Source organism: Neovison vison, chromosome 4 (assembly GCF_020171115.1).
Source record: "Neovison vison isolate M4711 chromosome 4, ASM_NN_V1, whole genome shotgun sequence".
In the NCBI taxonomy this organism is placed as follows: domain Eukaryota; kingdom Metazoa; phylum Chordata; class Mammalia; order Carnivora; family Mustelidae; genus Neogale; species Neogale vison.
Window position 1 is genome coordinate 60,485,344 of NC_058094.1, and position 54,969 is coordinate 60,540,312.

Sequence of the window (54,969 nt, forward strand, 5' to 3'; positions counted from 1 at the left end):
AACACGCACATTAAAAATTTCAAGCTTTTAACATTTCAGTTACTGTTTTGAAATTTAAGGAGGGCTGAATGCAAGCATAAAATCATACCTCCTGGACCATCCACCTTGCGGTTGATGCCTACCTTTTAATAGAACAGTCATTCAACAAGTATTTATTGACTGCCGGACATTTACCAGGAGTTGGATTGCAACAATGAGAAAGGGACAGTCCCTGCCTCACAGGAGGTCCCAGTCCTGGAGAGAAGACAGGAAAGCCGGCCCCATACAAGCACTGAGATGAAGAAATAATAATAATCACTGCTAACATTTATGAGATGTTTGCTGAGGGCATGGCACGGGGCTAATTACATACCTGGGCTCAAACAGCATGGGAAGGGGCAGAAGTGTTTAAGAAAACAGAACAGTCTGTTATACAGAAAAACAATCATGGGCTGTGTACTATCCCGTGAAAGAAAGAAAGAGGAAAGAAAGAGAGAGAGAAGGAGGGAGGGAGGGAGGGAGAAAGGAAGGGAAGAGGAAGGGAGGAAAAGGTAGGAAGGAAAGGAGGAATGGATGGAAGGAGGAAGAAAGGAAGGAAGGCAAGTAGGAAGGAAGGGAGGAAGGGAAGGTAGGAAGGAGGAAGAAAGGAGGGAGGAAGAATTCATATCTACATATATATGACAGATGAAATGTATTATGTTATAGAACAGAGATGAAGTCAGACTAATTGAAAGCCACCTTCTTTTCATTGCCTCCCCGACCCAAACCTAAAACAACAGATATTTCTGAGCCTCATTCAGCTTCACCATCACCCAGGCAATCAAAGAAGTGAAGGTCTGGAACAGACCAAAATGTCATCGGTTAAACCAAACAGCTGAGAGTTGAATGAGCTTTTCTCTCCACTGCAGAATGTCCCAGATCAAACGGGCTCTGGCATCACAAGGGAAGTTGAAACAGTCCCATCAAAAGATGTGGCCTTCGGATCTCCAGAGCTGCCTTCTAAATCTCACTAAGCCCGCTGAGGGGCTGGCTGTGTGATCCTGGATACGCTTCTAATTGAATCTCAGCGTCTGCCTCTAGGAACTGAATGGAGAACACCCACCTCCGGGTCTGCCGCAGAGATGAAATGAGAGATAAATAAAGAACCATACCCAACACCTGACCCCCCCCAAATCGGTAGTTGTTACTATTGTCATTATTCGGTCACTTGCTAGTCTCCAGATGACAGCCCACACAACCTTGACACCTGGGACCCAGACTCAGATTCCCGAATTCGCTCTGTGTGTGTGTGTCTGTCTGTCTGTCTCCTGGGCATGAGGTGTTAGAGAAGGAAAATGGTGGGTCAGTCTGTATCAGAGCTTCTCAGCCTTGGCACTACTGACATTTTGGACTGGATAATTCTTTGTTGTGGGGGCTGTCCTAAGCATTGTATCCCTGTCCCGCACCCACTAGCTGCCAGTACCGGTCACCTCCCTGCCACAGTCCTGACAACCAGCCATGTTTGCAGACATTGCCGAACGTCCCCGGGACGCAGTGTTGCCCCCCGTTGAGAGCCACACTGCTCTACACATTAGTCTTCTACCTTTCTTGTTGCCAACCACATAAATCATGGAGATGGAAATGATACTTCGCCTGCCTAGGTCAGTGTTGCTTTAAAGGTTTCCAACATCTGCTGAAGGAAAACAAAACCTGCTTTGACGGACAGACCTTGCCGATGTGACCTGCGGGCTTTCACTCACACTCTTCAGAGCTCAGTGCTTTTGGTTTCTCGAGACCAAATACTTCTTCTGGAATTATCTCAACTCTCCAGGCTTCCTGACCCAGCCACAGGTCACCTCCCCCTTCTGTATTTGTGCGCGGGGACAGTATGACGTTCTCATCCCGCTCACCTCGCTGGGCTCCTTTTCGCATCTTTCCCAAGCAGACACATTCATGACCTTTGCCTTGTTCCTCGGGATGTCTCTGTTCCCCACTCCCCACTCCAGCTGAAAGAGCCTCCCACATACTTCCTGCCTGGTCACCCCTTCTCTTCCTTACAGATCCTCTTCCAAACCATACTCCGCAGGGACATCTCTCCTAACTCTCTGTCTAGCAATCTCTCTTCCTCCAGCCACTTTCCCATGACCACATCCACTCAACTCTCCATGAAACAGATTCTGAAAAGAGCATCATTTGATAATGTGCCTAGTGGCGTAAGAGGCCATTTCATTAAACACAAGGAAACCGTCGCTGCTCTCTGCCCCCTTGCTGAGCGGCATTTGCTTAATGGTGGTGATGATTTTCATAGTCGTCTCTGATATTTATCCTGGTCAAACATCAGCTTGTTCTACGTGTACTGGTATTTCAAATAGGAATGCCGATGCATTAGATGATTGGCGATTTATAAAGTCCATTTCCTATCAGACATGGACCACACTGCCAAAGCTGTGCCCTCAAGCAGTCTGCTCTCAACCTGCTCTTTGCCAATTTTGCTCTCTACTTTGGTCCAAACTGATTTTGTTTTCCAAGACCCCTCCCTTCTTTTCTGGCCTTTAGCTCTCCGGTTTATAATAGTTTCTTATAGACCTCAATTCTTGCTATGAAGTTGTAAGTCATTTTTAATGAGGGAAAAAGACTTAAAAGAAAGGAATAGGAAGTAACTAAAGGGATGGAAGTGGGTGGGGGGAAATGAAGGCTTTGGGGGAATAAGCTGTATTTCGTGTTCATGATTCACTTATATTAAGACATGTTAACATTTTTAGGTTTATTAATGCATTTCATTGAGCCAACAACATCTTCAAAGACTACTTAGCATACTTTCAGGAAGAAGTTTAGACACATCCTGTGCTAAATGAATCCAGTTACCAAAAAAAAGGAAAAAAAAAACATTAATAATTAGCCTGGCCTTTTCTTCTGTGTTAAAATATAGGACATGCCACTGAGCTTTTTTTTTTTTTTCTTAAATTCCTTGGTGAGCAAATGTTGGTCTCCTGGTTTTCATTAAGGTAGCACGTGATGACGCACCTACCAGTCTTGCCAGTTGTTCACCATTTCCCTGATGGCAAGGGAGTGAACAGTCCGCGGGTTCTTTTTGTGGAGTCCTCCGCGTCTTAGCACCTCGAAAACCACGTTCTTACTCCGCATGTCCTCCACCATCCACCCCATTCATGAGTGGACATTCCTAGGGTTCCTCACAGAAAGTTGTCCATTTGACCCTATGGATGCTTATTTTTGTCAACATCTTTTCTATTTGCACAGACAAAATTTTAAGACTCACCTGGTTGCCCCTCTTTTGAGAAAGTTCAGTTCTGTCCATGGTCGTTCATCTTCCTGTCCTAATAGCTTTATAGAACTCTGGAGTATAAACCAACCGAAAGCCACCATTTAGGGATGATCAACAGGACAAAAAGTTGAGTTGAGGACCGCCTTGATCTAATCTTATTTTACCTCTACTAATGTCTGTCTGAACTGGGTTTCAATCCCGGTTCCACCACTTTCTAGCTATGTGATTTGGACCAAGTTACTTAATGCCTTTGAGTCTTGGTTTTTTCTTCTATGGCTCCTATTTCCATAGGTTATGATGATTTGATGAACTAGTAATATACATGAAAGCACTTAAAACAATTCCTAGCACATAGTAGAGACTCAGAATATTAGTGTGGTTATTATCTGGGACTGTGATCTCAGAAGAGCATCTCTTGAAATAGTGTCAAGGTAAAGATATAATAAGTCAGGAGGCTTGCTGACTGTCATTACCCCCACAAGTTAGAAAATACTAACTATGAATGGTTTTTTGAAGCCATAAACATCACTTTTTAAAGTGAATTACTCACAAACAATGCAATTAAAATATGGGTGAAATACTTAAACAAACATTTCTCCAAAGAAGATATACAAATGGCCAATAGGCACATGAAAAGATGTTCAAAATCATTAGTTATTAGGAAAATGCAAATTACCACCACAATGAGATAACACTTCACGTTCACTAGATTGGCTATGACTAAAAAGAAAAAGAAAAGAAAAGAACAAGTATTAGGGAAGATGTAGAGAAATTACATATCGCCATGAGAAAGTCATGGCGATATGTAAATGTTACAGTCTCTGGAAAACACATTAACAGTTCCTCAAAAAACTAAACAGAGGGGTGCCTGGGTGGCCCAGTTGGTTAAGCGACCACCTCTTGGTTTCAGGTTAGGTTGTGATCTCAGGGTCATGAGATCAAGCCCCATGTAGGCCTCCATGCTCAGCATGGAGTCTCCTTAAGACTCTTCCTCTCCCTCTGCCCCTCCCTACCTCTCTCACTCTCTCTGTCTCAAGCTTGCTCTAAAATAAATAAATCTTTTAAAAAAGAGAGAGAGAGAGAGAGAGAAGAAGAAGTTAAATAGGGACCCCTGCATGGCTCAGTTGTTAAGCATCCAACTTCAGCTCAGGTCATGATCCCAGGGTCCTGGATGGAGCCCCTGGTTGGACTCCCTGTTCATTGGGGAGCCTACTTCTCCCTCCCCCTTTGTCCCTCTCCCCAGTCATTATCTCTCTCTCAAATAAATAATATCTTTTTAAAAAGTTAAACACATACTTAACCATATGACCTAATAATTCCATTCCTAAGAATATACCCAAAAGAATTGAAAATAAGTATTCAAAAAAATACATGTAAACCCATGTTTAAAGTAGTGGTATTCACAAAAGCCAGAAGATAGAAACAACTGGAATGTCTATCAACAGATGAATGGAGAAACAATAAATGGTATATCCACACAATGGAATATTATTTGGCCATGAAAAGGAATGAACAACCAATACATACTACAACCTGGACGAACCTTGAAAACCTTATGCTAAGTGAAAGAAGCCAGACTCAAGAAGTCTCATACTATATGATTCCATTTATATGAAATAACCAAAACAGATAAATCCACAGAGATAGAACATAGATTGGTAGTTGCCAGGGGCTGGGTGGGGGGTGGGGGGCAAGGAGAATTAGAAGTAACTGCTTATTAAGCACAAGATCTTCTTTTCGGGTTGTGAAAGTGTTTTGGAACTCCTTGGGAGTACTGGGTGCACAATATTGTCTCTGTTGTCTAGCTTCTTTTGTCTAGCTTCTATGACCCCACTGCAGCCTCAAACAGTCTGGTGGTAACTCAGTGTTCTTTTTCTCGGTTATCTGTACAGCCCAATGAAACCAGATTGTACTGAGTCTGGCTTTGATGGCTGAATTGCTTCTATAAAAATGGTTAATTTTGGGGGCGCCTGGGTGGCACAGTTGGTTAAGAGTCCACCTTTGGCTCAGGGCATGATCCCAGGATCCTAGGATCAAGCCCTCCTGCTCAGTGCGGAGACTGCTTCTCCTTTTGCCCCTCCCCCTATTCATATACTCTCCCTCTCTGTCTCTCAAATAAATAGATAAAATCTTTAAAAAAAATTAGTTGGCGTGCCTGGGTGGCTCAGTCATTAAACATCTGCCTTCGGTTTGGGTCCCGATCCCAGGGTCCTGGGATCAAGTCTCATGTTGGGCTCCCTACTCAGCAGGGAGCCTGCTTTTCCCCTTGCACTCCCCCTGCTTGTGTTCCCTCTTTCCCTGTCTCTCTCTCTCTCTGTCAAATAAATAAATAATATATTTAAAAATTAAATAAAAAACAATTAATTTTATGTTATGTCAATTTCACCTCAATTTTTTAAAAAACCCGCAGTGAATTACTCACTTGTTAGTGAGGGTGATTTTTCGGGAACTTTAATACATTATTGAAAGAGAAGGTAGATTTTTTTTTCTACTGTATTTCTGTAAACCTAAGAAAATTTTGCAGAAATACTTTCTTTGAAGAGCAAATATTCCAAGCAAAACTGGCAGTGAACTCTGGACTTGATATTGCTTTTCAGAGTCCAAGTGCTTTCTCCCTGCCAGGGTAGAGCAAAACCATGACTGCAGCCGCTCTAGCTTAGGTTGCTGCTGTAGCACTGGTGGCCTGAGCTGGTGATGGGCCTGACCAGGGGCTGGGAGCCTACTGGGTGGAAAAGGGAAACTGAACAGGATAGTTAGGTTACTTTTTTTTTTTAATGAAAGAGGAATGGTTGGCTCTCTTGTTAGAATCTTGCAACCTACTATTAAGGTACACATTATAACAGCACCTGGAGTGCCTCAACCCAGAAGGGTAACGAGTGGGGGGAATTTGGGACACCGTGGCTGAGCAGTAATCAAGCAGATGGCATTGCAAGGTGGGACTTTCCACTCATTTTCCGTGCATCTCATCAAGCCCAGGGGTACAGCCCGCGCTGCTGGAACAGAACCAGTTTCAGAACAATGGTTTAGCTAATCCAATGCCCCTTTTGACTGCCGACGCAGAACTTTCGAAAGCTCAGTTAGCTCTGTGGTTTTAACCACATACAGCCTTCCACTGTCCACGGGCCACATAGTATTTTCTGTGATGTCCCATCTCCAAAGCATCTGTCGCTTGAGTTCAGCGGCCCCTGTCTACATGGCTGCTCCATGTGCCTTCCAATTTCCTAGCTCCTCTTTTTGGTTGCTGTCCAGCTTTCATGACTGCACCAAAGCCTGAATTCTCTAGCGGTGACTACATGTTCTCTCCTCCTCCATTTGTCCAGCTCCACGAAACCAAATTGCATGGAGTCTGGCTTTGGTGCCGGTTGACTGGCTCCTCTCCAGGTGTGAATTAATGAAGAACTTGTCTTACTATTTGATATTAATTACTCTGTGTGGGCTTCAGAGGGAAAAAAAAATAGTCCAGAAAAGGAATGTGACATTAGAAACAGATCCAAACCCTGAGTATCCTGCCCACCAGACCCATGTGTACTGAGCTTTTCAACCCTGGGAGGAATGAGGCAATCCTCATGGGTGCTTTTAAGGAACTTCAAAGACGGGTGCACCTAAAGCACAATGAGAAGAGCCGAAAGAGGACGATCAAGGGTGGGAAGGACAAGGAAAGGTAAGTTTAATAAACGGGCAATGACTCCTGAAGCATTACCTCTTAACCATCCTTAATATTAACGTGAGACGTAGATGGTTACTTTTCATGTGACTTTGCTGCAAGGAGGCTCAGTGGGTAAGACCATTGACTTGGGAATCAGAACAGCATGGGTTTTAATTCAGGCTCTTCCAGTTAGTTATACACGGGTGGGCAGTCTAACCTGCCAGATCCCTAGTTTCCTTTGCTGTAAAATGAGGATACAATTTTTTAAAAATAAGGATATAATTGACCATAGATTGTCTCTATTATGAGGAATGTTTCAGTTAATGTATGCAAGGTTTTTTATCACAGACTAAGTAAGCAATAACTGATACCTGTCCCCATAATTATTATAGGAGTGGCTGTTTCTAGAGTGCTTTACCTCTTCTCCTTCTCTTTTTGGATAACTTGGTGGAAAAGGAGCCCTCAGAGGTAGTGGAGATGACCTCCTTATTCGGGTTTGAGCTATTAATACAAAGCTGACCAAGTATGCTTAAAACAAATGTCTGTTTCTTGTTTGTTTGGGTTTTGTTTGTTTTGCACTAGACTCAAGCTGAGTTCTGAGGTGCTTGGCTGGAAAAGAGAAAAAGGATGGAACTGACCCTTGGAAGGTCACTGTGGAGCCAAGAGACCACACAAGAGATTTGAGGGGGCAGGCAGATGCCAAGGAAATTTACAGGGGGCAGAAACAAGAGCTCAGAGGACAGATAAATGAGAGACAGGCTAGAGCCTGAAGATGACGTGGGTAGTCCCCAAGCTGGAACACAATGGAAAACCTCAGTGTCCCATCTGTGTGTTTCTGCCCTGTGTGTCTCCTCTACTACTTTGGTCATCAAACATGTAGAGTTTGCCCCACCACAAGCAAGTCTCTGGGACACCAGCTAGGTCTCCTTTGATTTAATTGAATTTCAACACTTCACTCAGAGATAGCACACACACACACACATCAGATGTCTAACATAAGCCCAAGTTGTCACCTGTGCTTCTCACCAACAAACCGCAGATTGGAGGTTCCTATAACCTCCTCCTTGGGATCCATTAATTTGCTTAGAGCAGCTCTCAGAACTCAGGAAAGCAGTTTACTTACATTTACTGGTTCGTTACAAAAGGATCTGATGAAGGATACGGTGAGCACCAAGATGGAAGAGATGTGTAGGGTGAAAGTATGTGGGAAGAGGCACAGAGCTTCCACCTCCTCTCCAGGCACGCCTGTCTTCTAGAACCTCCACATGTTCACCAAAAAGAAGCTTTCCAAGCTCTATACTTCGCTGATTTTATGGAGGCTTCATCCTGTACGTGTGATCAATCATTAACTCTCTTTTCAGCCCTTCTCCCTTCTCAAGAGAAGCAGGGTGGGCTAAAAATTCCACATTTCTCATCATGGCTCAGGCTTTCCTGTGACTAGCTCTCAACCAGGATCCATCCAAGAGCCCACCCAGAGTCACGACATCGGGTGATCCTCCCACCCCTCAGGAAATTACAGGAGTTTCAGGAGTCCTGTACCAGGAACCAGAGGTAGAGGCCAATATATGCTTTGCATGATCTCACAAACCCTTTACTCGGGAGTACACAAAAACTTTCCCAAGAGCGTGCAGTTCCCAAATAGCTTTAGGAAAATGATGTTCTAAACATCAACATCCATATACGTAGTCTGCCCCACTCTTATCCACAGGGAATCCATTTCAAGACCTCCCCTGTGGATGTCTGAAACAGCCCTTAGGACCCAACCTCAGAGAGACTATGTTTTTTCCTATACATACATACTTGTCATAAAGTTTAACTTATAGATAATGCGTAGTAAGAGATTAGTGACAATAACCAATAATAGCACAATTGTAACTATCTAAATAGAAATTTTGTGAATGTGGTCTCTCTCTCTCTCTCTCTCTCAAAATATCTCGTTGTACTGTACTCCCCCTCCTTCTTGTGAAGATGAGAGATGATAAAATGCCTGTGCGATGAGAGGAAGGGAGGGGAATGACGTGGGCATTGCGACGTAGCATTAGGCTACTCTTGACCTTCTGACCACACATCAGAGGGAGGGTCATCTGTTTCTGGGCGCCGATAACTGAAACCACAGGAAGTGGAACCACAGTAAAGAGTGGACTTGTGTATATACTTCTTCATATGTCTTTGTCCAGTGGTGCACAGATAGGCTGGAAGATGGTAATTTTCCACCTCTCCTTTCTAGGCTGTCCCTCCATTTTACAGAAGAAAGCTCTCCTCCATCTCTAGTCTTCCTACACTGCATTGTCCCGGGGCTCACAAAACCCTGAGCTGCCGAGCCAAGTTCATGCTAGTGTTGGTGTAGAGAAAGTCAACTCAGGTGTTTTTCCAAGTATTTACTTTGAACAAAATTGAAGAATGACCTTTTTGAGCTGTAAGCTGCTCATTAAAAAACACTTTTGATGACAGAATACTCTAACCGAGTTCAAAGAGTCGAGGGACTTTCCCGTAACAAAATATCTTCCATTTCATGTACTTATTTATGTGAACAATTTTCTCAGTTCTCCTATAAAAAAAGGAATAAACTTTATACTGCCCTATCTCGTTATAGGAATAAGTATATTTATTCATGGTTATATGAATGAATTAAAAAAAAATCTCAGCTAACTCATTAAGAGATATATTTCAGGAGCACTCCTGCCCCCCTGGCCGCCTTCCCCCAAGATACCCTAGGGCCTCCCGCTACTGAGATCCCTTCTCGCAGGTTTTGTGGATGTGGGAGAAGCACTTACTCTACTGTCCCTTTCCTGGAAATGTGCACACTCTCTGGACTAATCTACAGGCAACCCTCTATGGCTCTCCTCAGCCCTCTCACACAGCCCAGCTGAATTAATTAAAGGTAAAGGCCTCTTTTTTGGTGAAAACGTGGTGTAAGTAGATTCTTGAACCTCAGAACTTAGTTAATAACAAATACAAAACAGTACCAGGTGTTCCTTTTTTTTTTTTAAAGATTTATTTATTTGTCAGAGAGAGAGAGAGAGAGAGAGCACAAGCACAGGCAGACAGAGAGGCAGGCAGAGGCAGAGGGAGAAGCAGGCTCCCCGCAGAGCAAGGAGCCGGATGTGGGACTCGATCCCAGCACGCTGGGATCATGACCTGAGCCGAAGGCAGCTGCTTAACCAACTGAGCCACCCAGGTGTCCCCCAGGTGTTCCTTTTAGAAATACTCTGTCAATACTCTGTCCTACAACTTTTGGGTCATCTTTGGTTTTTATTTTTATTTTTTTAAAGATTTTTATTTTTATTTATTTGGCAGAGATTACAAGTAGGCAGAGAGGCAGACAGAGAGACAGGAAGCAGACTCCCCACTGAGCAGAGAGCCCGATGCAGGGCTCAATCCCAGGACCCCAGGATCATGACCTGAGCCAAAGGCAGAGGCTTTAACCCACTGAGCCACCCAGGCGCCCCTGAATCATCTTTGGTTTTTAAAGTCAGATCTAGTGGAGTCTAAAATGAAGTCTCTTATTGAAATTAGTGATTGACTTGTATTATTCCATTGAAAGTTCCTTTCTCTCACTACATACCTCATTAAGACAAATACCTTTCCTTACCCAGCCCACACTCAGATGAGGCCACAACTGCTTAATGCAGTGGTTTTCAAAATATTTGTTTATATTTCCACATCCGCAAAAAAATGTAGTAAACTTCGTAACGCTCATGTCTAAAAAAGAAAATGCATCTAAGATTCTCTTATCATTGATATAATTTGAGGCAAATGATGCAATTCCCATTGTAGTATAAATATTGATACTTAAAAATAATACAATTATGTTACTCTTTCAAATACATCCACGGAACTACAAGAACCACCATTATTTTACGACTGCTGTCATCCTTTCGTAATACATGGAAAAATTCTGCTCTAATGGTGGGAAAGTTTGCAAAGTTCTTTTGCCTCCTCAAACTTGTATTTCCATCCCACTTCTCCCATAGAATTTTATCCTATTATCTTGTTACGCTTGAAAGTTCTATTAACCATTCCATCATAATTTTCTACAATAAAAATATGCCTATAAGTTTAAATGCTTCGAGTTCCTATGACTCTAAGACTGTATAGGTTAAAAATGTATTCCCGAGTGAGTTATCGAAGATTAGGATTCACTGGCTTGAAACATCATACGCGTCTAAAAAAAAAAAAGTTTAATAACTATTACACACATTGCATGCAGTTTTACTGGAAATATATTTCAGAGCGCTTCCAACTTCTTCCTCAACAGCACCCTAACCACGGTGTCTGTGGGCAGCAAAGTAAATTCCAGGAGATGAGCTTTTTTCTCCGTGGGAACTGAGCTGAGCGGTGGCCGGTTCGGAACAGAGGCCGAGACTTGAGTCAGAACAACTGTGCCTCAGTCCTGTCCCAGAGGCTACCTGCTTCCGTGGATCACCTAACCTCTTGAGTCTCCATTTCCTGTCCTTGTACCCTGGAGATAATATACCACATGCCCTGTTTCCAGTGCAGAGCTCTAGAACGTTCCTCCCAAGAGAATGTAAAAAAGTTTAGCATGCAGCAAAAACAAAATACAAGTGCTCCTCACAGTTATTCATAAAGTTATCCAGAAATGCTCTTTCTGGAAGGTTGACCTCGGACGCCTAGAACCGAAAGAGCCGTTGGATCATTACCATGCTAGTTTAATCTGACCTGTCAGGTATCATTTTAGGTTTATTATTAGGTTTATTATTTTGGTATCTGAGATATTAGAATAAATGTATTTTTCTGAAAAAAAAAAATAAGGGTCCTTGGGGGAGCCTTGAATTCTCTTAAAAATAAAATGAAAAGGATTCTTAGAAGCCTAAATGATTCGGTGTTCTTCTCGTGAGAAGTTAGCTCTCAGCCCTCAGCCCCAGAAGGAAGGCAAATCACCACTGGACAACCAGGAATGAATTTGTGAGCCACAGAATCACACCCTGTGTGCATAACGGCCAGACAGCTTCTGGTTTTGAGGACTTTTCATCTTAGATTCTTGGGAAGGAAAAAAAGAGAGAGAGATCTACAGAGTAAATAGACACAAGGAAATAAGCAAGTCAGGGAAGAAGGGGGAAAGAAACACAAAAATGCAGCGTGTTTGAAGTCTCCCCATCTTGATTCCATCAGTTCAGGCCCCAGGAGAACACCCCAGGTGAGGGGGCGTGTTTATCCCCCCCCCAGGGAGGGAGGGGGGCTGCGAGGAGGGGAGGTGGAGGGGAGGTGGGTGGAGCTTGCCCTCCGAAGACAGAGCCTAGTCTCGGCTCCACTTTGAAGCTGACCTGAACGGTCCTTTCATCAAGTTCTCAGTATCACTGTGGCTATAATTTAAACTTGAAACAGGAACAAAGTGCTTTTGCTCTTGAGTAAGTCCTCTGTTAGAAGAGCAGATTCTCCCCGGGGCAGATGGCGTCTCTCTGCTTTTGGTCTTGGTGGTGCGCCTAGCCTCGGCTTTCCACACATAAAGCCTGGAGAACCGTCCATCCCTCCATAGAGCGCATAGAGCGAGTCAACAAAACATACCCCAGGACTGGCCTTGGCGTCTAAATAGGAAGAGGACCATCCCTAAAGCGCTCCCTCCCGCCCTTCCTTTCTTGCTTGCTTCTTTTCTTTTTTCCTTAGAAAAGTACTTTTTTATTCGTTTGTTCCCTCGTTGATCATTGAAATCATTTGGGGCTTTGTATAGCACAGAGATTCTTGGTGTCCTGTCCCAGACGACACAATCAGAATCTCCGGAGAGACAGTAATAAACCAGCACATCTCTATTTGGGCAACCTCTGTCATGGCTGCTGGCTAGTTGCCCAGCTGTCAGGGGTCCATTCAGGGCCACTGAGCTGTGGCCAGGGCCGCTGGGCTTCAGGAGGCACAGGGGGACCCTTCAGAGTTGAGAGTGTGACAAACTTCATACCTGTCTGTGACAATCCTTCCAGGCCATCCTCTTCTTGCCACCAGGGGATTTTAAAAATACATCCTAATCAGGTCATGCTCACTCCAGCTTAAAATCCTTTGCTCGCGCTTACATCTTTTTAGACAAGGATCTACATCCTTAACATGGTTTACGTGAAAAGAGAGGTGGAGCACAGATTTTTTTTCAAGATTTATTTACTTATTTTAGAGAAGGGGAGGTGGGGGGCAGAGGGAAAGGAGACAGGGAACCTCAATCAGACTACCCAATGAGCATGGAGCCCAATGTGGGGCTTGATCCCAGGACGCCAAGATCATACCCTGAGCCGAAATCGAGAGTCAGACCCTTAACTGACTGAGCCACCCAGGCACCCCTGGGTGTTTTGTTTTAATTTTTTTTAATGGGAAAAACTAATAGCAGAACTGAGTACCTGGAGACCTGGGTTTGGGTTTGGATCTTGCATAACCTTATCAGTCCTGTGACTTCTCTGGACTCAGCTACCTTACTGTGAAAAGTATATGGTTGGGTAAGATGATCTCTAATTCTCTCAGCTTTAAGAGATTTCTTGGATCTGCAGCACTGTTTGGGGGACAGGAGTAGGAGTAGCAGATATTCCAGAGTAGGAGATAGGATTTGGGATTTGGTTGGAGCAACCAGGCTCATGAATATGTCCACCTCATATTAATTGATGAGAAGTAAAAGTGAAAAATCAGTGGTAATAAAAGATCCTCTGTGCAAGATCTCAACCAAAATTCGCTGTCCTAGACAACAAATGGAGCAGATATGCTCCTTCTGGCTTTCGATGACACAATCAAATGGTTATAATGAAAACTGGGATTCTAAGACTGTCCTTTCAAAGAAATAATTCTAAAGCCTGCTTATGAGCATGTCCAGGTTTTAGCTCAGTGAGCACATGGCAAATGCTGAAATAACTCAGCCCCAAACAATCTGTGTGAATGGCTACAAGTGGGAATGTTGTGAGACTAACTACCAAGAGAAAATGAAAAGTTTCTATGGATGACTGGTCACATTGCCGTCCTTAATAGTCATCTGCAGGGTAGATGAAATAGTGTGTCAACAATTCACTGGTTGGATGATTATAATGACCTGATCAATTGATGAAGAGGCTTGAATTGCAATTTTTAAAGCAAGCTCAGAAATACTTCATGCACTTCCACCGGGCAGCGTGTCTGTCCCTGAGGTCAAAGATGGCATCCGTCACTTTGACATCCTTGGGCCTTTAACCAGTTCAAACTAATCCACAGCAGTAGACGGAGGCCGGTTGTTGGAGGGAAGATTGTTCAAAGACTCTTTCATCTGCTGTCGCACTTGTGTCCGCCCTCTACTTTCCAGTTTGCCCTCAATGTGCTAAAATGCCCTTCTCTTCTGCATGCCAGACTTACTCTGTCATCATTCAATCATTTTACCTTCACCAAGAATGCTGTCCTTTATTGGATGGATAGGGGTTGATGACTTGTGATTCCTAGTGCTTAATTAACCATTCCATCTTCTGTGTTGCCATATCGTGTTATAAATACCACTATTATAAGATTTAGAGTATTAGTTCTGTCTGTCTGCCCCTCTAGTCTAGATTGGATATTTCTTTATAGCAGACATCATCACCCCCATGCTCTTATCTCCCGCATCTACCACAATGCCCACCATAGAACTGTTACTTGCAAATACTTAGAGAACAAGAATTGTAGTGATGACTTGGCAGGGGGAGGGGGTGTTAGTTACCGTCTCATAAGGACTTTTACTTCTATTTATTTTATAATAGGTAAAATACTACATATCGACAACAAAAATATAGCAGAATGTAATACAGTTTGACTATTAGTGATTGAAATAGAAGAATGCTGTATTGGAAATCCTTGAGCGATGGTGTTTAAGGAAGAGAAAACAAAGTGGTTTAAATAAAGGAAGTGAGGAAGGGTCTTCTGAAGATCCTAGGAGGCGCTCACACCTCTACCCAGGTCTAGATACATTTCAAAGCACAAGGACTTCTTTTTCCTAGACTTGACCATTCTTACATGTTTCCATTATATATAGGATAATTTACAGGCTGCCAAGGTAGGTAGGAGGAGGCACAGCAGAGAGAGTGAAATAAAAGATGGCTTTGAGGTATTTGAGCAAGTTAAAAGGAGGGAGTAGGGGAGTTGTTATGGGTTGAATTGTGCCCCCCCCACCCTCTGTTGAAGTCCTGAGACCCTCAAATGTGTCCTTATTTGGAAATAATGTCATAGATGTAATTACTTAAGTTAAGAAGAGGTCTTCAGGGTGGGTCAGTTGGTTAAGCATCTGCCTTCAGCTCAGGTCATGATCCAGGGTCCTGGGATGGAGCACCTCATTGGGGGTGGGGCGTCCCTGCTCAGCAGGGAAACTGCTTCTCCCTCTGCCCCTCCCTCTTGCCTCCCCCAACTCTCAAGCTCTCTCTCTCAAATAAATAAATAAAATCTTAAAAAAAAAAAAAAGAAGAGGCCTTTATAAAGTATGACTAGTGTCTCTTTTTCAAAAAAAGGGAAACTTGGACACAGAGACATGCATTCAGGAAGAACATCATGTGGACATGAAGATGGCCGTCTACATGCCAAGAAGAGAGCCCTGAGACGAGCCCTTCCCTCACAGCCTTCAGAAAGAACCAACTCACTGACAACTTGATTTCAGACTTTTGGCCTCCACAAATTTCTGTTGCTTAAGCCAGTTTGAGCAGTACTCACAAACTAATCTAGGATTGAAAGAGAATGTGTGCATAGATGTAGAAGAACAATTTCCTAAAACAGAATGAACTGAATTGTGAACTGTGAGATACACAAATAGGGGGAGGGACGGCTGGTCGAAGACAGTTCTGAGGAAGGAGAGGACATTGAGTGAGTTCCAGGTGCCAGCCAGCAGATGGCGGTGTTGATCGGACGAGCTCTCAGGTAGCGAAGAGAGCCCGCGGGTCTTTCCAGTTTGTCAGAGCTTGCAAGTGTTGTCGCCAGAGGTGGTAATGGCTGGACATGCAGACCACTGCTAAGCTGCGTCCAGCATCCTCTGTGATTCTTGGAAGAGTGCAAGCGGGGGCTTGTGGGAAATGTTTCTGGCCGGTTATAACCAGATGGGTGAGCAGTGTGGTATGTGGACATGGAATTTAAACTTTCGCTGCATTGGACTAAAGTGCAAACTTCTAGAGGGTTTGTCACTGTGGCTGTGCCATTCTCTTTGCATAGCATCTTAAACAAAATTAGAAAATATCTGTTCTTTGTGATAATAATTTTATCCTTTTAAGCCTACTAAGAAGAGGCACCATTTTTTCTTAAAAATTACATTTTGGGGGCGCCTGGGTGGCTGGGTGGGTTAAGCCTCTCAGGTCATGATCTCAGGGTCCTGGGATTGAGTCCTGCATCAGGCTCTCTGGTCAGCAGGGAGCCTGCTTCCTTCTCTCTCTCTCTCTCTCTCTCTCTCTGCCTACTTATGATCTCTCTCGGTCAAATAAATAAATCTTTAAAACAAAGACTATATTTACATCTACTTAAGTCTTTGAGGCATTCTCCTATTTACTTCTTAGAATATATTTTTTAAAGATTTTAGTTATTTATTTGACAGGCAGAGATCACAAGCAGGCAGAGAGGCAGGCAGAGAGAGAGGAAGGGAAGCAGGCTCCCTGCTAAGCAGAGAGCCTAATGTGGGGCTCAATCCCAGAACCCTGAGATCATAACCTGAGCCAAAGGCAGAAGCTTTAGCCCACTGAGCCATGCAGGCTCAGAATGTTTCTTAGAATATTTTAAATATTCTTAGAATATTTTAAACTACCATTTTAATATAGAAACTTCAATATAACAGTGACCAAAAAATAATAAGAAGTGTTTACAAAGTACTTTTGCGCAGAGCCCTGTAGGCTCATCAACATAGACCTTTTAGCCAGCTTTACAGATAAGGAAAATTGAGACTCCTAGAGTGTAAGCACAAGTAAAAAGTAGCAGAAGAAAAACAAAGCCTAGTTCTTCCAACCCCCAGTTCAACATGTTCTGTCACTGATTAAATGTTTAAGGATTTAAGGAACTGTTAAAAAGACACATGGAAACCACAGTGAGATATCCCCACACCTGTCAGAATGGCTATTATCAGAAAGACAAGACATAATAAGTGTTCATGAGGGTGTGAAGGAAAGGGAAACCTGTGCACAGTGGGTGTGAATAAAAATTGGTGTGGCCCTTCCAGAAAACAATATGGTTCCTCAAGAATTTAGAAATAGAACTACTGTATGATCTAGCAATTAATTCTACTTTCCTGTATTTATCTGAAGGAGATGGAAACACTAATTAGAAAATGTCTCTGCACCCCGAGGCTCACTACAGCCTTATTTACAAGAGCCAAGACATAGAAACAATCTAAGTGCCCATTAACAAGTGCGTTAAGAAGCTGAGACATGTATGTAAATATACATATGTATGCATACATATCTATTATTCACCCAAAGAAAAGGAGGAAATCCTGCCGTTTGTAACATGCAAGGTCCTTCATAAGCTAAATGAAATAAGATGGAGCAAGGCAAATACCATATGATGTCACACATATGAGGAATCCAAAAACAAGAACAAAAATGGAACTCAGAGATACAAAGAATAGATTGGAGGTTACCAGAGGTAGAGGGAAGAAAGAAGGAAAAAATGGGTGAAGGGGGTCAAAGGTACAGACTTCCAGTCAGAAGTTAAATAAGTCATAGGGATGTGACGTACAATGTGGCAACTACAGTTAATGATACTGTGTTGTATCTTTGAAAGGTGCTGAGAGATTAGATCTCAAAAGTTCTCATCACAAGAAAAGAGTTTGTAATTAAAAAAACAAAACAAAACAAAACAAACAAACAAACAAAAAAACACCACAAGAAATTAAGGAACTGTTAATAGAAAATTATACCACATGGTTTAATGTCCTCAGTTTTTTAAATGATTGAACCATGTGCTATTTCTCAAGATATTTATCATTAAGAGCCTGCGAATTTTAATAGAAATACAGTTGTTGATTCTATACTTAGCTCTGAGTAGAAAAAAAATGCAGATTGTTGAAAGTGCACAGAATGGGTTTGAACCTCTCTAGTTTGGGCAAGAGATTCAACGTCATCAAGCTACAGTTTTCTTAACTGTCAAAAATGAACAAGTAATACTTGGCCTCTTAAGCTTTCACAGAATAAGATACAGTAAGTATTTAATGTAGTTCCTGGAACCAAGCAGTCCTTTATAAATGGTAGCTCTATAATTCCCTACAAAGGAGAGAGTATCTGGAGGTCTAGCGTGCAAAGAACAAGCTAAGGCCTAGGATCAAGGTCAAAGTCATAAAATGCAGCCGTGGACCGACTTCACACCCACGCAGGGCTGCTGGGCAGTCAGTGAGCACACTCACTTCCCACTTCTTAGAACTAAATGGAGTAGGAACATTCCTCTGCCTTGAAGGGGCACATTTCTGTCCGGCTTGTCATGTGGCAGGCACTTCTCGGGGCTTTGTGCCCTGCATGGACTAAGTGGGAGTTTTGAATGTAGGAAGCAAGAACAATTTGCTGTAAAGATCCCTGCTGTGGATCGGAGGAGGTTATTTTACCGTAAAAGGAGCAAATTACATGTCTTCTTTAATGTCATCCAGATGATTTTCTCCTTCTCATTTTTTAAGCTTTGCTTACAGCTCCCCGGAATTTCTTAGCAGCACGGGCCGCACTTGGCACTGTCCTAGCTTCACCCGTCATAAACAACCCTTGCAGGACATGCGTTTTCTGGCTGTGCCTTTTTAATTTCAGAATTTCATTTTACATGAACCCCTTCCATATGGATGAATGCTATGTAGTTTACAAAGTGTTTAATGGACATCAGTTCACAGAATTTTAGAGCAGATATATTGACTAGAGTTTGGCCAGACATTTTCTGTAAAGGCCCACGCTGTAAATATTTTCAGTTTTACAGGTTGTGTAGTTTCTGTATACTCGGCCCTGCCCTTGTAACAAGAAAGCAGTGCTAGACAATATGTAAGCGAACAGGTATGGCTGTGTGCCAATAAAACTTTATTTGTGGACACTGAAATTTGACATTCATTTCCTCGTCACATGACACAAAATAATTTTTAGGGTTTTTTTCCCCCTAGCCCACAGACCGTACAAAAATGGTCGTAATTCGTCTATCCCTGCACTAGAAGATTATAGTCACAGAATCAGTGTTAGATCTGCTGGAGACCTTCTAGAGCTTCTCAAGTCCCCTCCTTGTAGAGCTGAGATTCTGGAGCACAGAGAAATGAAATACTTCCCTCCAAGGCATATAGTCAGTGAGTTAGACAAAACTGTAGTCCCCAACTCCTGCTTCTTGAATCAGATTTTTTCAAAACCATGGCATTCTTCAATAATTACCATGACTTGCACACATCCATGCAAGCTTTTATGATGAACTTGTAATTAAACTGTGGGCATAACTGTCTGTCTCCACATTAGCTCTTCTGACCTCAACTGGAAGAGATTTGGACTTTGCGTAATGACTCAACCGTTGCTTGCGGCCTGCTATTAGGGTCAAAGACAACAAGTGAGACCTCTCTCTCATGACTTAACTTTCCCCTTAAGTTAAATATTAGAGGGGTACCTGGGCAGCTCAGTTGTTAAGTGTCTGCCTTTGGCTCAGGTCATGATCCCAGGGCTCTGGGATTGAGCCCCGCATTGGGCCACTGCTCAGCAGGAAACCTTCTCCCTCTCCCACTCCCCCTGCTTGTGTTCCCTCTCTCATTGTGTCTTTCTCTGTCAAATAAATGAATAAAATCTTCTTTTTAAAAAAAGTTAAATATTAGTGGGGCGCTTCGGCTCAGGTCATGATCTCAGGGTCCTGGGATCAAGTCTTGCAACGGGTTCTCTGCTCAGCAGGGAGCCAGATTCCCTTCCTCTCTCTCTGCCTGCCTCTCTGCCTACTTGTGATCTCTGTCTGTCAAATGAGTAAATAAAGTCTAAAAAAAAAAAAAGAAAAAAGTTAAATATTAGAATTTCTGAGCTAAAAAGGTCCCATGAAGATTTTCTTGGCTCACACCATAACATTGTCTGGGGCAATTTAAGATCCAGAGAGCCTAAATGTACTACCCAAGACGAGTCACTTCTGGTTCCAGAAGCCAGGTCTTTGGACTCCTAGGACAGAGTTGTTTCACCTGCACCAGATTGCCTGACACAGATTACAATTTATGTAGAGCCATTACTCAGAATGAAAGCATGTTTTTTGTGTTGAAGTCCAGAGAACAAATACAATGATTACCATTGATTGCCAACTCGCTGTTATATATTAAGAACTATACCACTCATACCTGCATTTCAGGCTTTGCTTACTAATCTCCACTCGATAGTTCAGAAAGCTGAGGCTTGAAGAGTTTACAGTAATTTATTCATGTTACATAGCTAGTATGTGACAGAACCTCAGCTCAAAGCTACTTTTCCCTTTAAAATCTGAGCTTTTCACCCTCCATGGCACCTCTGTTGGATGCTTTTGTTTTCAGCCACAGAAATCCCAACCAAAAAAGGCATAAATAAGAAGGACTTGGCGCAGGGAACTGCGAAGGGGAAGTGTGACTTCAGGCGCCATCCAGTCCAAGCCCTGGGCCTCCTGGCTCAGCCTTCCTTGGCTTGTTGGCTGAGATCTGGGGCTGGCCTCACTTAGGCCACACTGCATCCTCATTCGCATCTAGTAAGGGTCAAGGTGAAACCTGATCACGTATGGAACAAACATCCAGATGCTAGAGCTCTGATTGGGCGAGTCCCTGGACGGGGCCATAGGCTAAGGATGGAATTAGCCCTCAGAGCCCGTCCCTAGAGCTAGGAGTGGGGTTCATCCACTCAGAAAGATCTGTCACGCAGTGCAAGGAAGGGCTACTCTCTCCACAAGTGAAAATCTGGGGGCTTTAGAAAAAGAAGGGAAGAATAAATATTTTGGGAGCAACCAGTGAATTTCCTTAACCACTTCCATATCCACTCCATGTTTGCTTGTTTGTTTAAGTCTTATTTATTTATTTGACACAGAGAGAAAGAGTACACAAGCAGGAGGAGTGCAGAGGGAAAGGGAGAAGCAGGCTCTCTGCTGAGCAGGGAGCCTGATGTGGGGCTCGATCCCAGAACCCTGGGATCATGACCTGAGCTGAAGGCAGATGCTTAATGACTGAGCCACCCAGGCATCCCACCCACTCCACGTTTATTTAACTGATACCATCAAAGATGCAAAGCTGGCAGCATAAAGCTTGGGAGTGGTGTTCTTGACCACTTGTTGGAAAGCGGTAAGGGGAAAATTGCTCCAAGTACATGGTGTACACCAATCTTAAACAAGTTTCTTTGGATACTTGCCTGCTTTATGGCATTATTAAATGAATATGCATCAGCCCATGAAGGCAGGACCTTCCCCAAAGGTATTCAGTCTTTTCCTAGTGGCTAAATCTGCACTTTGCAGGAAGAAAGGGAAAGAACGAATAGGGACCCAATCCTCGTCTTGTATGACTAGGATTTTTATAACTCCTCCTAGTCTTTATAAGTAAGAACTCATTATAATTCGGTGTCCCACTTGTCGGGCCAGCTCCAGTCACTCCAAAATCCCCCAGCAGTCCCATTCAGGACGACTCTCACCACAACACACCGCGGTAACTTTATACGCCTAGCATGTCCAATGGACCTCAGTCTCCTAAGGAAAGAACTATTTCTTACCCATTTTTGGTCCTCGGCCTGGAGGAGCATCTGACCCAGTGAGTGACTATCACCAAATGAGCCGCGCCGGTACCGAGGAGAGAGCTGGGCTTGTGCCCACAGACTACCGGGGAGCTCATTTAGCCTCTCAGAAGCTCCCCTTCCACAAAATGAGAACATTAACAACAGCTGTCTTATAGGAGGAACTGAAAAACATGCTATAAAATGTAAATGATGGAAATGTCATCTCTTTCAGTTTCTCATGAATTCTAAGATGCACATTTTCTCATATTTTAACGTCTCTGAAACTGAGATCCATTCTTGCAATGGATTGAACATTTGTGTCCTCCTCGAATCCATATGCTGGAACATAATGCCCAAGGTGGAGGTATGAGGATGTGGTGCCTTTGGAAGGGGCTTAAGTCATGAGGGTGAAGCCTTCATTAATGCGATCCGTGCTCTTATAAAAGACACTCCACAAAGTTCCCACTCCCTTCTGGATCCTCATATCCTGGATATGAGGTTACAGCTAGAAGTCACTGACTATGAACCAGAAAGCAGGCCTTCACCATACACCAAATCTGCAGGTCCTTTGATCTTCGACCTCCCAGCCCCCAAAACTGAGAGAAATAAATTTGTGCCGTTGTTAAGCTGCCCAGTTTATGTTTTGGGTTTTTTTGTTTTTTATTTATTTAATTTTTTTTTTTTGTTACACAGCAGCCCAAGCAGACTAAGAAAATCCTGCAATCCAGGCATATTTATAAGCATCAAACTTATTTTCGATGGTTGTTTTTTTCCTTATGTCTTATGTACCAGATTTTAGTGTTGCATAAGAGAATGGTGACTCTTACCATCAAAGGTGTCTGGCATTCAACAAATTATGAAGCTCTTGAGATCCATGCAGTACTCTGCCTCTGACACATGTCCCCAAACCGGTCAGAATCAACTGCTCTGTTCGTCAACCTCAAGAGGGTCCCTCCTCCTCGCTCACAGCATTCTGGATGCCTTACATAACCCCTGATCCATTTTACATTCTAAATGTATCCAAACACTTTGTGAAGTGATTTGTATTTTCATTTCCCCATATACTAGTTACAGTATTTAGTATAAGCACTTAATCTGACTTGTCTCTACTTTCCATTACCATCTCCCCACCAGCAGCAAGCTTGAAGTAATGGGAAGAACTCTGTAATGCTTTGGAAAGAATAATTTTAGTTCTAGTCCCCTTTTGTCACTAATTAGCTACACGTCTAATCTCTGTCATCTGCTAAATGGGAGTGCCAATATTTTCCTCACAATTATGCAAGGTTGAATGAGATCATATATGTGAATGTCCTTTAAAATGACTGCATTCTGGAATCTGATGAACAGAAAGGCCTCTGTTCCCCCTCTGTAATTTTACCCATCTTGGATAGCTTCCAAAGACAACACTTCAGAAGAAAGGGTGACTTTTAAGGTGCTTTTGATTACTTCCTATATTCGTCTACATGATCACGGGGATGACTCCCATTCTCCAAACACCTACAAGACCGGAAAACAAAGTGACAGACTGTTACGTTGGACTGCACCCAGTTTCCAGCAAGTATGTGGACTCCATTGCTTTAAATGTCAGCGTCCCCCGACCTTGCCCCATCCTGCAGAAGCTGTTCCCTTTGCTTGGGCCTGCTAGGGGAGCCTTATCTTGATGTTTGCAAGACAGTGCAAGCTTTAACTGGAGACCATGAATTTTTTTTTTTCAATGTTACGTATCAGAGACAAGCTCCCTTTTACGTTCAGTGTTAAAGTAGTAATCATTTATTTGTGGTTTTCTTCTTTGACTTTTTTTTTTTTCCACATTGTGCCTGCCTCTGTTTTGCACACGATTAAAACCAAGTTTATCTTTTGCTTGGCTTTAGGGTTAAATTATGGAGCGGGAGTGGGTGTGGGCATTAGGACACTAGTAGATATCAGTGCCCATTTTGTGCTCAAATTACACATATTACCTTGTTTCTGGAGCCATCTCCCAGCGATCTCAAAAGTTGTAGCATTCTGTGTTGGAAGTGAGGACACTGAGGTGATTTGTCAGAAATCATAGAATCAGAAACAGACCCAAACCTCCTGAGCACAGACCCCCAACTTTCTTTTTTGGTTTTTGGTTTTGGTTTTGTCTAGGCATAAAGAAAAGGGCAGTGGGGGGAAAAAAGGTATTTGACATTATATGTTTAATCCTTTTAAACTGGATATCATCTTTTTTCATTCCCATATCACTTCATTTCATGTTTTATTCCTGAAAATGAACTTGGTGGATCATTTCCTTTACATTTTTCTGGACCAACTCCAGATTCTTACAGCATTACAGAATCTGTCTCCAGCTAAAGGCATTCCATAAAGGAGACAGCCTTAGGGAAGAAGCAGGGGATAAATTACATGAATGAGTAGTACAAAGCTGCTAATAAAACCTACAACACAGGTAAAAACAGAGGGTGTAATTTGCTGACAAAATTATTTAGTACCAACTACCAAGAACTTAAAATACAAAATATTTTACAACTATGTATTATTTCTTTAAATTGCTAAACTAAGAGAGACTTAAGAATGAGTAAAGCAAAAATGAAATTCCAACCCTGAGATTTATTTGTATGAATAATCACCAAGAATGAATTTCTTTTGACTTTAGAGTGTGCTTTCCTTAAAGTTGATAAGATACTGTTCTTATGATGTATGAAATCATTTTCACTTCACAACTTCTTGTTTTTTATTGTCTTACTACTTCTATAGTGAAGAATTTTTCAAAAGTTTTTGTTACTTGTCTCTCTAAAGAGTAAAGGAAAATCCTTTATAAGAAGTCTTTGCATGAGAAAGGGAAAAAGTTCATCTCTGAAATTCATTAGAAATCTTAGATTCACAGATACAGGAAACGTCATGTTCCTGGCTTCTCACCCAAACCATAATAGTTTAAATGATTTAAGAACATAAATGAAACTTCCAGGATAATTTTTGGTTAACAGAAAGAGTGAGGTGCAGAAAGTGTAATAAATCTGGAGAGAAAGGGGGAGGGAAATGTATGAGGAGTTAGATGCGTGCTTTATCAAAGCGGGAATTATTGCTACCGTATCATTAAGCAGGGTTTCTTTGGGGAAATCTGCTGTAACAGAAAGCAGAACACAGTTTATTTTGTTATCCTTTCCTTAACATCCATCAACTGCCCCTTCAGGGAAGCAAAGTGGCATTTCCTTGGGCCAGGAAAAAAAATCTCATCATAAAATACGGCAAAGAAAGGATGCTGCTTTGGTCTTATTTCCTTGCTTCTAAGGGGCCTCTGTGACCCGCGGGGACTGGGGTTCCGCAAGAAAATACAGCGTGAGTTGTCCCCGGCGAAGACAGGGTGACTCGCTCACACTGTGCGGCGGAGACCGGTTTGTTGCGCATCAAGCGACAGTTTTTCGTCTCCAGGATTCAGAGTAAAATGCCCACTCATGATCCTGAGCCCCGGCGTTAGGAAACAGAGGCTGGAGGCAGAAAATGTGGCCCTACTGGCCGAGCTGCTGGCGGATCCGACGCTCCTGGGTCGCCGGGATCCCAGAGCACCTGCTGCTCGGCCCTCTCCCAGGGCGGTCCCCGCGGGCGAGGGGCGCAGGGCGGCGAGCCAGCTGGTAGCGGGCAAGGGCCTGGCGCCCCGAGCGCTGATCCGGGCGTCCCGGAGAGAGGCGCCCTGCCCACCTGGGAGCGGGCAGCAGCAGCACCCGCCCGCACCCCGACCGGCCCGCCGCCAGGGCTGGGGAGGGGCGGCGCGGAGGGCGGGGGCCGGGCGCGGGGCAGGGCCGGGCCGGGCGCTGAGCAGGGCCGGGTCGGGCTGCGCATTGCCGGCCGCTCGGGCTGCTCGGGCCCGCAGCTTTCCGAGGAGCTCGCCACTCTCCCGAAGGTCTGCGCCGTGGCAGGCACCGCCGGAGCGCTGGCCATGAGGACCCTGTGGCTGGCGCTGTGCGCGCTGGCGCGGCTGTGGCCGGGGACCCTGGCCGGCTGCGCCGAGGCGGGGCGCTGCTGCCCGGGCCGGGACGCCGCCTGCTTCGTGCGCGGCTGGAGGTTGGACAGGGTTTACGGGACGTGTTTCTGCGACCAAGCCTGCCGCCTCACGGGGGACTGCTGCTTCGACTACGCCAGGGCATGCCCAGGTGGGTGGCGGGGCCGAGGGTGGGGCGCCGGCCCTTTGCCAGCAGCCAATGGACACACGATCCCACACCAGGGACCGCAGCTCAGGCGCCAGGATCCCCCAGCCCCTTCCATCCCGGCGTGTCCAGACGTCTATCCTGGCCTACCTCTCCCCCCTCCAGCCAGGTACACGTCACTCCATTCTAGGGTCCGCCAGCCTTCTTCACCCAGGTGCATTCAGCTCCCCGCATCCTGGAGTCCTCGAGACCCCTCCCTCCATCCAGGTCCACCCAGCTTCCTCTATCCTAAGGTCCTCCAGCCCCCTCCATCCAGGGATCCCTCAGCCCTCTCTGTCTTGATATAGCACCCTAAAGCACCTCTCCCCACGAAAGCCTGGATGGAAAGGGCTGGAGTCATCCGTTCTCCTCAAAGTGTGTGCGGTTCAGGAACTTCCTACCTGGAAACGTGGCATGTCTGCTTGTGGCGCACACCCCTGGCCCAGGCTCTACCACGTTCCTTCTGTGAACCCTCAGGGATCTTCCGGGCCTTATGAGGGGTGAAAAGAGAAGGGATGTGTAATTACCCCACTTGGTGCCCAGGCCTTGCCCTCGTAGGGTACTTACTTCTGCAGAACAAGTTTTGGAGGATCACAGCGGCCCTCATTTCTAGACTCCAGCATGTGGTACAGCCCTCTTTCTCCTAGGAGTTGTTTGATAAGCTCTTTGCACTCAGTTTTATCTCTATAGCATGATAAAGGTTTTTATCTGGGGATTCCATTATGTTTTAACCCTGTTGGCTTTCCCGTAGGGTCAGTCATTTTTTCTTCCTTTCTTCCTTCCTTTCTTTCTTTCTTTCTAAAAGATTTTATTTATTTGACACTGAGAGAGAGTGAGAGAGGGAACACAAGCAGGGGGAGTGGGAAAGGGAGAAGCAGGCTTCCTGCTGAGCTGGGGGCCTGATGTGGGGCTTGATCCCAGGACCCTGGGATCATGACCCGAGCTGAAGGCAGACACTTAACGTCTGGGTGCCACCCAGGCACCCCGCGTCAGTCATTATCATTTCTCAATTTCCCACAGTGCCACAGCCCCTGGCAAGGGCTCAATAGATGTTGATTTAACTAAATGAAAAGTCCTAAAGAACAAGGTTTACCTGAGAGAAGCCAGCTGCAGAAATAAGAGTAACCTTGCTCATCTCTTCACCCCAAATGTCTCACATATGTCAGGGTTTGGCCTCAAGGATCCCCGGGTTGTTATCCTCCACATCTTCTTGGGAAAATAACCTGCAGGTCTGTGTCATTAGTTGGTGAATCAGATGTCCTGTGGAAAGGAGCAGGTCTTCTGCCTCTGTGAAGCCAGAGGAGGCTACCACCCCAGGCAAGGTAGCACCCAGACCTGCTCCCGAAAGAACGCAATTGAAAAACATGAAGATTTTCTTTTTTTTATCCTGTTTGAAAGCTAATGATTAACCTACAAATATCCATCCTCTTTTTGATAAGCCTGTCTCCCTTTCCTGCTTCAAGGCCAGGGTATTTTATTACTCAAGTAAGGTGAAGAGTCACTTATTTAGGAGACAAACGGCCCTCGGGCCCAGTCTCTAGGCCCATCAGAGGTAGACTCCTGTATTCCTGTACACCAGATAATGTGCCCCCGCCTGTGGGAAGCACAGGGCTTACACAGAGGAGGAAGACACAGACTCTGCTCCCTACAGGTTCACGGTCAAGCAGGGGAATACACCAGCAAACCACCTACAATATGCTTAGTGCCCAAATGAGGGCTCCCAGAGGCAAGGAAACGAAAACTCGGAAGACCCAAGGGATTCAAGGAAGACTTCCTGAAGGAAGTAATGTGCAAGCCTGGTTCTGGAGAATGGGCAGGAAGTCTCCAGAAGGGGAAGAGAATTCTCGCGGGGAAAGCACCAGGTGGTTTCTCCACAGACCTGTGGGTGTCTGCCTTTGGTGCCAGGAACTGGGCTCGGCCCCAAGGCAGGACAGGCGGCAAACCCAGCTGGATACGGAGAGATTCAGGCATGGAAGAGGCTCAGTAGGACAGCCTAGTGTCGTGAGAAGAACGGGCTTTCCAGGGAGGCCTTGCAAAGCTGTGAGGGGTGGCAGAATCCTCAAAGTCTTTATTTGGTCACAAAGAAATCCTGTCTTTTCAGTACAGGCGGTAGAACTATTCCAATGAAAAGCCTATCATTTGGAGCGGGGATGGGTTGGGTAAGGAGAAGCAGAGAAGCGATGACCTGCCCATCCTGAGAGGGACTCCCCAAGAAATCACAGCATCTTGGCGCCTGAGGAAGGAAGAGCTGTGAGCAGTGGGCATGGAAACCGAAACCAGGAAAAGAAAGGAGCCCCCAAAGAATTTTAGAAGGAGCATATTCAGCCTTCACTGCCCTTCCCCAGGGAGTTAGCGAAGGCCCTCGCTGGCCTGAGCAGAGGCAGACACAGGACCAAAATGCTCCTCTGTGCCTGGAGTTTCTGGGGAGGGGAGGAGAAAATAGAGACAGCTGGAAGCTGGCCACTTGGAAGGCTGAACCCACTTGCTCTGCAGGGCTGAGGGTGAGAAGGGGCACGGCGGAGCCAAGATGCTCCATCTCCTTAGCCCTGGAGAGGCGTCCTGGCCTCACAGGAGCCTCATACAGCCGCGGGAGCGGGGCCGTCCCAGGGCCCGCCCATCAGTCTGTTAACGTGAATGGGCAGCACAGTGACGTCTGGGCCCACAGCGGCCCGGTTTTGGGCTGCCATCTGCCACATCTGTTGTGCATGGCTGTTACTGATTCCTAAAGATGTCAACATTCGGCACCTCGGGGACCACCAGCCACTCCAAAGACATAGAACCATTCTGTCCCTTAGGATCTCTTCCCCTTACCCAATGTCATGTTACCTGTCAATGCCATCTGAAACCTTTTGGACTGAAATGACATTATATGGGAACCAAAAATGGAGCTGTGTCAGGAGAACTGAGAATGCCTTATCTCTCTTCCTTCTGATTTTTTCTTCTTTGTGAAGACTTTGTGTGTGTGTGTGTGTGTGTGTGTAGCTAAGAAATGAAATACTGGAATTTCTTTTTCTGAAGAGGACTTTTTATCTTTTACTTTGTAAAAATAAAAATAAGTTATTGGACTTGTGGAATTACTGAATTGCCCAAAGTATCTGTTCTGAAACAAGTCTCAGAAAAATCTCATTATGATGTTGGTATCAGTTTCAACACCAATTATATACCTCTATCTCCAACCCCCCCCCCAAAAAAAAAGGAATAGGAAATTCTCCATTGACTATGCCTGACCAGAGATGGAGAGTGGTACAGGAGGAGACAGATCCAAGTTAACCTGTTCTGAAAGAACTTCTTAGAAGGCTTCCTTATCAGGCTCAAGATGCCCCAGTCTCTAGTTCATCACCTGGGTTCCTAAAGTCTGCATTCTAAGATCGTAGAAACAGCAGGCGGCACTAGATTTTTTGATGAACAAATTCAGGAAAGAATAATAATGAACCCGAGGGGAGCAGGGCAAACGTTGAGTAGCCTGTGTGACCCAGTCTTTTCTTCTGGATTTCCCAGGGAATCTAGGAAACTAACTTGCCCAAATCTGCGGACCGCATACCTGGCCGGAGAAAGGACAAATGTACTGGAAAATTCAGGCTCCGAAACTCCACCATGTACGTTGATTTAGAAACATTGAGGCTTTACTGGAACCACAGAGGTCGAGAGCAGCATGCGGCTTCCCCTGCCTTTGTCTCTGGAGGAGAAATGAGCAGGGCCTGGCGCCAGCATTCAGCATGACTTGACTTTGCAGGCTTGGGCTGCAGCCCTGGGCATTCAGCGGAGGAGGGTAAAGTTGTTAACCCTTCCGCCACAGTCATTCGGTGCCAGGCACCTCACAACTCTAGTCTTACTTAGGTCTCCCAACTCACTGCCATGGTCATCAGAGTACTGGGAGGTTGGGGAATCCGTCCCAAGTCATGGTTAGCCAACCTGTGATGGAGTGAGATTTGAACCCAGGAACTCTAATTCCAGAGCCCACACACTTAAACATTATGTTTTGACCCTCAGAGGAATGAGGCTTTATGAGAAGCTGTGTACTTGGAAGGGCACATCCCAGATCAATTCTGGTAGAGTGAGTGAGCTTTCTCTCTCTTTTGGCTGATACTTCTCAAAGGCAAAATAGTGTGTCCTGCCCCTCCTTACTATCCCCAACGGCCATGGTGGTGTCACTGAATTATGTTTGTTTCAACAACCTGAGCAGTCTTTCCACTGAGGGGATGTTATCTGTGGCTGCAGAGAGCTCCACCAGCTGGGTTCTAACCATCTGTGCCTTCGAATATGACCCTTGCCGCCCTTGTCTGCAAAATATGTGTGTTGCAGAAAACTGGGAAAATACAGAAATGCAAGAAAGAAGAGAACAGCTCACCTGGACACTGACTACTGAGTAAAAGCACAATTATCTTTTTGATACATGTGCCCTTTTTTCTCTGGGGTTGCCTGGTATATAAATTTCTGTTTTTTTCTAATGAAGGAGACCTTTTTATTTCTCTCTCAGATTTCATAAACTTATCTGGTTGATATCCCAAAAGGAAAAACAACAACAACAACAACAACAGCAGCAACCAGAGGGGCCTGTATTTTCCAAGAGGAAAAAATACTTGGTCATTTTATTGGAGCTTTTGGAGGGGGCGGCAAATAGGCACTTGGGCAATGTGGTCCCTCTTGACCTTCAGAGAAGATTTGACAAGATTTCTCAGAAAAGGGGATACCTGTGGAAAGAGACAAAGGCCCATGACATTTAAAATCATGTTGCCATGAGGGGTGTGTGTGTGTGTGTGTGTGTGTGTGTGTGTGTGAATTATTTTTCTTCCACAGAATCTCAAGAATCAAATCTATTCGTAAATGCTAAGACTGTGGGTAAAATGTAAGAATACTTTCATAGCAATGACTTAGGATTATTTGAACTTGACATGAGGGAGAAGAGTGCCTTGGTGGCTTAGTTGTTAAGTGTCTGCCTTGGGCTTGGGACATGATCCCAGGGTCCTGGGATCGAGCCCCACCTCAGGCTCCCTGCTCAGCCAGAAGCCTGCTTCTCCCTCTCCTACTCCCACTCCCCCTGCTTGTGCGCGCGCTCTCTCTCTCTATCTTACTGTGTCTCTCTCTGTCAAATAAATAAATAAAATCTTAAAAACAAAAACCATGAGAGGGAAAGCACTTGCTCGTGGGTGGCCTTAAACTTTAAGGCGGCAAAGAGCCAAGCAGGCAGGGCCAGATCTGTGATTAGCCAAGGAGACGGCGCATGAACATGAGAGCAAGGTTTTATGTTAAGAAGAAAAAGCCCAAACTCTATGTATGAAAGGAAGGACTGACTGTCAGCTCAGTTTGTTACTCTGTGTGTGTGTGTGTGTGTGTGTGTGTGTGATCATCAAGCAAAACAGTAGAAGATGGTTTTTTTTAGTTACCTTTTGGCACCTAAGACTTGAGAGTGTCTAGCTCTGGTTGCCCCTGGTTGCCTCACAGAGGCTGCAAATGGACCTGGACAGGGCCCGCTGGTAATTCTGAGGTGGGGGAGGAGGGGTCTAGAAAGATGGGTCCCTTCGCTGGAGTCGTCAGTCTTGAAGGTCCCTGCCAGAGAAGGAAGGGGACCTCCTGAGACATTAAGTCCCTGGGCTGCACGGCTAAGATAAACATAGATTTTTTTTTTCCCCACCGTATTCTGAAATTCTTGAGTGAGGGAAATTTGGATCAAATAAGAGGAAATACTGCTCCATACCACTGATAATAAAATGAAAGGAGCTTGTTATTTTCGAGATGCGGTACTGCCAGGAGCTATAAATGGACTTAAAAGCATCTGAGGGATTTGTGGCTGCCAGGAGAAGCTGGGATCTATGTAACCTGAAGGCACAGAAAGCCATGGCCCTTCCCAGGACACTCCTTGGGGCCACCGTTGCCCGGAGAGCACAGACAGCTCTCGCCCAGGTTAAGAATTCCCATAGGGGCGCTTGGGTGGCTCAGTGGGTTAAAGCCTCTGCCTTCGGCTCAGGTCATGATCCCAGGGTTCTGGGATCGAGCCCCACGTCGGGCTCTCTGCTCCGCAGGGAACCTGCTTTCTCCCCTCTCTCTCTGCCTGCCTCTCTTCCTACTTGTGATTTCTCTCTGTCAAATAAATTAAAAAAAAAAAATCAAGAATTCCCATACTTTTGGCTCTGGGATTTTCTGATTTTGCTCCTGTCCTTCACCGGGCTTCCCTTTCCCACTCTGGAGCCTTAGTGCTTTGGCTTCTAACTAATGATATGAGCAAACCAAAATCTGTTTCAATGTAGAAAATTTGTTTTGGAAGGAGGAGGAATTTGTCCAATGACATTTCATTCATTCATTCATTCGACAAATATTTATTGATTTATTGAGTTTGATTTTATTTCAAATTTAACAGCAATGCATTGAGAGAGTTTAAAAGCCATTTATTATTATGATTATTATTATATTTTTAAAGCTTAGTGTAAAATCTTTTAAGGTAATTGTACTTGGATATGACTGGCTATTCCTGTGAGGACATGTGAAAATGGGCTCTATTCTTGCTTTGGGCAGATTCCCTACTGAAATATAAGACTTATTTCCCCTTGTTGGCCATTCTCCTTTTGGGTGTGGTAACCCCACAAACCCCATATGATAACCAGAAAGTTGCTGAGGAACGGGGTCTAGCCAGAACTTCAGAAAGGACTTGATATTTCCTTGTCCTCTTCATCTATCCATTATCTCATGTCCTAGTGAGTGGAGAGCCAGACATGCCCAGTGGGCCTAAAGCAGGAACTTAGGGATCTATGTTTATGTTCTCTTCTGTGTCTACGTCTCTGTCTCTGCTCTTATTATACTTGTTGGGACCACCTCCCAAATAAATTACTTGCACTGAAATCCATATCTCAGGGGTATCTGGGTGGCTCTGTCATAAAGCCTCTGCCTTTGGCTCAGGTCATGTTCCCAGGTCTTGGGATGGAGTACCACATTGGGCTCCCTGCTCCGAGGGAAGTCTGCTTCTCCCTCTCCCACTCCCCCTGCTTGTGTTCCCTCTCTTGCTGTGTCTCTGTCAATTAAATAAATAAAAATCTTTCAAAAAAAAAAAAAAGGAAGGAAGAAAGAAAGAAATCCACGTCCCAGAGTCTGCTTCTGGGAAACTCCACCTGAATATTACATTAAGTTTAAACAGGAAAAAAGAAAACCGCTATTCATGGAGCATCCTGGCATCCGTTAAACCTAAGCTTCTTTTTTTTTCTAAAAGGGGTGGGATGATGTCATTATATCCTACCATTAGGACGTTGGGAAACTGTGACAAGCTTGGAGTCAGGAATGATCACGTTGCTCAGTAGGTCTACTGGCCTCCAATGATAACTAGGGAAACGTGAAGATTGAGAAAGTCAGATTTTAAGAAAGAATATTTTGACACACTGGCTATAGATGTGAATATTAATGGAATAATTCGAAGGAAATGTGTGTCATGCAGCTGTAATATATGACTTGAGCTGATAAATTTGTCAGAAGTTCCTGTACTTCCCCTGGCCTCTGCGGCCAAAGATCTCTTGTGATCTATGACGAATTGCACTGCAAACAATTAGAAGTTCGCAAGTTAATCATGAATTTAATCTTTTGTGCAGAATAGGAATAAGTACCTCAGATTTGCCTTCTGACTCAAAATATTTTGTGGAATCCCCTTATATTTGTATAATTCTACGTGAACTTTTTTTCATTTTGTTTTATAATGAAGCCGTCGAGATGACGCTCAGGACCCAGAACTTTCTTGATTTTCTTTATGAGGCTGTTAAAAAAGTCATGGACTGAAAATATAAAACAGGGACGCCTGGGTGGCTCAGTCGGTTAAGCTGCTGCCTTTGGCTCAGGTCATCCAGGAATCGAGTCCCACATCGGGCTCCATGCTCAGCAGGGAGCCTGCTTCTCTCTCTGCCTCTGCCTGCGCCTCTGCCTGCTTGTGCACTCTCTCTCACTCTCTGACAAATAAATAAATAAAATCTTAAATAAAGGAGGAAAATATGAAACATAGCTTTTTCCAAAGTCAAACATTAACTGATAGGAAAAACAACTGATTCAGTGATTCTGTGATTTGAGGATGTTCATTGGGGGGCAAACCAAATAAAATAAATAAACATTACACGTGAGACACAAATGGTGAAGAAATACCGGGAAACTAAATTCTCTCAGAAAACTGTCCCCAGTATGATCTTTCACCATATGGATAGGTGTACTCAAACCGAGGCCATATTACTACATTCTGAGTTGATGCCATGGCAAACCTGTATTTCAGAGTGGTGTCCAATGTTGATCTATGAAATAAGTGTCCCATTTTGTTTTTTTTAAGCGTATTAGTAAGTGTTGTTCAAGGTCAACACATCAGGGCCAGACTAACTAGGCTCAGGGATGAAGAGATTCAGGTAACAGAGTTGTTGAAGACTTAAGGACAGAATGCATACTTCTCAGCCCGCTCCTAGCCCAGCAGGCAGCGTCTTTCAGTGCCTCTGGCTCTAGGGCCCAATTGAGATCATGAAAATGGGAGGGATCCACAAGAAATGACAAGAGCAGGAAGTGGCCTGTGACTGATTTTCCAATGGATGTGCGCGCGCGGCAGGTACAGGGGACAAGTCTCAGGTTCCAAGTCTCTTGCTTCCTTCCCTACCAGACGTGGGATGCCTGTGAGTTTTTAGATGATTAATAAAAGCATGTTTTAAGACAGTCTGAGGTTTTTGAATTACTGACAGATGTTTAGGTTGTGTGGGACCCTTTTCGTATCAGGGTGAGCTACGTGCTGCCAAAGGATGGGTCTTCCAAAATCCATGAACCCCAGAGAGAGTGTGCTGAGAGGTCAAATGAGTTTTCAAGTACAAGCTGTCAGAAGTCCAAGTCGAGATTTCAGAGAGGTTAGAGTGCTTTCTTGGTGAAGACTCTGTAAGCTGGAAAGTATGAGGATGGTAGAGAAAGTGGATCGCATTTTGTGGGAAGGGAATTATCTGGGCCTCTAGTTCGGAGGCACATCTTTTGTTTTCTTACTCTTGTTCTTATAAACAATCTCAAGTCCTGAAATAATTCCACTGACAAACTCATTATAGTCCTTTTAAAAGGTTTGTTAGGACTTTGAATGGGAAAGTTAAAAATGCAACCACAGAGATTTTCCAGTCATGGCCAGAGAATTGCCAAATTCTTGCCCCAGACTCCGCCCCTTCATGCCTGACCGTTTGTACTCTTTCCCTCTGTGGGCTCTGGTGCCTTTCTGAGAACTTCAGCTCTCCTGGTCTAGGGGGCCTAAGAGCCGTGGAGGATGAGAATGGAGAACGGAAGGAAGTCCCAAGTCTAGAGGTCCCTCAGTGTGGCCCTAACCAGGTCTGGGACAACCTTTGAGGATAAAAAGTGACGGGCATTTTCTTTTACATTTTTTTTTTCCCCTTGACGTTTTTCCACAATGAATACCTATTATAAAAATGTTCCGAGCAGGGCAGGATAAACTTAAAATCAAGGAAATGAAAGAGCAAAGATCTTATCTAAGCCCACAGAGTATGAGGAAGTACCCAAAGGCGTCACTCTCTTAACTGGGCTGTGCCCCTGGCTGACACCCACCTTCATGACCCCAGAAGAGCAGTCTGTCTGGCTCAGGGAGAAACGGGTTATCAGCTACCCCATCCGGGCTGAGCGGGGTGGGGTGGGGGTGGGGGGGTCCCTGCCCACCGAGCCCTGCTGAGACTGTGCCCCCGCTCTCATGCAGGGCGCAGTCAAAGCGCAGCGTGCGTGGGCTAACCCCGACTGTTGATGTTGGCGGGAGCGGCCTGGCAGGCGGCGGGGTTTACCCAGGTGAGCTGCCCAACGCGCCGCGCTGTTTTTCAGCTCGCCCGTGCATCGTGGGGGAGTGGAGCCCCTGGAGCGGCTGCGCCGACCAGTGCAAGCCCGCGGCCCGCGTGCGGAGGCGCCCGGTGCAGCAGGAGCCCCTGAACGGCGGCGCGCCCTGCCCGCCCCTGGAGGAGAGAGCCGGCTGCCTGGACTACTCGACGCCCCAGGGCCAGGACTGCGGGCACTCCTTCGGTACGGAGGGTTTCACCGCGGCCGCCTTTGTTGTCTGGTTTTCCATCTCTTCCAACCCCCTGAAAGGCCCTGTGCTGAGCCGGGAAAGTTCCGTGCGCGCGGCGGGGGAGTGGAATGGGCCGGTCTGCCCAGAGCGGACAGGAAGCTCAGGAAATGCTTGATAAAGGAGTGTCCGCGGCATCAGGGCCTCCCAGCTCCAGCCCTCTGGGTCTGGGCGTTCTTAACCCCGGGGTGGCCCCCGCTTCTGTGCTTGCGCTTGGTGGAAAGGGCCCGTGCCTCGGGGGTGTTTAGCCAACTCAAGCTGGCGGCAAAGGACTATAGGTACGATGATAGTATTTCACACCGGATAGTAAATGTCCATAAGGTAACTATTCATCTTGCTTCTTTAATGCCTGTGTAGTCAGGAAGACTCACCACACACGTGGGAAGGTAGTAGAAAAATTATTAATTCCCAAGCAGTGATACATGATTTTCATAAAACACCTGCTCCTCCTCTTCACCTGACTGCAGTGGGGCTGATGTGATCAGATCTGTGATTTGAAAAGATCATTCTGGTTGTGGAGTGGCCGGTGGAGGGGCCAGAATTCCACCGATGGGTGAGTCAGGAGCTGTACAAAGCTCACAAAGAAATAAGCATCAAGGCCAACACCTAGGTGTTGATCTACGTTGAACCTGATAGAGCAAAAACATTGACTTCTCTGGATAATAAAGGCCATATGTTTTTCCTAGGAAACTGGAAATTTTTATGCCAGCATGACACCCGTCAAGCCATTTTGCCCCCCACCTTTTTTTTTGTTCTATACACAAATATTTATTGAGCATCTACTGGTTGCCAGGCACTGAGCTGGGTGCCAGAGTTGCCTTGGTGACATAAGCTGATGGGAGCCTGCTGTCATACAGATGGAGGGTGGATGGGGGAGAATGGGGAGGTTGATAATCGATGATCTTAGGAAATCGGTCCCAGAAAATTACCACTGCAATTTGGTGCAACTGGGCCTGAACAAGTGAGTTGTTTGGAGCTATGAGTGTGTGTAATAAGTTGATATCCCCCAGTCTTGGGGGAGGAGGAGAGCCATAGGGGTGGAGAAGGGAAGGGACTTCTCTAAGGAGGGACAGGTAAGGCTGAGAAGTGTAGAATTTTCCAGAGACTTGCATGATGAACGAGGTAGTCAGGTATAGAGGTTCGAGGAATTTGGGGTTGATGTGGAAAAAACAGGACCACAAGAGGCTGTAATGCCTAATAAGCCTTTTTGGGTGGTGCTTGGATGGAGTTGAGAAAGAGAAGTCCGGAGGCTATGGCCTCACCATCCAGAGGCAGAGGAGAGGAATCTTCCAGGAGCCATGTGTCTAGGGGATAGCAACTAGGCAGCATAGTTGGGAGTCTCTGGGTCAGAGTTTCCAAGGCCAAGAGTGGTAGCAGCTTGGGGTCTTACAGCTCCCAGACTTTTTAGCTCATCAATAGCCAGCAGGTGCCAGGTATAGTTTCACAGGGTAGGTAAAGCAGGCAGGGCCCAAATGGCTAAAAATATGCTTGTTTGGCAATTTTTAAGACCATTTGGGAGGTGTCTTGGTGGCTCAGTTGCTGGAGGGGCTGACTCTTGGTTTCCACTCAGGTCGTGATCTCAGGGTTGTGAGATCAAGTCCCCCATGGGGCTCTGTGCTCATGAGGGGGAAGGCGTGTGGTCTGCTTAAGACTTTCTCTCCTTCTGCCCCTCCCCCCATGCTCACTCAAGCACACACACACTCTCTCTCTCAAAATAAACAAATGAATCTTTAAAAAAAAAGAGAACAATTTGGGTGCATAAAAATTTGAGTTTGCTGCCAGTGGGCTTTGGAGCTAACAGTTGTCAGCCTGCTGTGGGGGAAGTCAATGACCTAGAGACTGTCTTTGACTCATCTCTCTAATGGTGGGGAAGCAAAGGCCCCTTTGAGAGGTTGAAGGAAGGCTAGCATCTGGGGAGCGCAGAGAGTGGGGCTGGCATTGAGAGGGGAAGCAGCTCCCGCTCTCTGTTTAGGATATTGGTCTTTATCTTACAAACCCTGGAGAGCCACTGTAGCATTTTCTCATGTGGTCTGATCTAGGATTTGAAACTGTGGCTGTCTTAGGGGCATGGCTAACGGAAGGGCTGAGGGGGCAGGGAGTCTTGTGGGCTCCCAGGGAAATAATTCAGTGCTCACAGAAACAGTCGTGGAACAAAACCACGGTCAGCTCATGTCCTCAACAGAGCACAACAAAAAGGCTATTGGGGACGAAGTCGCTGGAGGCCATTACTGATTTTTTGGATGACTCTTAAAACCTATAGTTGATCCATCAGGAAGCAGCTCCTTTGCTCACCTATGGGGTCTGGCTGCTAGAAGGTCCTTCTTAAGTACATTTGACTCTTCAGTGCTACTCCAGGCTGTCACAGACCCGCTTTGCAGTCCGGGTATCTCTTTATAATAGCCTAATGGAGGTCGCAGGAAAAGGGACAGGAAGGTCAATGAGGGAATGCTATGGAACATGGGCCAAGGACACCAGAGAGCACTGGGCCCACACCCTACACCCCATACACCTACACCCCATATACCCCCCCCACCCCATACACTCTGCCCCCCACCCCCCCACACACCCTCGCCCACCCCAGCTAGGGTTCTGGTCTCTGCCTGGAGCTGTCCTCTCTCCTCTGGGCAAACCCCCTGGGCCTGTCCTCCTCCACCTGTCCTCCTGTTCCTAAATGACCCCTCTCACCCACCCCTCCCACCAAACTCCACATAAGGCAGCAGTCTTCATAGGCGACTCTCCACAAGGTGTTAGTGACTCAGCAATAACGCCAGGAGAGATCTGTACTCAGCCTCACCTCTCCTAATAAGGTTGGGTAAAATCCAGTTTGGGGAGAGAGGAGAAATCTCTCCTTGGGGACTGGGCACCAGCATTTGCAGCCCTGATTTCGGTTCCTGAGATGCACTCTGCTGTGGTAATGCCGTGGAAATGATGACTGCTGTCACAAGCTGGTCAGAGAAGATAGGACCCCTCGAATATTCCAGTCTGGTGGTTCCTAAATGGTGGTCCCCGGCCAGCAGCGTTGTCCTCAGCTGGGAAATTGTTAGAAAACCAAGTTCCTCGGGCCCCACCCAGACCCACGAGATCGGATTCGCTGGTGCTGGGTTTAGCACTGGGCTTGTATCCAGGCGTCCAGGGGACTCTGCTGCTCACCAAAGCTCCAGAACTGCTCTAGCTTGGGTGTGGATGCCCCGTCTTCCCCTCAGCCTCGACTCATAGCTGGATCCCTCACATGCCACTTTCCCGAGGGCAGAAGCTCCCAAATGCAAAACAGGGCTTTAGTCAGGAAAACATGGGTTAAATCAGACTATCTTCTCTAAGGAAGACCTTCTCAGAGGCTTTAATATGCTGATACGCGTTTTCATTCGACAAGCGAGAGATAGGATATGGGATGCTTTCCCACCTTACTTGATTAAATGACCATTTTCCCAGGGGATCACACTGAGTCACTAGTGTTCTGTGGAAGACACCTGGGAAAACGATGGACAACAAAAGGGAAATGAGAGTAGGGACATGGTGGATTGCCCTGAGCCCTGTCTCACCCGTGTTACCGCAGTTCCCACACATTCATTGACATGGGTCATTCATTTAAGGTTCACTGAGCATCTTCGATAGCCAGCGCTATGCTGGGTTCTGGAGATACAAACTCGAGTACCGAGCCCATCGGCTAATTCCAGCTCAGGGTGAGGAGCGAGCGGATTGGTGTGGAAGCATGGAGAAGGGGCCCCCTCTTCCGCTGGGGGCTCTCAGTCCGGCTGCGTGGTCACCGGTGACCACCTCCCGGCTCCACTAGACTTCTATTTCCCGAGCAGGAGACTTGGGTGCATGGCTGAGCAGTCCCTCGCTGCTGCGGAGTGGAGAGCTTTGACCAACATTATTGACTCGGTGCTCATAACCATCCTATAGGACAGCGTATTCACTTCCTATGGCTACTGTCGCAAATGACCCCAAATGTTGTAGCTGAAAACAACTCAAATTTATTATCTTGGGGTTCTGTGGGATAGAAGTGCAACCCAGGTATCCCTGGGCTAAAATCAGGGTGTTGGCAGGGCTGCATTGCTTTTGGGGAGGCTTGGGAAGGGGAGAATCCAGTTCCCTGCCCTTTCCATCATCCAAAGAGGGTCACAGTTTCTCTCCTCATGGCCCCTCCTCCCTTTTCACATCCAGCTACATTGCATCTCTGCTTTCTTCTGTGGTAATACCTTCCTCTTCCTCTTTGAAGGACGTGATTATACTCAGTCCACCGAGAAAAGCCAGGATCGTCTCCCCATTTTAAGGCCAACTGAGCAGCAACCTTCATTCCATCTGCAACTTTAATTCTTCCTTATGAAATAACATATTCACAGGTCCTGGGGATTAGGATGTGGAAATCTTTGAGGGGCCAGTATCCTGCTTACCTGGAAAAGGGGACTGACTCATTATCCTTGAAACCCAGAGGACATTGGAGCTCAGGAAGGTGACAGCATTTGTTTTTGTGTTTTTAAGATTTTATTTATTTATTTGACAGAACACAAGTCGGTAGAGAGGCAGGGAGAGGGAGAAACAAGCTCACCGCTGAGCAGATAGCCTGACGTGGGGCTCGATCCCAGGACCGTGGGATCATGACCTGAGCTGAAGGCAGCCGCTTAACCTACTGAGCCACCCAGGCACCCCAGGTGACAGCATTTGTAAAGGACTTCCAGAATCCAACCCTGGATCTCAGCCTTTAAATCCTGTGGGATTTTCGGTCTTGATCTTGCTTTGTTGCTCTTGTTATCATTAGAGCTAAAATCGCAGTTCCAGGTTCCGGTAACTAAGTAGAAATAGAAAGGCTCTGTGAGACCCGTGAATGAAACAGGATCACTGACGCTCTTTTATTAACGATAAAGTAGCTATTGAATTTTTTGCATTTCCTTTAATGCAGATCTTAACTCTATGCTTACTGCAAAAACAAGCCCCAAAAGCCCTGTTATTGTATTAGTTGTACATCCTGAGCCCTCCTAAAAGGAGATTGATGTGTATCATAAACTGTATGCTTCTGGGCTGGTATCATTTGTCACATTTTCATTCTGTTCCCTTTTACACTGTATCTACAGAACAGTGGTTCTGAGCCTGCCTTGGTAACACCCCGTTGTGCCAGAGAACTTTTTATGAAATTCCCTAAGCACACTCAATTTACTTTCATGTTCAAAGTAAGTATGCACGGTGCCACGCTTTTAGAAGTGGAGTTGTTGTAAAACCGAACAATGCCAGGCTGATAGGACGCCAGGAAAGTTGGCAAATGGTCTCTTAAAAAAGAATCTATTACATCTGGATATTGTTGCCAGGAAGAGGGAAGGCGGGGGAACTGGCTTTTATTGTGAGCCTTTGTCCCCGGGCACCCGACTATGTTCTTCCACACATAAGCAGCAGTGGGACTGAAGGCAAAAATAATTCTAAATTACTTACCACTCTTAAGTAATGGAAATTAAATTTGGGGGAGATATTAAAAAGTCACGCTGGCTCAGAGACCCCCAGGCCATCTGGCTGCTGGTCTAGTTTCTGAAGACTCGTTCAAGGAGGAAGTGCCTCCTCTCAGAAGAAATGTGCCACCGAGCCAAGCCAGAGCAAAAGGGGGCAGGACACAGAAGACACAAGGCCCAGGGTTGCTAGCTGGCTTTTAGGATCGGTCCTACCTGCAGAGGCTTGACGCTGAATGTGGAGAGTAGATCGAAAAACCAGAAGCAGTCTTTTGTGTTGGGGTCCTTGCTTCATCATTTACTGTGAATTTCCCCTTTCTTTAATCTTTTTTTTTTTTTTTTAATTTCCCTTCCTTTAATGTCTTTGAGCCTCAGTTTTCTGAGAACATATCATCAGGGTACTTCTTCACAAAGTTTTTGTGGAGACCAGTCACAGACGATGAGAAGGTACTTTGTAAAGAAGCAGGCTGGAAGCATACAAGGCGCTGTCCTAACAGGCATTCCTCTGTGCCCACCGTGAGCAGCCGCCCTACCCTGGGGACCCCAGGCCCCATCCCAGCCCTCCCCCTCTCCCGGGGTAGGGGTGCCTAAAAGGACTCCTGGGTAGAGACCTCATGATGTCCCTTTTATTATTTTTTTAAATTTTTTAAAAGATTTATATTATTTATTTGACACACAGAGAGATCACAAGTAGGCAGAGAGGCAGGCAGAGAGAGAGGGGGAAGCAGGCTCCCTGCCAAGCAGAGAGCCCGATGTGGGGCTCGATCCCAGGACCCTGAGATCATGACCTGAGCCGAAGGCAGAGGCTTTAACCCACTGAGCCACCCAGGTGCCCCTCCCTTTTATTCTTTTAAAGTTAAGTTATATTAGGGACACAGTAGGACCAGAAAATGAAAATAAAACAGCACTTAAGCAATCTATAGGAAATATGCTGCGTAAAACAATGAAGCATTGTGGTTCACTTTGCAAGAGTCTCCAGGCAGTTGAGGCGCATGGTTTTAGAGATAACGCCTAACACCGCTGTGTTTATTTTATTTTTTTTATTTTTAAAGATTTTATTTATTAATTTGACAGAGAGAAATCACAAGTAGACAGAGAGGCAGGCAGAGAGAGAGAGAGAGGGAAGCAGGCTCCCTGCCGAGCAGAGAGCCCAATGCAGGACTCGATCCCAGGACCCTGAGATCATGACCTGAGCCGAAGGCAGCGGCTTAACCCACTGAGCCACCCAGGCGCCCCAACACCGCTGTGTTTAGATGGGAGACTTGAACCTGTTTTTTAACCTCTCTGTACCACAATTTCCTCATCTGTAGAATGGGGAAATAATAGTTCCTATCCCAGAGGGTTGTTGTAAGAATTAAATGCATTCACACGTGAAAGGTGCTCAGCATTATGCCTGGAAACTTAGAAGTGTATCATTGTTAGTTTTCATTATTATTATATTATATTATATTATATATTATAATATAATTATATTATTATATAATATATATTTATATTATAATTATATTATATTATTATTACTATAGAGCTTATTATTGAACTTTTTCTGAGGATTTTATGTCAGATATTACAGTCATATACTGCCCTTTCCCTCCTAACCTCATTTCCCTTCCCCGCCCCAAGCTCTGTACTAAGTGCATTGCCTTTGAACTTCTGTGATGATATATGCGGTACAAATAAGGAGATCAGATACATGTTTTGAGCTAAAGAAACACATCCTGAAAATTTCATAGTTTGGCTGGTCTGACGCCATGTGGACTGAGGGGCAACTGTATTCTTCAGGTACTGAATGAATTCCTAAATGTGTCAGAAGAACAGGAATGGAGACAAATACGTGGGAAAGCTCAAATCCCCTCGACGTTTGTGTTCCTGAGAATCAGAGCTAAGAGAAAACAGCGAGTTCCTAACATATATGTGCTCCCTCGTTCTTTCTGATTCTGTCTACGGGTTTGGGAGGTCCCAAAGCTACCAGTCCCATTTAGAAGGAATGGCATGTTCTCTGGAAAACGATTAAACGTGTGAGTGCAGCAAGAAAGAGTCTCGCGGCCTCGACCCTTATGCTGGATGTGAGTAATTCTGACACCGAAGAGACTAAGCACCAAACCATGTAGGACAAGAAGGATTCCTGCAACTCGCAGGAGCAGGTGGCCACCTGTTTTTCAGCCACTCGGGTCTTCCATTCCCTGGGTCCTAGCAAAAAGGCGTCCCTGAGAAAATCTAAAAAAGAATTCGGGCTGCCATCTTGTGGCCGTAAAGAGCCAGTAAACAGCCGGATCAAATGAACGCGTAGGCTCGACCCATCTGCTTGGTGGTCCTCTGGCCACTTTGCTCACGTGCATGATGGCGTGGGCAGCGCACAAGCCAACATCCGCTGGTCCCTACCCTTCCTGGGACGGTCCAGTTTCTGGAATGGAAGGAAGGAAGGATGGCTGAGCCGTCTCAGCCACAGGGCTCAGTGTGGGAACAGAAGACCACAGAGAGGTAGGACCCGTGTGGCTTGGTGGCAATTCCGTGACCTCAGTGAACCGCCATACATTGCCTATGAGCTTACTGCGTGTGCCAACGTGTGAGGGCCACGGTGATGACCAGGGCAAAACCCTGCCTTCCTTGAGCTGACAGCAGACCACACTGGGAGGTCATCTCCAGGCGCTGTACCGTATCTAGCATCAGATGCCTCCCCACACCCCCACACTTAGCGGCAAACAGGAAGGAGACACACAAACAAAGTCAGTGAAAAAGAGAGCACAGATGGGGGATTCCTGGCTCCCTTTCTTCTGTCTGGTCCGGAGCTTTGGAGTTGGGACTGGGGCTGGGGACAGGGAGGACAGGACCAAACTGACTCCTTCCCCGAGGCTGAGGGTTGGCGCAGGGTGGTGGGGGGGATTCTGTGCTGGCCGGCACCAGGCAGTCACCCTGAGGCCACATGGCAGTCAGGGAAGCTTCCGGGCTGGGGTGTTGAGGACCTGGGAGGGGTGGGGGGACTCGCACCACCTTCCTTGGTACTTCAGTTTTCTCCTTTTTACATTTCCTCTCTCTCTGGTGTTGTTTTGTTTTGTTTTGTTTTTTCTCCTTACATCCCCATTTCCCTCTCTTTTGTCTTCTTCCTCTGTACTTTCTCCCTCCTATTCTTTTACTTTATTCTTCCTGTTTTTCCCTTCTTCCTTCTATTTCTCTTCCGTTCATCTTTAAAAACCTTCTCTCCCGAGGCATCTGGGTGGCTCAGTCATTAAGCTTCTGCCTGTGGCTGGAGTCAAGGTCCCAGGGTCCTGGAATCGAGCCCTGCGTTAGGCTCCCTGCTCAGTGGCAGGCCTGCTTCTCCCTCTCCCACCCCCTCTGCTTATGATCCCCCTCTCGCTGTCTCTGTCAAGTAAATAAATACATTCTTTTAAAAAATGAAAAAGAAAAAAACCATCTCTCCTTTTTCCATTCCCTCCCCCCCCCCCGACTTCCCTGCATCTTCACTACTTCCTCTTGGTTTTTATTCCGGGCCCCCCATCCTCCCCCTTCACACAGTGTCAACTTATTACCAAGGACAAGCCCACCTGTCAGAGGCCTGCAGTTAGTTCTCCCCGTCCATCGGCATGCACACAAATCTTCTTCGAACTGGGTTCTGGGGACACGGTAACTTGGCCCCGTCCCATACCAGGGGGTGTACCACGGCCCGTTGCACTCAGGGTTGGGGGGCTCGAGACAGGATCGACACCACGGTTGGGAAAGGTCACTGCGAGTACTTTAGGCTGCATGTGTCCAACGCTCTTCTCTCTTTCCTAGTCCCTGCCTTTATAACTACCTCTGCGTTCAACAAGGAGAGAACAAGACAAGCCGCGTCTCCACGGTGGTCTACAGACACAGAGGACACTGGGTAATTTGGTGTTTTTGTTTTGTATGGTTTGGTTTTTTCAATGTATGCTTTTCCAGGGGGCGTGGCCAAGTCAGCCCACAAAGCTCGTCTTAGTGTGGTGGCGTTTCTTCTGTTACTTGCTCGTTGACTTTGGGTAAAACGTGACTCTTTACCACAGAGCTGGGACCTACTTGTTTCTTCCCTGTTTTTGTGCAGCCACAAAGATTTGTCTCTGAGGGTCCCCTCAACAGGAAACCCGCTATGTAAAAGGATGGTATCACTTTATCAGTCGTACTCAGAATGTTCCTCTTAGAGTCATTAGGAGAACATGGACTCTAGCACCACCTGTGTTTGGCTAATTTGAAAGTGGCCCACACGCGAGCTCTGAGGATTTCTGTCAGGACAGAAGGCACAGACTGGGTTGGGGGGGACCTCCATGCTTACCTGAAGTTGGCTCTTCAGCTGTCCGCAGAAGGACCCCAGGCAGCTGCCGGTTCGGATCCCCCTGCTGCCACACACTAGCCGTAAGACCTTGGATATGTTGTCCCACCTCAGTTTTTCTTCTTGAAAAATGAGAATATGAATGCCTAGCACATGGCATTGTGAGGAGAATTTAATGAGAAAATGATGAAGAGATGTTTGGGTTAAGCTGTCTGGCTAAAGTTGATTGAAGCTTCGCCATAGAATTTCCTACCTCAGGACCTAAACTGGCCTACTGCTGTTAAAGCTCATGGAAGCAGACCCTCCAATGGCTTTCCATCTAACCTGGGACAGCTCATAATTCTAGGGATAAGAAATTAGTCTATTGGAGCTTAATGAGAACCAAAACACAACGTGCAGGAGTTTTACTATGTTTTACTTCCCTGAAGAATTTTAAAATTATGTTGCTTTTTAGTACAAGACTCTAAAGTATTCACCCACATCTGGATGCTCCCCCCGGGCCTTCAGAGTCTAGTAATTATGGTGCTAGAGATTTCCACAGTTCAGTGTAAGGTGACACTAGCTTCTGTCACAGAAAAATGTCTCCAGCTTCCCATTTTTCTTTATCTCTGAGGCCCAGTAGAACTTTGATGCTTGGATTCAAGTTCCCAACTCATCATTAGCCCAGATTACGCGGGTGAGCGAGTTGGGGAGCATGGGGCAGGCCCCTGGGAACATCTGAGAGGCAGAACGTCTTGGGGGCTGGGCAGGGCACTGAGGACCAGCCCTCCAGGGGCTCACATGGTCTCAGACTCCAGTCTCAAGCAAGTTCTTACTCTATTTTCTTTACCAGCAAAGTTATTAAGGGCTATTTTCCTACTGAAATGTGCTTTTCATTCATAATTTGGTTGTCAGATGAGGTAGGAACAGGCTACCCGGATTTCTGCCAACTCACGTCGACCAGGTAGTTCCATCATGGATGGGAGAAGAGCGCCAAGCCTCGCGGCAGTTGCCCGTCAGGCATCGTCCATCGTCACGGTTCCGCAAATGAGAAACTTGACAGGGCGTCCTGCGAGGGTGGCCAGGCTGCGAAGATGCGCGCACCGCCTCCCCTCTGTCCAGTGTCCTCGGGGGTTGCGGGCTTCCTGAGTCCTTTTACGGCTTTAGGCTCTCTCTCATTACAGCCCGTGCAAGTGCCCTGTGTTTTTGCTCTAGATACTGTATGGAGTTCAAGACGGAGTCCCTGACTCCTCACTGCGCTCTGGAAAACCGCCCCCTGACTCGATGGATGCAGTATCTCCGAGAGGGGTACACAGTGTGCGTCGATTGTCAGCCCCCAGCCATGAACTCTGTGAGCCTTCGCTGTTCCGGAGATGGCCTGGACTCAGATGGGTGAGGGAGAGACATCGGCTAAAGGACTTTCCTTATTTTCTGTTGACACACATCTGTCCTCTCTTGAATAGCAGACCATGATGTAGCATATCAGGGCATGAGTCGGGAGTCAGAACACCAAGTCAGGAGAATCCTCTGTCTAGCAAGTCCTGAATCCAGGACCCAGTTTACACGATGGGACCCAGAGGCTCTATAGCGGAGATGACTGGGTAAATTTGGATGTTGAGTTCATATCATGCTCCCGAATGACCATTGAAAACCTGATCACTCCAAAGCAGTGTTTTGAAAACCGCTTGAATCAGAACCTCTTGGGATGATGACTTAAAATTTTCCGATTCCTCGGGCCCCTGGGTGGCTCAGTTGGTTAAGTGACAGCCTTCAGCTCAGGTCATGAGCTCAGGGTCCTGGGATCAAGCCCCACATCGGGGATCCCTGCTTAGTGGAGCAATCTGCTTCTCCTTCTTCCTCTGCCCCTCCCCCCTGCTCGTGCTCTGTCTCTCTCTCATAAATAAAAGATCATATATATGTATATATATATATATATATATATACACATACATACACACACACACACAAACACACAGATTCCTGAGCCCCACTTGAGATGAAGTGAATCAGAATCTTTGTTTTTTGTTTTTTTTTTAAAGATTTTATTTATTTGAGAGAGAGACAGAGATAGAGCATGGACAGGGAGGAGAGGGAAAAGCAGGCTCCCCATTCAGCAAGGAGCCTGATGTGGGAATCCATCCCAGGACCCTGGTATCACGACCACAGCCGAAGGCTGACGCTTAACCGACTGAGCCACGCAGGTGCCCCTGGGGGTGGATTTTTAACCACCTTCTAGGTCAGGAGTTGGCAGATAGTAGATTCTTCCTCTTTGTGGGCTATATGGTCTCACTACTCAACTCTGCCATCATAGCATGAAAGCAGCCACAGACACTGCGTGAAGAGGTGAACTTGGCTTTTTCCTAACAATACTGTATCTGTGGACACTAATATTTGAATTTCATGTAATTTTCATGTGTCATGACATATTCTTCCTTCGATTTTCTTTAAGAAACAAAAAACCATTCTTAACTCACAGACCACACAAAAACAAAGGGTGGGCTGGATTTGGCCCATGGGTTGTGGTTTGCTGACCTCTGCCCAGATGGTTCACTCCCACAGCATTGTTTCAGAACCACTGCCCAATGAGGGGGGGAGCATCCTAGAACCATGACTGAGATGGTTGTGGGCTCAGCTTTGCAGGATCAGAAACCTACAGAAATCTATAGATTGTCCAAAAGAATTGACCCTCAAAACATTTTTTTACCCTGAAAAATCTGTTCCAATCCTGTATTCATTTATCAGTTAAATCTGGTAATAACACTCTTCCTAAGAGAGGGCTTCATGCTTGTCAGCTATTAGACAAACACCAATTTCAGTCACACATGGATTATGGTTTTAAGTATGTTAGGTGGAACTGGTAGAAATACGGATTAGGAAGTAAAATACTGACCTTTCCAGCTAGTTGTCATTCCCTTAGTGCATTTTAATATTTAATAACTTGAATTTGTTTATCAGTCACTTGTGCCTAATAAACTTTGTAAGGAGTATACCACATGAACAGTAAAGTACGTAAGACATTCCTATCAAATAGAAACCAATCTTTAGACTTAACATTTTTCTGTATCTCTCATCCACATTTTGTCTTTAAATGAATTTATTATTGAATTTGTACTCAGCACCTTAAACCCTGGCTGAGGTTCCAATAACTTTAAAAATAATAAATTGAGGGACGCCTGGGTGGCTCAGTTGGTTAAGCAGCTGCCTTCGGCTCAGGTCATGATCCCAGCGTCCTGGGATCGAGTCCCACATCAGGCTCCTTGCTCGGCAGGGAGCCTGCTTCTCCCTCTGCCTCTGCCTGTGCTTGCTCTCTCTCCCTCTCTCTCTGACAAATAAATAAATAAAATCTTTAAAAATAAAATAATAAAAATAATAAATTGAACAATCTGCCTTTGCTCTTCCTGCTTCTCCTGTTTTTTCATTATGGAATCAAGGAGTTCAGGATTACAAGAGCTCATTTGGGCAGCCCCCTCTAATTTGAATATACATGAAACAGGGAGCCACTTTCCTTTATGTAACACTTCATATATTCGGATCAAGTGGGAGAAATGAATACAGTAACCTCAAACTGCTCTCTCCACAAGAAGGCATCCTCAAATAGAGACTAACTTGTAATTTGTTTTGATGGAGCCCCTAAGAAGGGAAACTCAGTTTGTGATCATTTTTTTTTTCAATTTCAATTTTTAATGCACTTCAAAACTCCAGGTGTGATCATTCTTTGAACAACAAAACACCTCAATTTATGATTCTATAGATTAGAATTTTTTGGTTTGCTTTCAGCATAACTAACATTTTCCAAAATACCGTTTCAGAAATCAGACTCTCCATTGGCAAGCCATCGGCAATCCTCGGTGTCAAGGAACCTGGAAAAAAGTTCGGCGAGTGGATCAGTGCTCTTGTCCAGCTGTTCACAGTTTTATTTTTATATAGATTGCGATGTAAATAGTTCAGAATGTGTCTGTAAAGATGCTAAACCTTACCATGTTATGTTCAGTGCTTCATAAAACTTCAAAAACCATTTGGCCTCAGTTCCTGAACACATGTCATTGCTACACTCTGAAGCAGAGAAAGAAAATGCATGGCCAGTTCTCCAGATCCCCAGTACCTTCATTTTTACTACCTTGAGGACCCGCCCCAAAGGTTCCTGTGGTTTTGTGTTCTTGGCCTTCTACAGAGTCCTCTCATTCGAAGGTCGCCCATGTAACACAGAATGGACATCTGTTTGCAATGAAATTACAACAATATGATCCGATTTCTGGTGAGTAGTTGTCATTCAAGGGCACCCGTGTTTTGAATCTTGCATTCCTTCTTTCTGTTCTGTAATCTCTTAAAAACTTCTCGCTTTAAAAAATGTATACGGATATCTGTATACTCTCTCACACACATTTCCCATATATTATTCCATAAATTGTCAAGTAATTTCAAAAGAAAGCATTCACAAATAATTCTCCACAGGAAGTTAAGATTTAGTAAGCGTTTTGTAATGAAAAACCAACAGCTATGTTAAAAATACTTTTTTGAAGAAGAAATTTTCTTTGGTTAATTGACAAGACCAATCCGATGTTCATTCTAGGTCAGTACAAATTCCTTCAATGCTATGATTTTCATGAAGACAATTCTGGCAGCGATGAATGAAACAAAGCTTTCATTTTGCAAATTTTGCCATCATTAGCACCTAAGATTGTTTCCAAGGCTTCCAACTTGAAGCTAAAATGATCTTTCAGATTTAAGTTTAAGCTAAACTTTTTTCTTACTTTTTTTTTTTTTTTAACCTACTACTTTTTTTCTACAGCATATTTTCTTTTGTTTGGGTGGCAGGCAGTTATAAATTATGGAAGATGTGGATTTTATTACAAATGTGATGAACACACACACATAGGATACACAGAAGTATTCGTCCTTTATTTTATGATTGGAAAACCAGTGAGCCAGAGACAAAGTGGCTTAAGGAAGGGTTACTCTGCGGGTCAGCCACAGAGCCCGCTCTCAGTTTCTCATCCGGGATTCAGCTTCGATGAAAGGCCTGGCTATGAAAAGCCAAGCCCTTTTCAATTCTGAAACAAATTTTAAATTTAGGACATTTTCTCTGGAGAACTGCTGTTTAAAATTTAAACTTCTTCGGGTTCATTTGTATAAGGTATTATTCACTAACAAATGATTTACTAAAATACATATTTCTTGGTACTTCCATGTAATGACAAGAATGACAATAGCAAACTTAATAGGCCTGAAAAAGTCCCTAATATTTAATGCTGAGAGCAGCAGTATTTCTCACGCATTTAACTGTCAGATTTGTTTTCATGGTAGATGCTTCAGAGATGAGTAATAAAAAATTTGAGTCTCCTCGAGGTTAGGACCTTAAACTCTAAGTTCAGTATTAACATTTTAAGACCATTTCTAACATTTGTAAAGCAAGATTTTTGAAGGTAATTTTAATGTTACATAAAACTTTTATACCAATTAATAAACTCTCTGTTCACATTTGTAAGAGGTCTTTACTTGTTTGACTAGAAAATACCCATATTTTCTGGACTGGTCAAAATTTTACCAAAACCAAAATTTAAAAAGTCCCTCAGAATTGACAGGCATACATATGGAGACTATCAGCCACAAAGCTATGCTGTATTTATAGTTCCAGGCTGTGTTATATCATGATTAACATATTTGAGTTGTATAAAATCATTTTTCACCTTATGTATTTAGTTTTTAGTGCTGGCCATTTATTACTTTCACAGTGAAGTACATTTTTGTTATTTCTATTCTTGAGAACAACTTCATAGGCTAGAAGGCTTAACTATTACTGTTTTTGAAAAGCTTGTTATTAGTTCTAGCAGAGTCCAAGGAAACAGTTCAAAACTGAAAATTGTAGTCCAAGTGATTAAGGAAGAACCAAAAGTTTTATTTTCAAGGTTAAAGATCAAAGTATTTAAGACCCTTTTAGTATTCTTTCTCATTGAGTACCAAAGGGCTGGAGTCCCAGCCGCAGGCGCTCTACAGTGATATGTGGATCCTGAAATTACTTAATAGGTTGATTTTTCAAAAGTGTATGTGGTAAATAATTTGAGCAAAAATAAATATGCCCCCAAATTATAATATATATGTATTTAATAAAAATTAAACAAACACACATATATTTAATACATAATACATATATGTATACACATGTCTACATATACACACATGTATGTGCACACACACACACACATGCACACACACACACACAACCCCAGGGAAAGATGAAGAAAGGAATTAGGGATGGTGCTCACTTAGAAGAGGAGAATGATAAAGAGATGGGGGGAAAAAAAGGAAAAGGGTCAGGGTAAATAATAACCACACCACTCTCTTTTTAGGATCTTTCTTGGGATGTTTTTGAGAATGCTGTAATTAACCATAAATATTAACAGCAATAATGTAGCCATCTTTCCTGGTTATGCATAAACATGATACAAAATAAAACTGTTTCTATTCTCTAAGAATATTCTAGTGAATATTCATATAAATAAGTCAAGTTGACTTAAAAAATAAAGACCTAGACATTCTGAGGTATAAGCAATAGGTGGTGGGAATATTAAAAGACAGGTGAGCCCTCTAAGCTAGTGACAAGTGGATACACATTTACTCTCTCTCCTCCTCTATATCCCACTGAGATTGCAGGATTCACAGCAGAGAAGTCTGTAACACAGATGAGGAGGTCAGAATTGGTGGTGGCAGGAATCAGTCCCAAATCCGAGATTTTGAGGAATTTTTTTGATGATTGCAAGTAAATTGGCTTCTCCTGATGGATAAACCAAAATGGAAAGAGAATACCCTTTAAAACATGCAGACAAGAAGGTGGAAACAGAGGTGAGAGCCATTCTTCCTGGGGTGGAGAGGTCCCACTGAGCAACAAATGAGACAAATTCGTGAAACGAATCAAGGATAAAGAAGACTATGAAACCTTCCAGAAAGAAAAAACACAGATTACCTACAAAGGAACAAGAATTTTCATGGGAAGACAGCAGTGTTCTCATCAGTGTCCTTTGATGCTTGAGGTCTAATGGAATAAGGCCTCCAAGCACTGAGGGAAAATAATTTTGAAGCTAGAATTCTCTGTCAGCCAAACTACTAATAAAGTGTGAATGCAAGATACAGACTTTCAGAGGCACAAGGACCCAGAAGTCTTATGAAGGTCCTAAATAGGATTTTGGGTTTTTGTTTTTGTTTTTTTTTTTCTGTTTTTTTTTGATTTTCATTTAGACATAGCAGGTTGAACATCCTTTTCCCTCCCAATTCCTAATAAACTTAAAGAATATTCTTTTAAAGCCCCCCCCCCCCCAAAAAAAGTGATAAGAGAATTGAGAGAGACAAAGATAGCAGGAAAGGGATGGTCACCAGACTTCGGGACCAGAAAAGCAGATGGCTAAGATGAGAGGAGAAGCCAAATGCCTACTGGAGTGAATCTGGACGAGCAAGGTAATTTACAGCACCTTGGAAAGGTTCCATATAGTTCTTTTAATGGAAAGGTTGACAGTTGGTATAAGAAACGGTCTTAAATTCTCTGCAGCCAGGCAACAGTCTGACAGGTCTACTCTTGGGAGGGACTCCAGATTGGAAACGCCAGAGACAGCAACTGAGAACGGAAACTGAGTAAGTCCCCATCCTGAATGGTGACCCCCGGGTCTGTTCTCCATGTGCTCTGAGAATACCGCAACCAGTGTGCCCTCCCCTCCTGCACTCCCACTCCTATCCGCTTACGGCAGTTACAGTCCCCTCTGAGGAAATCCATCATCCAAGAGAAATGACTGCAGGTAGTGACAGCTGGAACAGCCAAGTTCCTGTCCCATCGTATACAGGACGCCTTAATCGTGACATGGGAGCACCCATCAGGGCTCACAGAGCTTCCTATCAACTTTTTCAATCTCCCTCATAAATGTAAATGAACAGCCCAGGACAAGAAGACATTTGAGGAAAACCACTAACAAACACAGAAACCAAAATTAAATAGAAAAAAAAGCAATATAACAAAATTTAGGGGCAGTAAACAATGCCAGGATCAAAAGAGATGAAATAATATCAATCATGAAGTAAGAAGAGATGCCCAGAGAAGGAAACATTAAAATTTTAGATAGGAGAATTAAAACCTCTTGGATATTACGAAGATTGATAATAAATATATAAATGCTGTAACATTTGGAAGTTAAGCAACATTTTCCCCAGAAAGTAAATAAATTAAACACAGCAGTTAGGAGACAAAAGATAAAAAAAATTAGATCAAAGAGATCCAGCATCTGGATAATAGGAGTTCTAGAAAGAGAGTACAAAGAAACTGGGAGGGAGATTACTCAAGAATAATACAGTATTTTCTAGAACTTATTATATCCATTGCCAAGGCTACGGAGTGTCTGTCTCATTAGTTTAAATAAAAAGAAAAAAGATTCTCATTAAAGCACATTGCCATGAAATTCTAGATCAATGGACTCATAAAGAATCTAAAAGCTTCCAGAAAGAAAAATGTAGGTCACAAGCAAAGGATCAGTAACCACAATGGTTAGCAGACCACCTGAAGCAACATTCGATCCTAAAGACAAGAAAGCAATGCCTTTGAAATTCTGAGAGGAAATATTTTCCAAATTAAAATTCTATATCCAATAAAATTATTAGTCAAATACAAGGATAGAATAAGAATATTGTCAAACCTGCAAGATAAAATAGTTTTTCATTCTTTGCTTTTCTTGAGAAGGTACAGGAAGAGAGGCTCTACTTAAATGAGAGCATAAACCAGGAGAGGGTACAGGGAGTATGAAATCCAATGCAGGAGAGATGACTGGGATCCCCAGGGCAAAGCTAAAGGGACATGTGAGCTCGACAGCTGTCCAGCAGGCCTGGAGGGCAGACAGACACATGAGAGTCACTACGAAAACAAATCGACAGAGTATCTGACGTATTTCAGTGTATTCAGAGATTTTTCACAGTTGGGTCAGAGAATTTGGAGATGGTAAATGATGGGTACACACAGCTCGGGTGTAAATAACAGGGAAGTAGTATAATAATACAAACACTGATTACTGATTTAACCCAAAATGGATATAAGTACTCTGGAAGAACTGGGGAGGAGAAGCATATGCATGGTACAATGTGTGTGTTTGCCGGGGCTTGGGGGCAAAGCATGCAAGAGACCTAAAACCTCGGGGGGTGGGTGGGGTTCAATAATCTAATACCTCGAACTAGAAAATAAACAGCAGTGCGAGCATATTTTTATTAAATATAAAAAATCAATACTTGAGAAAAGAGTTGAAAGAATTCAAAATGATCACCTTTAGGGAGAACTGAAAGGCAGTGGAAGGGAAGAAATGTTTTCCATTTTATTTTATTTTATTTTTAAAGATCCTATTTATTTACCTGACAGAGATCACAAGTAGGCAGAAAAGCAGACAGGGAGGAGGAAGCAGGCTCCCTGATGAGCGGAGAGCCCGATGCGATGTGGGGCTCGATCCCAGGATCCTGGGATCATGACCTGAGCTGAAGGCAGAGGCTTTAACTCACTGAGCCACCCAGGCGCCCCAGAAATGTTTTCCATTTTAGCCATGTAGAACAATTTTACTTTTAAAACTGTG

At 44.8% G+C, this 54,969-nt stretch overlaps 1 protein-coding gene across 1 annotated transcript; it reads left to right on the forward strand.

Moving 5' to 3' along the window:
- Window positions 1-25,355: 25,355 nt before the first annotated feature.
- On the forward strand, window positions 25,356-50,953 carry SBSPON (somatomedin B and thrombospondin type 1 domain containing). Its single transcript, XM_044244464.1, has 5 exons — window positions 25,356-25,608; window positions 35,446-35,640; window positions 44,890-44,980; window positions 46,595-46,771; window positions 49,189-50,953. Exons 1-5 carry the CDS (start codon window positions 25,395-25,397, stop codon window positions 49,304-49,306), a joined length of 795 nt encoding a protein of 264 aa, XP_044100399.1. The 5' UTR covers window positions 25,356-25,394; the 3' UTR covers window positions 49,307-50,953.
- The last annotated feature ends 4,016 nt before the right edge of the window (window positions 50,954-54,969 follow it).

Bases quoted from the DNA above. Each gene is read 5' to 3' on its own strand.
- SBSPON (XM_044244464.1), top strand. From the start codon at position 25,395: ATGAGGACCCTGTGGCTGGCGCTGTGCGCGCTGGCGCGGCTGTGGCCG. The intron at 44,981-46,594 runs GTAATTTGGTGT...TTTTTGCTCTAG, and splicing joins ACAGACACAGAGGACACTGG to ATACTGTATGGAGTTCAAGA. The intron at 46,772-49,188 runs GTGAGGGAGAGA...ATACCGTTTCAG, and splicing joins GATGGCCTGGACTCAGATGG to AAATCAGACTCTCCATTGGC.